The following is a 72,089-nucleotide window of genomic DNA, read 5'->3' as shown; positions in this document are numbered from 1 at the left end:
CGATGATTAGTTTCTGCTTAATTGGGAACTTTTTGGCCGTCGTCGTTCTTCTGTCCATACCCAAGTATTCCATGGGCTGTGTGGTATTCCTTTATCCATCCGACGTGTCCATTCATAACACCGACAAAGATAACATAGTCAGAGGTCTTATTGCCATGTGGTGCCCAGGTTTCCGTGCTCAGCACAGTTTATGCAGCGTTGCACTGAAAAATTGGAATTTCCTTCTGTCCCCAACGTAGACGAGTTACATCAAGCGATTGTCACACTTCTTCGTGTTCTTTTGCACATAAGTGATAAACTTGTCCCCTCTCCAACTTTTCTTCTGCACCTTACAGATGCCTACATGCCTTCTCTCAAGGGCTGTGGCTAATTTGCTACTTCGTCCAGACTTAGTAAAGTGATGCGATACAGGATGGGATAATTCGCTTGTTTAGCCGTCACAGCCCGTAAGATGGTAACCCTTGCATACCTTTCACGCTGACTGGGCCCTGCCAACGCGCGCCCCTTCCAGGGGACGCCCTAACCTTTTCTTCCGATTCCATGAGACTTTGCCATAATGATGTGATGGTGTTATTTTACGGGCAGCTTGTTAGGAAACATTTTATAGCTCATGACAGCAGGTAGTTACGCCGCTTTGGAGATGGAGAACAGACGTCTTTTGCATCCGCTCCTCTGGAGGAGGAATGCTACGCTACTTTCTGCATCAACTTCCATAAAGGTAGAGTACCTCTTCTGCCAACTGTTCCGTATCGAAAGTGGTCCCTTTGATGTTAGTCAGACTTCTGGTCGGTGAAAAGGCTTCCGCAGCGCCAAATACTTCCCTAGATTTGTTACTTGTTCCTGAAGTCAGGAGCTTTCTTCAGTTTGGTTAGATATTCTTGTGAACTGACTTGATGAATAAAAATTTTTGCCCTGTATAAATATGGAAAATATATCACAGGCTGTATGTTATTCGGGTTCGTTACCAACTCTTATGTTTCATACGTAGAAGGCTATGAATAGTTATTGTTCTCAGTGGTGTATGTAGCAAAATAATAATTATTTAATACGATATTGATATCTTATTGCACTGTGTACTTTCATTCCACTGCTGATAAGTTTGCATAATATGTGTGACGTTGAAGATGGATCCAAGAAAACTGTTGGCAATACTGGCTGCAACAGCGTGTTCACTGTTCAGTATTCATAATGGCTGCCAGCTATGAGCAAGGCGTGTGTGATGCTGTGACGCTTGAGTCCCCTGTGAAATACTTTAAAGCTAACAAAAGTGGAGAAAAATAATGTAGAAAATCTAAACCAAATTGTTTTAAACGTTTGCAGTAGCCTACGAGATTAGAATCCACTGTGGAATGTGGAAGACGTGAAGAAGACCGCGCAGCTGATCGGCATTTTTGTGTACAGTGTTTACGCCGCTCGCTTGGAATTTAAACTCCACGGAAAATCCAAGTCTCCAGCGAAAGATCGATGTGTCAGCTCAGCACTCGCCGTAAATAAAACAGGAAGGGCCTTAACACGGTATGGGAATATGATCCTTGCCGTATTCGATGATAATAATAGTAATAATAATAATAATAATAATAATAATAATAATAATGTGTACTTTATATTCGTAATCGCCCTCTACCTGCAGAAATGTTGTCATGAGAGGATCATGGGTTCCGAATCACGAGACTACAATATTTCAAACATTCCTGGAAGCATTGTATTTTGCAATCCCACTCACGGGTCGGTTTTTCAGCTTTTTAACTGTGAGAAACTGACACTGACCGTCGTTGCACGAGAGCGGAATCGTATACTTATGTTGTAAGTCTCCATTGCCTCACACAAATTGCATTATAAAATAAAAATAAACCTTGCTTCTCTTGCCTCGGTATTCGTCAGTAATCTGTAGATTTTACATGGTCAGTAAAGGAATAAATAGGTATGGGACGTAATCAAAGGACAGCTGTGTGAAAGGAAGTGATTTCGTTTGATGCTTCACTATTTGAGAATGAAGTACTGTACTTGTCAGATGGACGCACGGAGTTAATGATAACCTGATTGTGGCGGAGATGGAGAACGGTGACGAGACGGGAAGGGGGAACAGAGGACGTGCTCACATGCGGAAGGATACTTTTCCTAAGCTCGTGACTTGAATTTCAGTATAGTTCTTGGAGTATATTCATCAGTACAGAATGAAAAACTAATTGAGAACCTGATAATTCACTTGTCACAAAAATCACATAATCACGTAAAGAAGAATTGCCACAGAATATTGTACCTTTTGCTTGGTATGATATGCAACAATATGTATGACATTCAAACCACTGTCGTATTCTCTGCCCCCTGTTGCCTTGTGGTGGCAATATTAATATTTTGTGTGGTGTTCAAGTGGTCTAGTCTGTCGTATCTGGAATCAATGACCCCGTTTCATTTGTCCACGTGGTCGAGCCTCCTACTACTTTACTTGTGAGGAAGTCATGCTTTCCACCGGCCCATGTGAATTGGGAAATATCACTTCATCTTACGATGTATTTTGGCCTGCGTGATCGCCTTTTCCTACGTGCCTGCTTAAGGGAATCTCACCCTTAACCAAGAAATTTGTATTTCTGGCTCTTCTTTCCTAGAATATCTCGAACTACTCTGCGGTGGGGAGACATGCACAAACTAGGATGCTGCCCAACGATGTTATCATTCCACTAAAAATAATCACTTTGTCCTTGAAGTTTTTGAAATAAAAGGAATCTCTTTCCTTCCTTTACAAAGTAGGAATATCCACTGCGGTGCAGTTCAATGTCCTGTAATCTTTAATTTTAGCTCAAGCCTTGATTTTTGTGCTACTTTTGGCTGTAGTGTTAGAGGAACTCTTGTCAAGAGCGTGACAGCCAGCATTTGGGTTCAAATATTTCATTATATCAGAAAATTATTATAAAACGCTGCTACCAAAGCCATATTCCTTGTCGCCATCATAATATCTAACACAGCAGTATCTGGAGGTGAAACTGAAAGCTGTAATCTGCACGTTATCTTTCAGCTTTTCGAGGATTTTATCTGGATTAGTGGTTTCCATGCTGCTGTTAAAGGCAGTAACTAAGACGCAGAATGATGTAGTACATGGTAGTAAGTATGAACTTCCTTGTTCTTACTACCGTCCGTCTATATGTATGTCGACTGTGTTTGGTTGCACATCCAAGCTATGTGTTTAGAGGTAACTACACTCTGACGTAGTAGAATGCGGCAATGATATGGTAACAATGTACAAATACAATGCGTATGTTTTCGCGACTGTAATTAATATTTATAAATGATTTCCCATTGTTCAGTAGATCTTGCTGACAGTCGGAAAACCATGTTCTCAACTTTATTAATATCTCCAACATTGAGATTCTCTCTCGAACAACCTCAAGGTCAAGGGCTCTTTTACAAAAATTATTACTCGCCTGCCACAAACCGCAGAGTACTTTTTGAACAAGATGAAATCCCCAAAGCATACTCTGTCCTTCGTGTTCGAGAACAGACATATACGAATTTCAATAGGTAAATGTTTGGCGGATTACAGAGTTTGTGTTTCTCCTTTCAGGCTGTACCACTTATTCTCATGCATTCTGTCAATGGAATTGTCTATGAGATTACACGTTCCTAAATCGTCAGATGTTTCTTGCGCGTGATATCGTGATTCGAGACAAAAGACTCAACACATTCTCGTAAAAAGTGAGACCTTTTCGAATTTACGACTACACTCTGAATTTGACCTCATGGGATGTGATGTTCATGAGTAACAAGCTCTCTGTATGTGATATCTGTCAGTGGAATCTTCAGTAGGAGCATTTCGCCAGTGTAAGAGTTGTAGTGGAGTTGACTGTTGATCTATTGGCAACATCTTTTTAATTTTTTCACTGTAGATCGAGACCCGAGGTGAGCTACGCAGATCATCAACCTCCGGATGGTGGAGCACCTTGTTTCAGGAGCAGTCCTCGTGGCATATCCTTCAGCCAGAAGCCACACAGTTGCAATGTCTGTGGAAAATCCTTCAGCCAGAAAGTGAATCTAACAGCCCAGATGTGGACTTGCACAGGCGAGAAGCCATACTGTTGCAATGTCTGTAGCAAGTCCTTCAGCCAGGAAGACAGTCTAACAGCCCAAATGTGGACTCATACAGGCAAGAAGCCATACTCCTGCTATATCTGTTGCAAGACATTCAGCAAGAAAAGCAGTCTAACATCCCACATGCGGACTCACACAGGCGAGAAGCCAAACTGTTGTAATATCTGTAGCAAGTCCTTCAGCGAGAAAAGCAACCTGACAACCCACATCCGGACTCACACAAGAGAGACGCCATATTCTTGCTATATCTGTGGCAAGACATTCCGCCAGAAAAGCAGTGTAACAACCCACATGCGGACTCATACAGGCGAGAAGCTACTCTGGTGCAATATCTGCAGCAAGCCCTTCAGCAAGGAAAGCAGTCTAACAGAACATATGCGTACTCACACAGGCGAGAAGCCATACTGCTGCAATGTCTGTAGAAAGACCTTCAGTCGGAAGTCCAGTCTAACAGCCCACATGTGGACTCACAAAGGAGAGAAGCCATACTGCTGCAATGTCTGTAGGAAGACCTTTATTCAGAAGGGCAGTCTAACGGCCCACATGCGGACTCACACAGGCGAGAAGCCATACTGCTGCAATGTCTGTAGGAAGACCTTCAGTCGGAAGGGCAATCTAACAGCCCACATGTGGACTCACAAAGGCGAAAAGCCGTACTGATGCAATGTCCGTGGCCAGTCCTTCAGCCAGAAAGCCTGTCTAACAGGTCACCTGGGGACTCATAGTTGAGACCGTTGCAGTATCTGCAGTCAAGTCTTCATTTGTAGAAGTACACTCTGGACACACATGCAGACTCGCACATACGAGAATGCAACCTGTTGTAATGTTTAGGGCAAATCCTTCAGCCAGAAAGTGAATATAACAGCCCACATACGAACTCACGCAGGCGAGAAGCTACACTGCTGCAATGTCTGTGGAAAATCATTCAGCATGAAAGCGTACTTAGCAGCTCACGTGCGGACTCACACAGACTAGAAGCCACACTTGTAGAGTGTCTGTGTCAAATCTATTAAAGCGTCCTAGCAGTGCACGTGCGGACTCACACAGGCGAGAAGCCATACTAATGCAATTTTTATGGTAAATCCTTCAGCCTGAAAGGCAGTCGTACAGTTCACCAGTTCACACAGAAGAGGAAATACTTCAGCATTAAAGCGTATCTAGCAGCTCACGTGCGGAATCACGCAGGCAAAGTTCCTAATGCTGCAATGCCTGTCGCAAATTCCTTAGACAGGAAGGCAGTCGAACAGATTACTTTAAGAATCTCACAGGTGAGAAGCCACACTGTTGCAGTTTCTGTATTCAAGTTTTCACTGATAGAAATGCACTCTCGAAACACTTGCGAACTCACACTGACGAGAATCCTCACAGATTCCGTGACAAATCCTTCAGCGTCAAACTCAATCTATTAGTACTCATGTGGTCTCAAACCGGCGAGAAGCCACTCTGCTGCAATATTTACGGCAAATACTTCAGCAGAAAGGCGATCTAACATTTCATATTCGAACGTTTTGAGACGAGAAGCCATGCTGCTGCAATATCTGTGGCAAATCCTTCTTGCATAAAGGAGTTTAACAGACCTCATGCGGACCTTCACAGGCGAGAAACAGCACTGCTTCAATGTCTGTGGCAAATTCTGCATCATTAAAGCCAACCTAGCATATCTCTAGTGCACTTATGCATGCAAGAAGCCATACTGCTGCAATGTTTCCGGCAAATCCTGCAGCCAGAAATACAGTCATACAGAGCAAATTTGGATTCACACAGGCGAAAAGCCACCCTGCTGCAATATCTGCGCAAATCCTTCTGGCAGAATGTCGATCTAACCATTCACATGCCAACTCACACAGGCAAGGGCCATACCTACCTAATGTCTGTGACAAACTCTACAGCCAGAAGGTCAGTTTAACAGCTCACTTGCGAACGAATATGGGTTTGAAGGCAAACGCGTGCTCAGTAATGCTATAAATTGTTCAGAGTATCATGTAACTTAACCCGTTGATTTGGCGATGCGTCGAGATCCGTGGCTACAAGTCTCTTGCTCGGAGATTATAATTATCTTCAAAAATACTTGCCTGCAGAGGTTTATTTCTTTTTCAGCAGCGTATTCTGAATGAGTCTGCCCTGTGATGGGATTTTTTTCAACCATGCTCTCACAATTCCAATGTGTGATCAACGATTTTGCATCATAAAGAACGCCACATACGTCCGGGCAAGAACGACCTAAAGCCCAATAACCACGCGGTGAAGCTTGGATGAAATAATGTTGCTGTAGAAGGTATTTCTGTAATAGACCTCTCGCATCACACTTAAGAACTGTGACATTGAGTTCCTGGGTTCTTCCTTGACGACTGGCCTGTGTGTTTACTGCGAGTTACACAACATCTACTATCGCTCGCATGTGTTCCATAATACAGACGTATTTGATTATGTTCTTCCAAACTACAGAGACCAGCGTTCTATTTAATTCTTTTCCGCTAGAATATTTTAAAGGAATCACTGGTACCCACCTTCAGAGGAATGCCATTTACGGGTCAAGATAAACGAAATTGTTGAAATTTAGTGGGGAGGATAGTGATCTTTATGAAGTAAGGTTTGCCGAAGTATAATTCCCAGGTGACAGGAATTTACCTGGAACAAGTACTGCAGGCTCGAATATACAGGGTTCGAGCCAAGCCGATGCGATTGTTTAGCAGTCGCGGAAGAGATAACACGTGTTCGGTCCATTTCAAGTAGGAACCATGACAGGGACAGCTGTGACGATAATACTGATAATAGTCCAACCAGTGTACATTCATCAACCTTGACCAAAAGTGGCCTAAAGAAAATCCTGCTTAGATCCAAAATTCCATCGTGATGTAGTGGGAGAGACATTAGGGAAAATAAAACCGAGCGCAATATTTCAATTTTTTGATGAAGAGGAATGACAGAACATAACTGTACAGACAAAAGATGCCCAGCAGAAAATCACACATAAAACTCAGTTTAGTAAAAAAACGAAGGAGATATTAAGACCGGTTCCGGACAAATAACACCGAAATAAAGATTCTTATGGCCATACAGTTGTCACAGGGGATTGTACTGAAAACTAAATTAGGACATTATATTTCTCGCAAACGCTTATTGGCTACTCCTATTTTCTATGAGCTGATGACACAGAAGATATTTTTCCTCGCCAGGCTGAGTGGCTCAGACGGTTGAGACGCTGGCCACCCTTCTGGTCCGAACTTGTCACGTTCGTTCCTTGCTCAGTCGGGTGGTATTTGACGGTGGTCTAATATATCAGTCTCGTGTCGGTAGATTCACTGGCATGCAAAGGAACTCCTGCGGAACTAGATTCTGGCACCTCGGCGTCTCCGAAAACTTGTAGTGTAGCGCAATTAGTGACAATTATGAATTGCAGGTCTATAAACTGGCTGCCTCAGAAGCGCTAACGATCATAACAGAAACTTACCTGAGTATTATTTATTCCATTTTAAATCTTTTAATTAATTGAAAACCTTGTTAGTCCAGAATTTACATACATATGAAAGTTTATTTCCAGGCAGAGATTGTTAGAAAACTACGTAAAATATGTAGGTATAAGTTACTGTATAACCGAATAATAACATAATACATAATCGAAAGTCAGAGCTTTGCTATTGGGAAGAAACGAACTTGGTATCACAGTGTGAAAGCACTTTGTACCTTCTTGCCCAGAGTATTGAAAAATAGAAGGGTTATTCAAAAGCTAAATACACTGTATTCAATTAAATATTTCTCTTGTGGCCCGTATATTGTTCATTTTAGTCTAAGATTGTTTAAAAGCAAGTACTTTAATAATTTCTTCTATCAGGGAATTCATTCCCGACCTGGGAGTGAGCCGGTGTGTACCGAGGTCCCCACATAAGTTACATGATTCTCTGAACATGTTGTAGCATTACTGAGTACGCGTTTGCCTTCACGACCGTCTTCGGTCGCATGTTATAGTGGTGCATTCGACCACCGGACTGAGCGAGGATAGATCCTGCCAAGATAGGATCAGCTTGTGCAAGATAACGGCTGTTATAACGTCCTACGCCGCTTCCGCTCGGTTAATGCATACCTCTATCGAACATTCTACGCGATCTTATACATAAGGTGTCTTTTAAGAGGACCATCCATATTTTGGAAGCACCCTTAGGCCGTCCCATAAGAAGCTGTGTATAGTCGCCATCTTGTAGAATTAGATAGCCGCCATATTGCGCAATAATTTCTAGGGCGTCTCATAAGAGCAACAGCTATCTTGTGCAAGCGCCCTTAAGCCGTCTCATAAGAAGCTATCTATAGCGCCATCTTGTGGAATTAGATAGCCGCCGTCTTGCGCAAGCGTCCCTAGGGCGTCTCAAGGAGCTGTGTATAGCAGCCATCTTGCAACCACCATCTTGTGCAAGAACCCTTAAGGCGTCTCATAAGGAGACATGTATAACCGCCACCTTATGCAATTGGCGTCGGGAAGGACATCCGGCCTAAAACTGAGGTTAGGCTCTTCCTTAAGGTTAGGCTTGCAGTCTTGTGAGTGAAAAGTTTGGTTAAGCCCCTCCAATATAGCGGATATAAGATTAAGCTCGCACTCTTAAGCGTCAGGAAGGGCATCCGATCGTCAAACTGATGTTAGGCCCCTCCATGAGGTTAGGCTAGCTCTGTTACGCGCAAACAGTTAGGTTAAGCCCCTCCGAGATGGCGGATGTGAGGTTAGGCTCGCGCTCTTAGCAAGCACAATCAATTCGGCGGAGGCCTCTCCCGGGAGAGTGTGGAGGTGGAAGTGGCGGAGGCCTCTGTGGAGGTGGAGGATCCCTCTGCGGTGGCGGTGGCGCCCGAACCATCCACTTATACTACTGATGTGACAGGAGAAGCGAATGTAGGTTGTTAAACATTCCGGTAGATCCTCTTTATCCGAGATTTACTGGGAAACCTTTCATTACTGAGCTCGATAGCTGCAGTCGCTTAAGTGCGGCCCGTATCCAGTATTCGGGAGATAGTAGGTTCGAACCCCACTGTCGGCAGCCCTGAAAATGGTTTTCCGTGGTTTCCCATTTTCACACCAGGCAAATGCTGGGGTTGTACCTTAATTAAGGCCACCGCCGCTTCCTTCCCACTCCTAGCCTTTCCTGTCCCATCGTCGCCGTAAGACCTATCTGTGTCGGGGCGACGTAAAACAACTAGCAAAAAAAACCTTTCATTTCACACTTCACTTTCTCCAAGACTCAATCCACTTGCTTTTAGCTTCTTGACTGATTCTGGTATGATTTGAAAGTGTTTCTTGATAGGTGCCTGTTCCCTTTCAACTGTTTCTTTGACGAAAGTGTTCACGGTATTAACTATTCAATCTTATTTTAAGATTGCTTTAAAACAGATTAAAATATGCATAATAGAAAAGGAAAACATGCACAATAAATACGAAATTTGAAATGTACGCATGATCTCGAATATATTCCAGTATGTATATACATGCATTATTGATCTCATTAATTGGTCGCACTTCGCCTTCAAGTGCACTTCCTGATCGGTTTTGGATTTCTACATATCGGCATTTGCATACAAATAGGATGTCTACTCATCATAAACTGTAACTGTGCAAATTACACACATTAGTGAGGCCTTGGTGTGAGGCTAGTAATATGAATCTACTTTGATGTTAGTGAGCACTTGATGTGGGGCTAGTAATATGAATCTGCGATGATGTTTGTGAGGCTAGTAATATGAATCCACTTTGATGTTTGTGAGTCCTTGATGTGAGGCTAGTAAAATGAATCTACTTTGATGTTTGTGAGTCCTTGATGTGAGGCTAGTAATATGTATCTGCGATGTTGTTAGTGAGTTCTTGATGTGGGGCTTGTAATATGAATCTGCGATGATGTTAGTGAGCACTTGATGTGGGGCTAGTAATATGAATCTACTTTGATGTTTGTGAGTCCTTGATGTGAGGCTAGTAATATGAATCTACTTTGATGTTTGTGAGTCCTTGATGTGAGGCTAGTAATATGTATCTGCGATGTTGTTAGTGAGTTCTTGATGTGGGGCTAGTAGTATGAATCTGGGATGATGTTAGTGAGTCCTTGATGTGAGGCTAGTAGTACAAATCTGCGATGTTGTTAGTGAGTCGTTGATGTGCGGCTAGTAGTATGAATCTGCGATGATGTTAGTGAGTCCTTGATGTGAGGCTAGTAATATGAATCTGCGATGATGTTAGTGAGTCCTTGATGTGAGGCTAGTAATATGAATCTGGGATGATGCTAGTGGGTCCTTGATGTGAGGCTAGTAATATGAATCTGGGATGATGTTAGTGAGTCCTTGATGTGAGGCTAGTAATATGAATCTGCGATGTTGTTAGTGAGTCCTTGATGTGCGGCTAGTAGTATGAATCTGCGATGATGTTAGTGAGTCCTTGATGTGAGGCTAGTAATATGAATCTGCGATGATGTTAGTGAGTCCTTGATGTGAGGCTAGTAATATGAATCTGGGATGATGCTAGTGGGTCCTTGATGTGAGGCTAGTAATATGAATCTGGGATGATGTTAGTGAGTCTTTGATGTGAGGCTAGTAATATGAATCGGGGATGATGCTAGTGGGTCCTTGATGTGAGGCTAGTAATATGAATCTGGGATGATGTTAGGGAGTCTTTGATGTGAGGCTAGTAATATGAATCTGGGATGATGTATTGAAGCATGTTGAGGTTAGTAATGATTGTACCGGGCGGTACACCTCTACACCGTTTATTTAAAAGTTGCGCCAGTTGAAACTCCTCTTCTGGAGGAAGGTTGAACTTTATCTATTCTATTAATCTACTACTTTCTCAGAAGATGTCACTACCTGGAAATTTTTGAGTTTGTGAACTGTGTCATTTTTGATGTGTTTTTGTTTCGCTTGAAGTAAGAAGTGTGAACTTTCTCTTCTAGAGGACACTACTGAAGAATTACAATAGTGCAACCTAGTGCGAAATCAAAGAACTATTTTGTTGGAGAAATTTTTATTTCAAGAGTTTGTTCTTTGTTAAATTTCTTTCTGTCATGGTTTAAGTTGGCTGTATACCCCTCTTTTTCCCCTTATTTTGGATCTAGCCAATCCCGAATTTCTTTAATTAATTTTCCACCAATAATGTGTTTCTTCTTCCTTTATGTAGGGGTTTCTTTTCCCTAGCCAATAAAAACTTTGAGGGAGGGTGTTTTATTTCCCCTAACGCCTAGAATCTTCCGCGAGAGGATATAAACTGCTGATTTTGGGGTCTCCGGGCCACTTCTGTTCCATCTTTCAGTGTATTAAGTACATAGCAGGAGGCGGGAAGCGCCTCTTTCTTCTTCTGCCGTTCAACACCAGGTAATGGCCTATTAATAACTTCTTTTCTTGCTAGGTCGGCAGTTTAACACTCGCGGCGGGTTCGAAGCATTTCCATCATGTAACCTTTTCCTAAAATGTAATTACTCTTTTCATCTTTTTCTTGTAAAGCTACATATTGGGATAGAGAGTGCTAACCCTCTCGAGCTCCCACTCACATTTGTTTTGAGGTGAACTTATTTTCTCAAACTTTTCTTCGTTTATGTAATGTAAAGTGTTCTTCTCTAAGTCACCTCTGTAGTATGGGATTAGCCCTTGCGTTAGCGGCCCAAAGCCAGATTAGGTTTAAAAAAAAACAAAGTGTATTAGGAGTGCAAGATCGCCTCCTCTCAAATTGTTATTTTAGAGGTCATGTAATCAACCTTCTTTTCATGTAATAGACCTCTGTAGGTTGGGTATTTTACCCCTGTGAATACGTCCTTAGAGGACAGCTTGAAGGTAGAGTTTGGTGTGGCCTTTGAGAGGCTTAAATTTTAAGAGCGGATCGCTCTTTTGAAAATGGAGTGTCATATGCCTCGTGGAGGCTTTTCTGTGTAATTCGGAGCCAGGGGCTCCTAGGGATGAATGGGGTTTTCTGCCCCTCTGTTAAAACTTGTGTTTGTGGTAAAACTGAGCTGATCGCTGAAGTCAGGGCGTGAAGCCCAAAACCTGTAAATATTGTATCTCCCCTTGTTTTGCTACATTGTACCTGCCATGTCTGGTATTGCTTGGTTTTTGAAAAGAAAATATAACCTAGTTAAATTTTAAATTACTTTTACATTAACTTTGATTCCGTAGTTTGAAACCCATTCACGCCCGCACCTTCTTACGCCTCTACCTACCGCTAAAACACGGTAACAATGATGATAAATGAATAATTCACCATATGTAGCGCACTCTAACGAGGTTTATAGGATTGTTCACAGACACCAGTGATGATGACCAGTATGCCCTTGTAAGGTATAAGTGTGGCTAGTGCGGGACATGTCCGCAGACCACTTTCTACCAGGATTCAGTCTGGCTTGGATGTTTTAACAACATTCATGCAATGTTTTATCTGTTAATAAATGCAATATGTTACACATTTTTACCATTCCTGTGATATTGAATGGTGTCCATTAGGCCATTAGCCTCTGTGTAAATAAGTTATCGTTCTTGCAATAATGGAATAAATTGATTAAAAGTAAATAAATATTTTTGTATTTCCAATGAGGGTGTAGTACTTAAACATGTCCCAGGCTTGACAAAGGAATCAGAGCTGGAAGTATGAAGCATTCAGGTGTGTTCAATGATGAGAGTAATTGTTAACTAATATTAGATGACCATATCAGCAACAAAAATAACAATATTTTTATTGTGATTAACTTGGTGCCATTAAACCAATTTTAACTTTTATTCTCTTTTATTTCTAAATTTGAGTTTTTTACCCATTCCTTCGCCCTTATTAATCTTCATCATTTCGATATAGACGTATGCCATGCTACCCAGTAAGTATCGTAAAAAATGCGCAGTATATATCTGAATTAGATTACTCGGAAAAACTCCAACGTCGTATTTTCTACGGCATTTTGCCTTAATTTCTACAACGTTGTATATTACTTTCACCAGTCCACTACTGGAAAATTGAAGTGTGAACACAAAAATGTACCGATGCGCTATTGCTGCAAAGAAAGTTACGTTCAAAATGCCGAGTCCAAATCTTGACACGGTATTCTCTATTTCATTGACAATAGGATCCGACTGTTCTTGTAAGAATATATACATTTTCAATTATTATTTTGCTACTATTATCATATCAATCTAACAATCACCACTGATCTGCAGTCGCCTATGTGGCAGATACCCTATCTGTCCTTTACGTAGTCCCTCCTTTAAGTTCTTACTACAACCCTCTAAATACCCTCATAAACATGTGCAGAGTTCTGTATCCTTTAATTAAAATCCCTACACATAGCATTCTATTATTTATTAGAATGTGGTATGACTGTCTGTTATGCTTGGCATCATGTTGTCCTTAGCTGAGTTCTTCGCTAGATTCAACTTTCCAATAAATTCCCTCAATTTCTCCTTACTCCACAACCATGTCTAACTCCATTGCTTTCCAACCTGCACCTTCTTCTCAGTCTCTTTATGTCTCTGTTATATTATAGCGGGTCTTTAGCATTCCTTGCCACATCTTAAAGTACAACCTGTGTCTGAAAAGTTCGGTGAATGGTCTCATGAAATAAAGACAACATAAGTTACACACAAAACTCCTTTACTGGCTTTCAAAGTAATCTCCGTTAGCTACAACACACTTTTTACATCGAGTATAAAGCTGCTGGAAGCTGGCAGCATACTCTTCTTTTGGAATCTCCCGAAGAACCCTTGTTACGCGTTGTTGGATACCTGCTACATTGTCGAACCGGTGGCCTTTCAGGGCTAATTTAAGAGGGGAAACAAAAAATCTGCCGACGCCAAAAGTGAAGAATACGGAGGGTGAGGAAGAAGTCACCTGGCGTTCAGCGAGAAACTGGGTCTCGCGGGGTGTGGACTGGCATTGTCGTGGAGGAGCTTCCACTGTCCACTCCGGTACAGTTCAGGCTGAACCCGTCTGATGCGTTTCAGTAGCCGTTTCAAAGCTCGCTGTGGAATTCCGCGTTGACAGGTGAACCCTGGGGTGAAAATTCATGAAGAATGCCACCATTGCTGTCGACAAAGGCGATTAGCATTGTCTTAATTTTGGATTTCGTGCGCCGACTTTTGTTGCGAGGCGGAGAAGACGCTGAACACCACGCCATTGACTGTCTCTTGGTGGCATCACAACCCGTCTCCTGTAATGATGGTTTTCAACACCTCCGGATTTTGGTTACAAAACGTCAAGGAAATCTCCCGACGTTTCCATCCGAGTTTGCTTCTGCTCGTCTGTCAGGTTGTGCGGTGAAAACCGGGCACAAATCTTCCGCGTTTTCAAATTGTTCGTGAGCACACAATTCATTTGCTATAAGTCGTAAGGACAGTCGCCGATCATTCGCAAGCATCTGTCGCCCTCGTTCGATGTTGTCTGGACGACTCGAAGGCGCCTCATCCTCAACACCTTTCTTTCCATCTCGAAAGCGTATAAATCAGTCAGAAACGCACTTTTTATTCACTGCTTGAGCGTGGTATACTTGTACTAACATTGCGTGTGTTTCCGTTGGGATTTTGCCTAGGTCGAAGAAAAAAATTCATGTTAACGCGTTGCTCCTTTTTGCACTCCATTGTGCAATGACACGAGTCCTCACACTGACTCCGTGCGATGTGTTGCAGCCTTCATCTCCTTTTAATTGTGTTGAGTGACCGATAGGGGGCACTTGGTGTCGTGTCTCGCAATGCGTATGCATGAGCGCATCGTCCGAACTAGCACGGTGTGCAAACTAGGCGACCATTCACCGAACGTTTAAGACAGGTTGTGTATAGCTGTTTTCAATTTCGTTGATAATTGCTTTGAACACTTCCCACAATCTGTTATATGTTTATTTACCGTTTTCCGCTGATCATACTTACTTTTTTTAAACTCCCTCATACCTGTCTTATCAACTATATGGTACTGCCTTTACGACTGTCCTTTCTATCACTTTTCGTTTTAACAACGAGAAGAATAACTTCGTGATTGCTGATTCCACCGTTCGACCCCATTTCTAAATGGCTAGCGTGCTGGCCTTTGGTCACAGTGGTGCCGGGTTCGATTCCCAGCAGGGTCAAGAATTTTAACCTTAATTGGTTAGTTGGCCTGGCACGGGGGCTGGGTTGTTGTGCCGTCATCATCACCATTTCACTCTTATCACGACGCGCAGGTCGCCTAAGTGCGTCAAGTCCGAAGACCTGCACCAGGCCTCTCCGGAGGCCACACGGCATTTCATGCTAATACCATCTATTACTTCAGTTTCTCTATAGACCTCACCTGGTTTTCCAGCACCACATCCAGAATAGTCCTCCCTCTAGTTGGTTCCATCATTTTCTGAATCAGCTCTCCTTCCCATAGTTACCTATTTTCCATTTCTTGGTCATGCTTCCAGTCCTCCGCATCACCTTCCCAAGTGGCACCTGCTACAATCACGTTCCTTTCCATATCGTTTCCCACTTAGCTGATTATCTTATGAAATAGTTCCGAATCAGCGTCTACGCTACCATTTCTAGGTTTATACACTCCAAGAACATCACGTTGCCTGTTACCTTTAGAGATAAGCCTTACACTTACAATTTTATGTTTGTCATCTTTAACATTTTAGTAGCTTAAAAATTCTTCTTTCACCAGAATGAATACTCTCCCTTATGCCATGCCTATACTATCTATGATAAGCACTTCAGTAATGTGAGGCATTTTCTGCGTCTATTATATCATTTCTAAGCCATGATTCAACTCCTGTTACAATGTATGGTAAGTAAATTCTATTAAACTGCTTAAGTGTATTCCTTTCTTTACAATACATCCTCAGTGCAATACTAACACTTTTACGTCATCTCTACTTGACGTCCTGATCCCTGTACCTTTATCACCGCTCTCTGGCCCTCTCCGTTTCCCTGAATGTACCTCCCATTAACGCTTCTAAACAAACTTCCTAATTTATAAGTACGATTGAGGTTCAAGGGACGTCCATCTGAGCGTAGATCCCTATCTCCTATCCAGCCATTAGCATCCACAAATATCACTTGCAACTCCCCAAGTACCCATTCCATAGTCTCATTTAAATCCCAAATTACCCTCCAGTCAGTTTCTCTCCTGCACAGTATCCCATTGACAACAATCTCTGCTTCCTTAAACTTCTTCCGTGCTGCAGTAACTAGATCCCACATGTCCCCAAATATGTTAGTACCTATTCCTGCTTGCCTTACATTATTGGTACCAACGTGCAAGATCTCCTTCTGTTTTCGTCAACATCTGCCTTAACCTGATTGAAGGGTAACACTCTACTCCGGCTCCCTTTCCTCCTCACACTTTCCCCACATGCCTGATAATTGAGTCACCAATGACCAGTTCCTCAACCCCACCCTCCTGCAACCTGCGCTTCATGATGAGGATGAAATGATGATGAAGACGTCACATACACTCAGCTCCCTTGTCAGAAAAATTATCCAATTATAGTTAAAATTCCCGAACCTGCCGGGAACAGAACGCGGGGCGCTGTAACCAAAGCCCAGCACGCTAACCATTTAGCAGTCTAGCCGGGTGCAAAACTCACTTCCTCCTCCCTTTGTTCCGTAACCTTAACCTTTTCCACCTCTCTCTTCCTATCCTCTACTCTACGTTTCTCTTTTCTACCGGTCACTTTGCTCTTCCCCCATCCGTCCTTTGTAACACCTCCCTGATGTCCATCTCCCATTTGCTGATCTACCTTCATTGACTCACACTGGTTCCTCACCGATACCTCTCCTGGGCCCACTGCCTGAGGAAAACTCTTAGCCCTCGTTTTCCTTGAACTTAAAACATGAGCCCACCTGTCTTCCCCTCCCTCTTGCCTACCTATCGAATTCTGAACATTAATTGAGAGAGACTTTTCTTCATTCCTGTCCTCTGTTACAAGTCTAATTTTCTCCCTCAAACTCGCTATCTCTTCTTCAGTTCCCGTTGCAACTGTCAAAATAGTTTTATTTTCCGTGTTCCATTCATCACACGAAACGTAAAACGGGGGTGTATTGGATTGTCGACAAGAACGGTGAGAAAATCTTCACCAGATACTTGTTAAAATAGTTACACACATTGTTAAGTCTCAGTGTACTCTGTACAGAAGCATGAACCCTTGCAAATTGAAGATATTAATTTTTTTGTTACAACGGTATATTTGTGGCTGTGGTGAAGAAATATTCTCCGATATAACTGTGAAAATTCTATCACATATCATTTTCCTCTACGGACATTCCCTTCTACACATTTTCTTCCAATTTTCGTGTTGTTTAGTAGTAATTCCGGTCTAGGATTCGTCGAGCTGACCACACGGCACCTCGTAATCTGCAGGCCTTCGGGCTGAGCAGCGGTCGCTTGGTAGGCCAAGGCCCTTCAAGGGCTGTAGTGCGATGGGGTTTTTGTTGGTATTAATTATTGTGACCCAAATTCGGATAAGTTCAAGAAAGTAATAGTGTTCAACTCACTGTATTAAAGGAGTGGAACCCGAGACTAACCTGCACATAAATGTAACTTTATAGCTTTTCAGTCTGTCTAGCATACATTTTAAATATAAATCTTATACTGTATCATACCTGTAAGAGTACACAAGCAATAAAATACACAATATAAAACAACAAATTACATCTTTACTTCTTAAAAGAACATCATCATCAGAAGGAGATATACAGTACTGTGCAGTATATTTCTCTCTTTCTATTCTGAGATCTTCTTTAACTTGGAGATCAAGTCGTAGAGGACGGAGAAGGAACGTCTTCCATCTAGTGATTGGGGGTTGCAATTGGTCCCCGTGAAAGAGGAATTCCTAGGAAGCGCGAGTCATAAGTTCGCATTGATTGCATCTCTCCCCTTTGTACGCACCGCCCTTCCCCACTGCCGATTGAGATCTTCGGACAGTTGTGCGGGATCTATTTGTCGTAGTTTCCGATGTGTATGGAAAGATGCCCAAACTTGATTACTTAGAGGAAAAAAAAGTCGCTCAAATATTTCCGCAGGTGAACCTGCGGAAGGATCATTACCAAGATTGATTCGTCAGAAACATTTCGAGAAGGAAGAGTCGGATCCCCGGCGGTTCTGTCCTTCTGCGTGGCTCCCTGTCGAGCCCGCTCTTGAGAACTCCAGCGGTTCTGTCCTTCTGCGTGGCTCCCTATCGCGCCTGCTCTTGAGAACTCCAGCGGTTCTATCCTTCTGCGTGGCTCCCTGTCGAGCCCGCTTTTGAGAACCCCAGCGGTTCTGTCCTTCTGCGTGGCTCCCTGTCGAGCCCGCTCTTGAGAACTCCAGCGGTTCTGTTCTTCTGCGTGGCTCCCTGTCGAGCCCGCTTTTGAGAACTCCAGCGGTTCTGTCCTTCTGCGTGGCTCCCTGTCGCGCCCGCTTTTGAGAACTCCAGCGGTTCTGTCCTTCTGCGTGGCTCCCTATCGCGCCCGCTCTTGAGAACTCCAGCGGTTCTGTCCTTCTGCGTGGCTCCCTATCGCGCCCGCTCTTGAGAACTCCAGCGGTTCTGTCCTTCTGCGTGGCTCCCTATCGCGCCCGCTCTTGAGAACTCCAGCGGTTCTGTCCTTCTGCGTGGCTCCCTGTCGAGCCCACTTTTGAGAACTCCAGCGGTTCTGTCCTTCTGCGTGGCTCCCTGTTGAGAACTCCAGCGGTTCTGTCCTTCTGCGTGGCTCCCTGTCGAGCCCGCTCTTGAGAACTCCAGCGGTTCTGTCCTTTTGCGTGGCTCCCTGTCGCGCCCGCTTTTGAGAACTCCAGCGGTTCTGTCCTTCTGCGTGGCTCCCTGTCGCGCCCGCTTTTGAGAACTCCAGCGGTTCTGTCCTTCTGCGTGGCTCCCTGTTGAGAACTCCAGCGGTTCTGTCCTTCTGCGTGACTCCCTGTCGAGCCCGCTCTTGAGAACTCCAGCGGTTCTGTCCTTCTGCGTGGCTCCCTGTCGTGCCCGCTTTTGAGAATTCCAGCGGTTCTGTCCTTCTGCGTGGCTCCCTGTTGAGAACTCCAGCGGTTCTGTCCTTCTGCGTGGCTCCCTGTCGAGCCCGCTCTTGAGAACTCCAGCGGTTCTGTCCTTCTGCGTGGCTCCCTGTCGCGCCCTCTTTTGAGAACTCCAGCTGTTCTGTCCTTCTGCGTGGCTTCCTGTTGAGAACTCCAGCGGTTCTGTCCTTCTGCGTGGCTCCCTGTTGAGAACTCCGGCGGTTCTGTCCTTCTGCGTGGCTCCCTGTCGAGCCCGCTCTTGAGAACTCCAGCGGTTCTGTCCTTCTGCGTGGCTCCCTGTCGAGCCCGCTTTGGAGAACTCCAGCGGTTCTGTCCTTCTGCGTGGCTCCCTGTCGCGCCCGCTGTTGAGAACTCCGGCGGGTCCCACACTCTGTAAGCGTGGCTCCCTGTCGCGCCCGCTGTTGAGAACTCCGGCGGGTCCCACACTCTGTAAGCGTGGCTCCCTGTCGCGCCCCCTGTTGAGAACTCCGGCGGGTCCCACACTCTGTAAGCGTGGCTCCCTGTCGCGCCCGCTGTTGAGAACTCCGGCGGGTCCCACACTCTGTAAGCGTGGCTCCCTGCCGCGCCGCCTGTTGAGAACTCCAGCGGTTCTGTCCTTCTGTGTGGCTCCCTGTCGAGCCCGCTCTTGAGAACTCCGGCGGGTCCCACACTCTGTAAGCGTGGCTCCCTGTCGCGCCCCCTGTTGAGTACTCCGGCGGGTCCCACACTCTGTAAGCGTGGCTGTGTCTCCTTTGCGACCGCTGGATTTCAGCCGCAGACTACACTTGTCTGAGATGCTGTTGATAAAACTGAACACGACATAGCATTCCATGGAAGGGAGTTTCGCGCGACCGCATCTCCTGACAAGAACTGGACCTGTCAACAACACAACAGAGAATGTGACGGGAGGTTTGTGTGTCTGCAGGCGCCGGTTCACCGCCCTTGCCTTGGAATGTGTATATGGCGAATGATCATTGAAACAAATCACGCACTGTGGGACTACTCGATAAATATAAGCGTTTTATTAAGTGGAGAGGCATTGGATACCTATCTCCATCGCTCATATGAGGGAACCGTCGTGGCTTTGTGACGAGAAAAACTGTACAATGATTGTTTTTCTCCACTCACCGAACAGAAAACAAACCTGAACGGTGAATCACTCGGCTCGTGGGTCAATGAAGAACGTGGACTAATGAACTGCAGGGTACATGAACACACATTCCGTTCCCGGACGAGCTGGACCAGTTGACAGCACCACTGAGAGTGTGTCCGCGCAACGTCTGTGTGCCTACAGGCGCCGGTTCAACGCCCTCTCGCAATGAAAATCCTGAAAGTGTGTGTATGAAACCAGGCGACACTACCCGATGAAGTAAAGCATCTTATTAAGCGGAGTAAAAGAAACTAACAAGGATTCCCTTAGAAGCGGCCAGCGATCAGGAATGAGCCCAGCACCGAAACCCTGAAATGAGAGGGTCAAATTATCCCGGGAATCTGCGGCGAGTTCAAGTTCGTGTTGAATGGGGCATCGCTCCGCAGAGGGTACCAGGCCCGTAGAGACCACAGCGGCTTCCGAAGGAGTGCAGCCCTAAGTGGGCTAAATGTGACAACGCGGCCGATAGCATGGAGAGTACATCGGAACATCCTTCCTGGATGAGAGATCAAGTCGGAATCGGAGCTTCGCCTTACGCCGTCAGAGTGAAAGAACAATTGAATTTGTCGTCGTGTAACGTCCATTAGGAAATTACGCTAATTAGGTAATGACAACCAACGAAGAGCAATTTAAATATCCGATATCTGATTAAGAATCCAATGGCAATTATTTCGTAACAAGTTTAAAGGGGCCGAGCGTATCGGAACATTTAATAATAATAATAATAATAATAATAATAATAATAATAATAATAATAATAATAATAATAATAATATTTTGTTCAAATTATTGTAACGCCACGGTTATTAAACAAGCCCGGGGAATATCCTTATTATATCAAGTCCTACTTTTTCTATATTCAAGTTGACAAGGGTTAATATCGACGGCGACTCTCTGCCTAATAGAGGACAGGTTGTGTTCCAAGGTCGGCCTATCGTTATACCTGTGTAAGACACTGGTACATGTTTCTATCACTTCACACGAGCTTCAGATAGATAAGTGAGTGACGTCAGTGCCGGTATCCAGCATAAAGATTTCTTATGGGTAACTTCCAAGGCTCCAAGTTCAGTTCCAGTACTGTCCATTGTACTGCTCTGTTCCCCAAAACTGACTTGCTTTTCGCTTACAACAGTTTATAAAATGGCCTACTTTTCCACAATATTGACATACAGCCCTAGCAGGTGGGCAAATCATGTGACTGCTTTTATATCGACAATTAGGTCGTGTATTTACTGTACAATTGGTGTATTTACCATACAACCTACTGTATTCCTAGTTCATTATTTTCTATACAATATTGCAACGGGTCAAGGACACTAAAGACGTACACGGTCCAAACAACCAAATACAAGAACAAGGAACAAAAGCTACGTACCTTGGGTGCAGTAAGCTACATAAATCAAATGTCAGGACCTGTCAATATGGCAGCAGTGAGGTTAGCCATGTTCACTTGTTCAAAATCCTCGCCATGGTGCGCACGTGGTCAGGACCTGTCAGGATGGCAGCTGTCACCTTGACAGCTGTTTAAATTCCGCGCCCCACGTGGTTAAGATGGCAGCAGTGGGTTTAGGGTTTCTCAAGACGGCAGCAGTGAGGTTAGCCACGTTTACTTCTTCAAAATCCGCACCATACAAGTGCACGTGGTTTATGACCTGTCGAGATGGCAGCTGTCACCAAGCTGTTTAAATTCCGCGCCCCACGTGGTTAAGATGGCAGCAGTGGGTATAGGGTCTGTCATGATGACAGCAGTGCGGTTAGCGACGTTCTCTTGTCCAAAAAGGTGTTGTTAGGTTCCGTCAAGACGACAGCTGTCATCTTAGCAGCTGTTCAATATCCGCGCACACATGGTCATCATAGCAGCAGTGAGGATAGGACCTGTTGCGCACTGAGGTTAGGCACGTTCAAAATTCCGCGCCGATCAAGTGCACGTGGTTAGGACCTGTCAAGTTCAAGCTGTCATCTTGGCAGCTGTTTAAATTCCGCGCCCCACGTAGTTAGGATGGCAACAGTGTGCTTAGGACCTGTCAATATGGCAGCAGTGGGCTTAGCCACGTTCACTTGTTCAAAAAAAATTAGGTTAGGAGCTGTCAAGATGGCAGCAGTGAATTAGCGACCTTCTCTTCTCCAAAAATAGTGGGGTTAGGGTATGTCAAGATGACAGCTATCAAAAGTACGTGCTTTTGTTTACAAACAAGCCCGCGTGATCGTGACGTCACGGTCACGTGGTCATGGCTTCATAGGGTTAATGGCTACGGGTGCTGACTCAGCAGGAAGAATGATGACGCCAGTGAGTTAGAACATACCTGCATTGCCCTACAACTACTGCATTCGTTAAGTGAACGATGGAGATATAGATGATGCCATCACATCACTGGGCCCAGCAATGGACACGAATTGAGGAGTGTCACATAAATGTAACACACAGGCTTCCGATACGCAACTATGCGATACCGTTACCTATTGTTTGTAAGTCTGGTATCAGATGGAAGGAAGGTAAGGTTCTTCTTAGAAATAAGTTTTTCAAAGGCCATCAATTATAATATCGATATGATGTAGACTTTTGAGGTTATGACGTGACAAGAAAATAAGGCATAAGCCCAATAGCCTATATCATGTTTATGAGTACAGGCCGTGAATGCAACAATTGGCAAAATCATAATATCATTCATAATATACAATGTTGCAAAGTTTGGTCTGGGAAGACTCGGGAGAAAGGAGACAAGCTGCTCGATTATGTGGTATGTTCCGAAGTGTCAATGGACTGATGGCGTGGAATGACATTAGTAAACTTCAATTTTGAGTGGTGTCTTTAAAAGTAGGAAAGATAAAGCACATAAACGACAAGAGAAAACCAGCAAGTCAAGTAGGTACCTATAAAGTTAACATATATATTACATATCCTTAGTGACCATAAACCGATAGTCCCATTCTTTTCTGGGTCGCTGTGACGGGAGTGCGACTGAATTCAGTCGACTGTTTTTTTCTTTTAAAGTAGTCGACTGTTACGATAGTTTAAACTATCGACAAGTTCCATAGTTATCACTCGAAAGTGCCCATCTCTAGCTTCTAATCATTCGCAGGGTTGCCACCTTTAGTACTTTAGTGCTAGATCTAGTACTTCATGATCATTTTAGTACGTTCTTATGGGAATCTTGTAACTTTTACGGGGGTAGAGTATAAACTCTCCTACTGCAGCAAAAGAACAAGAATAAGTTTCAGAGCCATGTTGAAGTTTGCGAACAGATATTTAAGATGGTGGAATTTCGTAATCCTATTTTAAGAAATCTGTCCATGGCGAACCTGGAAAATCACTAATGAGATGGCAGTTTCATCAGTATAATCCCATTAGCTATATATTTCCCTATTGTAATTACAGAAAGTGTTAATGAAATTAGATAGGAAATAGTGGTTAGCTAAGTCCACAGAAACTTAAAAGCTTTTCAGCCTGGTGTGAAAATGGGAAACCACGGAAAACCATCTTCAGGGCTGCCGACAATGGGGTTCGAACCCACTATCTCCCGGATGAAAGCTCTCAGCTGCGCGCCACTAACCACACGGCCAACTCGCCCGGGGTGTTTGAAATTAAAAATCCTGTAGGCGACTACACCTTTCCAAATTTGACGAATTTTGTGAAGGCAGTGTTCTGTTTACTACATTCTTCTGCTGCAACAGAATGGTTTTTTTTTCTGCTGTTACTACCAATAAGACCAAATTGAGAAACAAACTCCAAACCTGTATGTTGAATTGGTTGCTTCTGACGGAGGAGAAACTAAAACATTCGTCTGCCCATACTTTTCATATTTCAAAACAGTTTATTGCTTTGGCAATGTTTTCCAAGGATTAAGAGAAGAGCAAAATATGAAGACCAAAACCGGTAAGTTCTGTTCTCATTTAATAAATATTTTTGATAAGTATACTTTGCTTTCAGTAACTTACTTACCGTACCTTTTGAATAACCCTATCCCATTGTGAATAAATTCTTTAGCACTTTTTTTTCCAAAAACTATTTTTAATAGTACCTTTTTAGGGGAAAATTTAGTACGAAAATATTATATGATCATTCGTCTCCCGTTTGTGTTTGTGTAACCTACTTGCAAGATCAAACATATATTCTTGAACGGAAGTGTTCGTTAGTACGGTACTCGTTCTATGTCATAAGTAAGGGAGTATTGACTGGGTGAAATGTTGTAGACACAGCCCATAAGCATCAGCAAGCAAGCAAGCAAGTCTCCCGTCTCTCAGTAGGTACGCACTAGTGCTGGGGACGGAGCGGAGCGGAGCGGAGCAGTTGTTGTGACGTCATCACCCGGTAGTACCGAGTGAACTACCGAGTGAATGTCCTGACGCGGGACGTTTAAACACGTTATAGGTATGGCACTGCGATGGTATTGCATCCTCCTATTAATACCCTTCTCTCACAACGTAACAACTGTAAATAACTGCATATATATTCACTATAATTGTTATATACGTAACTGCTAGGGAGTAGGAGGTAGTATGTGGAATAAATGTTAGTAACTCGTATAGTTAACTCATTCGAATAGTGAAACAAAGTATGGCACATACCTACCGAAAGGGTTTGTATACAAGGGGATTGGAAGTTAACAGAAAAGTAATGTATTAACAATTATTTCGTAAGTTCATGTGATACGGTACACTGTTAATGAGAAGAATAACCTGAATATAAAGAATCTTATCAGAATATAATGAAAAACACTGACATAATTTCATCTACAGGATGACAAAAGTAATTACGTAAATGAACGTTGACTGGAATGTCCTTCTTTGCAAATGTGATTACAAAACATATCTGACAACATACTACTACACGTCCCAATGCCAAACAGCTCTCAGTAGAATGCTTCTATAAATACAGTTATTATATCATTATATATTATATTATATTATATTATATTATATTATATTATTATATTATATTATATTATATTATATTATATTATATTATATTATATTATATTATATTATATTATATTATATTATATTTGATGTGCCACCACCCGTCGCGTATGTGCGGCCACATGCGTTTCCTATTATCAGTGATGTCAAAAAACTGCCAGGCATCCGAAGGTTTTCGTGGCATTTGTGGAACAACGTTCTGTAAAAATTTCTTTAAATGTTCTAAAATATAACTACTGTCTACGAATATGTTTAGATATCACACTAACACCACAAATATAATCTAACAGATTTTACATTATCTACAAAACATAAGAAGCGTAGGAAATATATACGTACATTCGAAACACACAGATTGAATACAGGTACTTTCGTACGTGTGTTGTGCGCTACACTGTGCTTAGGTCCTCCGCGAGTACTCGCAGTTGTAAGCGGAGGGGATCGGTGTTGCGCTCTACCGCTACAACCGGATTACTCATCGGTATTACTCGCTCCGTCCCCACCTCTAGTACGCACGCCATGTATTTTCTGGCTTGTAGTCTGAGTGTAATGTTCGGTCTTGGTTGTCCCAGATGTGTTTTTACTTCTATCCATGTGCAGTAGTTAGCTGGAGATAGTGAATTATGCGGGATGTGTATGTATACGGTCGAGGAACGACGCACTGGTTGTAAATTTGTGAAGAGACCATTCTTTCTTTCGGGTTTACTTTCTAAGTGGTTGGCTTGTCGTTATTTAATATGTACTGTGCATCTCGGACATATTGCGGCTGCAGGTTTATTGTGTAGATTGTTCTGTTTCATTTAAGATTTTCTACATCAGGTAATTACAGTTTCTTACGTTGTACACTCTGTCCAAAGGAGTCTCAGACTTGTACATCTCCATAACGAACTTTATACCGTACTTTACGTGATATAAAATAAGGTAAGCTTTATTGATCAGTTCGTATTTAAACATAAAAGATCAGCGGCAGATAATTCTGTTTTTCAGCCGACTGTAGGCTGTCTACATTAAATGTATCTCAGCTACCATTCTTAGTGATAATACATGCAAATTTGTTCCAACCTGGTACCGAATAGATTCTGAGTAGCCTGCTCATGCGCAGTTGTATACACTGACACCGAAAAGTATTGGCACACAAATAAATGCTTTTTGAGGTCTGAATTTGTGCTCTTCTAACTGCATTCAGAACCATTTCAAGAGCCCATGCCAGTAGTGCGCATTCAATATCAGGGACTGCATGTTGTATACATGCACATTTGATTTGATCAGTAAATGGTGTGACTACATACAGTACTTCTCATTGGAATATGCGATCTTCCATCATCCATTGTTTAATATTTTGTAACAGTTCGAAGATGGCGTTGATACAGTTCACAAATGCTATTTACTAACTCACTCAAACCATTATTAACAATCAGCTCTGGAAGCATTCTGATTCATGCATGCTCATTAAGATTATTTTGAAGGAGTTCATAGCCAGTTCGGAACTGTTTGTTGTAATGAAGTAGTTTATAGCCAGTTCAGAACCGTTTGTTGTAACAATAGTTTATAGCCAGTACGGAAGTGTTGTAACGAAGGAGTTCATAACCAGTTTGGATCTCTTTGTTGGAACAAAGTAGTTCATAGCCAGTTCGACACTGTTTGTTGTAATGGACATACAGTATACATTGTAGCATAATCAGTATTGGTTGCAACTTTTTAGACCGAGCTCGATAGCTGCAGTCGCTTAAGTGCGGCTAGTATCTAGTAATCGGGAGATAGTGGGTTCGAACCCCACTGTCGGCAGTCCTGAAGATGGTTTTCCGTGGCTTCCCATTTTCACACCAGGCAAATGCTGGGGCTGTACCTTAAATAAGGCCACAGCCGCTTCCTTCAAATTCCTAGGCCTTTCCCATCCCATCGTCGCAATAAGACATAGGCTATCTGTGTCGGTGCGACGTAAAGCAAATAGCAAAAATAGCTATCGTCTATCAAATAATTTGTTTGGTCAATAAGGAATCTGGCTAAACTGCTACTGAATTCAACATATTATATGGTAGAACGTAAAGAGGCTGCTAGCCCTGGTAAGTACTGTGCGTCGAGAGAAGAACTATGGCTATTTCTGTGTAAGAAACTGGCTTATTAAAATACATAAGGCACAGGGCTTACCCACAAATGTCATTAACATCCAGGATTATTTACATAATTTGTAAGTTTCATGAATTAGACTGGGCTCACCACTTACTATCTGAAGGTTTGTAGATTGAAAACAAAACTTGAACTTACACTATCAGATCATTCCTAATAGTGACTTTCAGATTTGATATTGTATCTGAATCACCGCTGGACTCTATTGTAAAGAGAGTGAGGTTTATATTGGGTGGTGCAAAATGTACACAACCAATGGAGCTAGCGGAGGGAAAGGGCACGGGGAATGTGTCTTAACAGTGGCTTAATGCGGATCATTTGACCTGCAAGTTGAGGAAGAAATTAATAGTTTTGAATGTTTGTCTGTAGAATTTCTTTTTTTTTTTTGTTACAATTGGCTTTAAATTGCACTGACACAGATAGGACTTATGGTAATGTTGGGATAGGAAAGGGCTAAGAGTGGGAAGGAAGTTGCAGCCCTGGAGACAGTTTTCTGTGTTTTCCCATTTTCACATCAAATAAATGTTGGGACTCTATTTTACTCAAGGCCACAGACACTTGCTTCCCACCCCTAGCCATAATGCCATAAATCCTATCTGTGTCAGTGTGATGTAAACAAGTCTTAAAAGAAAAACAAAAGGTACATCAAACCACTCTAGACTCTTGAGTGTAGTGGGCGATATATGTAAGTTGCATAGTCACAGGCTTTTCAGAAGTACTGTGCAAATTAATCCCATTCTGTGGGTGTGGGATGTTCTTTAATTGAAAATGTTTATCCCTAAAGTTCAGTCTCCAGGTAAAACTGGAGGTCCTATAGCTATGAGCACAATATCAACAGTCATCTAAAAATACAGACTCGACGAGAAAACAGCAATTATAATGTTTGTTGCTCATGTTTCAGTGCAAGATCTGTGGAAGCAATCTACATCCTAGAACCATCTATACCTTCACACGCTATTTAAAATGGACTTTGAAGTAAAGATCAAAGAGGAACAAATCTGCTTTGGGGAAATTTCAAATACTTCATGTGTAAGTATCATTCCAGGTAACTTTGTAGTGATTACATTTAAACTTTTAGCAGTCATGTGAGTTTGACTGGTTACATAACTCTACTTTTATCTGTTCAGGAGATGTATGAGTATCTTGCTGTCTATTCTTGAGGCACATATATGTTTGTAATACTTATCTCAAAATTGACTAAGTATATTTTTTATGATTACACAATTGCAGAATTTTATTTGGTACATCATGTCTGAAAGCTGATGAAGAAGTGGGTTTCTCTTTATCTCTCTTTGCTTTGTAGCTTTTGTCAGGAAAAATGGCAGTCTCAGAAGCTCAGATTGTGGAGGGCTTGACTTCTGTTTTCAAGTTGGCATATTAAATCCTTTTTCACCCTGATGGAGTTAAAGTGCTCAAATATATTAGCCTCTTGCGGGAATGATTTCCGTCATCTTAGTGTTTTAAAAACATTTAAAGCTAGTTTGCATGACATTGAATCAATAAGTGTTAGGCTGGTGAGCGGGTAGTCTTCCTCCACTTCGATAATTTACAATAAGAAGAGTAAATATAGCCACGAATTCAAGGACATGACGGGAGGTTTGATCGCCTCTGTCGAAATTCCAGCCCAACACCAACATAGACGGGTTCCATCTAAAATGATATAATGAATTACATGTTTAGATCTAAGGAGTCAAATAATTCAGTGGTAAACCTGTTGATTCTAGAAGGTGTTCGAAGAATCACAAGGCAAAAATGTTAACTTTGGTACTATAATAGTTAATTTTTAATAGGCCTACGGTTAAGTGGGCTACAACAGAACAAACAGTAGCAAGAAACATTTTATCACTGAATAATTTTTCTAATGAAACAATCTGGTGTTTTAAAACATATTGAAAAGTGTTACATAACATAAGAATTACCAGCTAAATTTTTCATAAATGTTTTAAAGTGGTCCATTACAACAAACATGATCAAGAAATGGTCATTATGTGTGCATTATAAATAGTGGTATATATTGATGATGTCTTATGTATAGATGAATAAAGGTTAGACCTTAAGATATGGTGAATATTGTTTTATGATGTAGAAATCACTGATGAAGTGAGTTGGGGCTCCCAAAGCATGTACCAGTGAAATAATTGTACAAAAATTCAAAACTGATAATATATTCTCAGGGCAGACCAAACCATCACCCGTAGTATATTATGTGTTGGATGTCATTCATTGTTATTGGAAATAGTGGATAGTTGTTGGCATTGGAACCTTGTATTCATTACTTTCCCCCGAAGATAATTTCATGATTGGTTACATAACACTAATTATTGTCAGTGTAAATTAACTGAGCAGTTCCTATTCTGTAAAGTATGAGCACCTTTATCCTACCTACAAGGCCCCAGTAAGATTTCCAATGAATTTGATATATCAGTACCTGAAACTTAGTTCTGATTATGGATCCTATCCATACTATGGATGTTTTTTTCATTAGGTAAAACTACTGCAGTGGCTTTTAGGTTACTGTTCATGATAAAATTACTGATTGTGACTGGTCACATCCTTTTTGCCTAAAATCATGAGGGGATCAAATCCATTAATGCTGTATTGATAATTCTATATTATCCTCTTTGGCATGAACAGATCTACATTAATGTTTATATGGGGAGCTTGCTCATTATTGATTTCTCATCTTTTCTCCTGATTGAAAAGGTTTTATAACACTGATGGTTAACACTGATAATTGGACTTTCCACTGTCACAATACTCTTAAGGCTTCCTGAAGTGTTGTTTTTGATATTAGACAGAGGGATTAATCTAGGAGAGGACTATACTTATTCCCTGTTAGTGTGAGGGACTAACAGGCCCTTACTTGCAACATGTAACATGAACCTGTATGTAATTGGAATGGGGGAAGTGTAGAGTGTTGAATATGAAGAAAGGAACGTTAAGGACGACACAAACTCCCAGTCCCCAGGTCAGGGATATAAATCAATTACAATTAAAAAAACCTGACCCAGCCAGGAATCAAACCCAGGACCGTCAGGTGACATGCAAGCAAGTTGCCCCCAAAACTGTGGGGCCAGCTTCATTAATGTTCTATGAAATCTAGCACAACTCGAGAAATGTTATAACAACCTTATTATTGTTATCTTTTTAGGAACAAATTCCTGCAGGATTTCATTAATTTAGTTTAGGAGCAAGTTTAATGGTTCAGAGTGATACGGCAGGCCATGATTTTAGTGTGATAAAAGAGTTGTTGCAAATATTAGTTCAACTACAGTGCTATCCCTAAGACCTCTTAATGGGTGAGGTGCCCTGCCATGTTTACAGACTGCCCAGCTAGCATAACCTAGATATGCACTAATGTCATACTGTAAAACTCCTTAGTTAAATGATCAATCATTATTTTCATCATAAATACATCAGAGTTTAAATATTTAGAGGTTTTGAATGATGCCACAAACCCGTATGGTAATCCACAGCAATGGAATGGTAAACCCCAGTATTGAATGGTTATGAATGAGCAGTAGAACTCTAGAAGTTCAAAATCCTCTGTTGTCTTGTTCAGGGTAAATATACTAAAATAGTTCAATTCTGCAGTTACTGTTACCCGTCTGTTAATATGAATGCCATGAGGGAATAAATTGACATTTTTTTTTCATCATATCTGTTTTTGTACATAGTATTCCTCACCTAGCCGCTCATTTCTGATACCCGGCTGACAAAATTTCTGGGGAAAACACTGCACTAGTTAGAGAAGAAGCTGGTAGAACAGGATAAATTGACATGGAACCCTGCATCATTCTAGTCCATGGACTAATGAGCCACGCATATTAGTAATGACTGTAATCTATATTTATAAACTCTAACAATTATATTGATTATTTTGGCAGCATTTTCTTTTAATTATCCATTTCAGGTGTAATAATGATACCTAAATATTTTTTAGCTTAGGAATCTTGCCTTTGTTTTTGTTGTTGAGTTCTTGTAACTGAAAAATACTGGATGTATTTGAACCCACATTTAGAATCCTCTTATCCATGGATAGTTTTTAGGTTCAATATCATTTCAACATCCATGAAGTGACTGGGGATTTATGTGAAGACTGAAACACTGATTTTACTCTCCCAAAAAATATATACATGGCCAACCTTATTTGAAATCTACCAACCTCACTGGAAATCTATTTGTAAAACTTCCTGCTCAGGTACACTATTTTGATATGAGGATTAATGAGGGAGATGTCTTTTCAGGCTGCCTTACAGTCTTAATTCCTAAAGCACATAGCCTGTGCGAAACTTTCTTTCTACCTGAGAGGAACTTCATATTTATTGTAAATCACTTAGATTTAATCAGTTTTTATATTCACATGAAACAGTAAACATACTGTCATACCACTTTGAGTCAGACTGTTCATTAGAGTGAAAGCTATTGGGACAATTGTCAGCATCCTCTTTTGCAGTTTCAGAAGTCACTGATTTGTACTACTCATCTCATGTGACAATGTTTTCAACCTCACAAATCTTCAAACTCTTTCCCACAATACACTTCCAGCACCCTAGTTAATGGCCATTCGATCCAGTTCTTCCCATTAGCTGCAACCAGTACCACATCGCCTTCTCCAGTGTTTATATACCTCTTATTCTCTTTCTGGTTCAGCTGTCGTAGGTACTCTTCTCAAGAGCTTGTTACAACTGTATTAGAAATCAAAATCTCCTTTAAGTTCACAGAATCCAGTTGATCTAAATCTAGTATTACCATGCAGACATCATCTTGCAAAATACTTGAAGGTGAAAGTTGGTTGACATCTTCAGGCTTCTCAGGCAAGGAGGCAAGAAGACGGAAATTAACGACTGCATCACACTCCCACAGTAGTGTCGTCATGGAACACAGTCTTTCTTCTGCAACATCACAGTGTCATATATTACTTGCACTCCCTATTTTTTCTCAACTCTTTTGTCAAGAGGGCAATGATGTTGGTGAAATTACACTTGAGGAATTGGAAAGGATGGTAGATAAACTCCATTGTCATAAAGCAGCAGGGATAAATTAAATTAGACCTGAAATGGTGAAGTATAGTGGGAAGGAAGGGTTCAAATGGCTTCATAAAATAAGATTATCATGGAGTGTTATTAAGGTACCTTTAGATTGGATGAATGCTGTAATTGCACCTACCTATAAGCAGGCAAGGAGGAAGGATTGCACCTATTAAGAAGGTATCTTAATAATCAGTATATCTGGCAAGTTTTTCACTGCCATCTTGGAAGGGAGATTGAGATCAGTGGTTCATAGGAAGTAGGATGAAGAGCAGTGTGGTTTCAGGCCATAAAGGGCTGTCAGGATCATATTTTCTCTCTTCACCAGAATCTTGGAATATGTTGTTTGTAGTTTACATAGATCGTCTGCTAAAAAGTATAAATTAGCACGAAGGTGAAAATTTAGTAAGCAATCTGGCGTATGCTGACAACTTTATCTTAACGTCAGATTTTTTATTAAATTCTGCAGTCTGCTGTCTTGTAACTTGAAAATAGCTGCAATGAGTATGGTATGAAAATTAGCCTTTCCAAGTCAGTAGGTAAGACATCTATATATATAAAAGCAAGTCGGGCTGGAGCGATGTATATATAAATATTTTAAAATGAAAAAAGACGTGAATTAATGAGGCACTTCCAGAAATCTCAGAAATTTGAAACTTGGTACGAGGGAAACTGATGACCCCAGGATCCCTAGAAAAATCGGAAATTCTCAAAATTCCCTGAAGGGGGCACGCTGGGGGGGGCTCAAATTTTGGGCTCAGCATAAGAACACAGTCATATAGTATATCCAAAACGATAACCTATAGGTTTCGTGGGATTAAAATTTTTCGGGAATTTCCTCATTTTTATCCCCTATCCCCCCAAATCAAGATGGCGGCACAACCTGCCAGACGAGGTAGACAATTGAAATTTGGTGAAATTATAGCTTTTGGTCCCTAACAGACGGAAAAATTCCAAGATGTTCAAATTTTTCACTTTTTACCCCCAAAGATATCGAAATATGGAGGCAATTTTAATGACTGTGCAGACATTCCTTTTGAGCTATTTTTTGGCTAAGCGGTAAGTCGTATCACAAAACGGATGGCACAATGTCTCTTCAATTCGGAGTGATCTACAACTTTGGTCCTGTGACATTTTGTCGTATCTCTCTCCCTTATACGTTAAATTTGGCCGTATTTCTGGATTGTTCGTAAATTTGGTGATTTTTACAAGTATATTTCATTGTTTGACACATTTATAAGAATGATAGGATCATCACGTTAGGTGCGCACATTGGCACGATTAAGGGACATATGTGTACCAAATTTCATAATTCTAGCTTATACATAAGTAGGCAAAACGTAATGTAAAATGTTAAAAATTCACCCAAATTTCACCCTATTCAAAATTTGAACTCAATTTACCCCCTTAATATGGGAGATACGAGGATATGGTTTAGAAACAAACATTTAGAGCGATAAATGAGGCATCTGATGACCCAAACCGTTTCTTAATATCATAAATCGTTTAGGAGATATGAATCTCGAAGTGGAAGTCTGCACTTTTCAACGTGCTCATGCTTATCCGTCATCTATATAAATAAAATCGTAACGACCGTGTGTCTGTACATTGATTATTTTGGCGAAATTTCCATACAGTTATCCGTTTCAGGTGTAATAATGACCATCTGCATCATTTTTAGCTTTGGTGTCTGTCTGTTTGTCTGTCCTTCTATAACTTGAAAACTACTGGATATATTTCCACCAAGCTTCATATTTAGAATCCACCTGTCCTTGGGTAGGTTTTAGCACAAAAAAAAATAAAATCGTAATGACCGTGTGTCTGTACATTGATTATTTTGGCGAAATTTCCGTACAGTTATCCGTTTCAGGTGTAATAATGACCATCTGCATCATTTTTAGCTTTGGTGTCTGTCTGTTTGTTTGTCTGTTGTCTGTTTGTCTGTCCTTCTATAACTTGAAAACTACTAAATATATATTTCCACCAAACTTCTTATTTAGAATCCACCTGTCCTTGGGTAGGTTTTAGCGCAAATATCGTTTCTAAATCCCTGAACTGAGTGGGGATTTTTACGAAACCGAAACTGTGATTTTGCACTCCCTCAATGTATACACAACCAAACTTAGTGGAAATCAACCTGCCTTAATGAAAATTAATTTCTAAACCTTTTTTTCTCATGTGCATCATTTCGATAACAGGATTTAGTAAGGGAGATATCATTAACGGACCGTTTATTGGTACAAATCCCAGCGGACTTAACGCAAGAGCGGGTGCGTGTAAAGCGTACTTCTTACAACTTGAAAACTAACAAGATATTCGAACCAAACTTTATATATAGCATCCATCTGTCCGAGGGTAGGTTTCCTTGGTGTCTGTTAGTTAGTTAGTTTGTTTGTTTGTTTGTTTCTTTGTTTGTTTGTTTGTTGGTCTGTTTGTCTTTCTCTAACTTGAAAACTACTGGATATATTTCCACCAAACTTCATATTTAGAATCCACCTGTCCTTTGGGGAGGTTTTAGGGCAAATATTGTTTCTAAATCCCTGAACTAATTGGGGGTTTATACGAAACCGAAACCGTGATTTTGCACTCCCTCAAAATACACACAACCAAACTTAATGGAAATCTACCTGCCCTAATGGAAATTAATTTCTAAACCTTTTCTTCTCATGTGCATCATTTCAACCGTGATTTTGCACTCCCTCAAAATACACACAACCAAACTTAATGGAAATCTACCTGCCTTAATGGAAATTAATTTCTAAACCTTTTCTTCTCATGTGCATCATTTCAATCACTTACAGGAAAGATAGTATGATCAAACTCTACACGAACATTGCCCCATCCAGTACCCATATGTGAGTCAAATGCTATGTCACATAATTACCCGAAAAGTAATGCAATGTAAGATATTCTTACACAAATTTCAACCTATTCAACGTTTCTGATTCAATGTGACCCATGAATAGATTAGATGCGAAAAAATATCATAGGACCAGCCATTTAGATCGCTAAATACTGCGCCTTACGGTACAATCCTTTGTCGATATGACGTACCGTTTAGCAGCAGTTAATCTGTAAATGAAGGTCTGCAATATTGTAAACATTTATATACTTTCGTATGTCCATCTGTATATATTCATTGATGTCGATTTGTAGCGATCGAGAAAGGGTGTGTCTGCTATTGTAATCAGTACTCCCTACACCGACTTTGACTGCTGGCAGTAAGAATGGGGTCCTTCTCCAACTCCTGTGTAACTGGCATTAGTAAGGAGGGCCTACCATTTTAACGAATAATTCACTTTTCGATTTGTCTTGCAGAAGGCAAGGGATCATGCAGTTTTGTTCGAAAGTCCCCTACTCTATTGTGTGTGGCTCTAGGCCAGGGTGCCCCCCATTATAAACAAATGTTCCAATCTAAAATTTGACTAGCATTAGGCATAGTGGCCTGCTATTTTCATGGAAACTCACTAATTCTGTGTGACTGGCAGTAAGCTGGCTAGCAGCAGTAAAAAGGGACTGTCATTATAATGATAACTGCACAACTCAATTTTGACTGGTGGTAGGGAAGTTGCCTGGTATTATAATAAAAACTCCTCAACTGTAACCTGTCTGAAAGTAGGAAATGGGTCTGCCATTGTAACTAAAACTCCCCAAATCGATTGTGACCGCGCAGTAGGCATTGGGGCCTGCAATTATAATGTAAACTTGCCAAGTCGATTGTGAATGGCAGTAGGCAAGTGAGCCTGCCGTTATCATCACAACTCCGCAACCCTCACTTTACATTGGAAACAACGTATGTGGACCTCCCCATGCTATTTCTCGGATAAGGCTAAGAGACATGCAATTTTAAAACAATCTCATTTGCTGCACGCACAGTCTTTACGTCGATATCCGTGTACAATGTAGAATACAGTAGCGAAGCACGGGTACATTTGCTAGTCCAAGATAACTGAATGTCAGATTGGGGATATGAAGTAGGAACATGTAGATAATTTCAAATATTTAGGATGTATACTCCCAGGCTGGTAATATAGTAAGTGAATTTGAATCAAACTAATGCAGTCTGCTCACAGTTGCAATCAACAGTATTCTGGAAGAATGAATGCAGCTCCTGGATGAAACTATCTTTACATAGGCGTGTTTTCAGACCAACTTTGCCTTACGTGAGTGAAAGCTCGGTGGACTCAGGATAACATATTCACAACTTAGAAGTAACAGACATGAAAGTAGCAAGAATGGTTGTTGGTAAAAACAGGTGGGAACAATGGCTGGAGGGTACTTGTTATGAAGCAATAAGGGCTAAGTTAGGATTGAATTCAATAGATGGAGCTGTAGTCATGAACGAATCATGAGGCAAATGGAGCAGGATAGGTTGCCTAGGCCAATGGTGGAGTCAGTCGTGGAGGGTAAGAGGAATACAGGGAGACCGAGGCGAAGATGATTAGATTCAGTTTCTAATGATTTAAAGATAAGAGATATAGAACTACTTTTAAATAGGGTATTGTTGTGATGATTAGTAAATTTATAGAGACTTGCAGACTGAACACAAAAGGAATAACAGTCTATATTGAGTATGTATGTATCTATTACTTTAACAGGACATTTCTTGATGTGCTCATTGATAACAATTGCATTAGCACAGTGTCTGCGTTTGCCACTATTGGCAGCATGGTCTGAAGTTGCCCGGAAGATTCCTGTATTCTTTATGCAGTACAAAATACTGAATGCATTCTTACACACGGTCATCAGTTTATTGCCTTATTACATGATATACAAAATTGCTATTTGATCTGAGTGTTGGTTCACTCTTAGTTCACCTCCTTGATGTGATTTTTGATCAATCAGCCCCATAAAAGAAGAGTTTTGTTATCAGAATAAGAATGAAACAATGTTTTCAAGGAATGGTCCTTCTCATCTTAATTTAGCCTTTCAGAATATTGATGATAATAATAATAATAATAATAATAATAGTAATAATAATAATGATAATAATAGTCCCAACGGCGGATAAAGCGGATGAACTATCCTCATTCAGCAGCGTCTGTTCTTCAGTGAAGCGGCTGAAAAAGGCGTCTGACTCCAGAGGAGTGGCCTATTGTTGAGGTCCAGGGCTTACAACCTTGGTTCTACTACCGGGAAGGAGTTTTCCGACCCATACTGGTTTGAACAACCAAGCATCATGGAATGTCGTCACAAAAAAGGACACTACCCCAGGTATTACCTCGTTGAGGGAATCTACCGCTCCTAAGAGCGCAATCAGGCCTGTGGATTCTGGGGAGCCTGAACCAAGATGCTTTGAGGACATTACTACACGTACAAAATTCAAGACGAAACAGAAATACTACTTTGGGACGCTGAATGTCAATTCACTACTGAAAGTGGGAAAACACAAAGAATTGACGATGATGATGGACAAGCACAACATAACCATCTTAGCCATCCAAGAAACAAGATACCTAGATGAAGACATAATGGACATTGAGGGGTATAGGATTTATAAAGGCAAAAGGGCTATGAAAATAGGAAAGAACATACCTTTACTTGGCACAGCTTTTGTTGTTCATAAGAAGATTGTTAGTTCAATCGTGGACTTCTTCAGCCCCTCTGAGAGACTTTCCATTCTAACTCTCAGCTGCAGTAACAAAGGATACACACTGATCAATGTGCATGCACCGATCAATGAGGACAACAGACGTAATCCTGAGAAAGTCGAACAGTTTTGGGACCTTCTTGAAGAACAGTTGGAGAAAATACCATCTAAGAACGTCAAGATCTTATTAGGTGACTTTAATGCTCAGCTGGGAATAGAACCACAATTCAGGTCAACAATTGGAAACTATCCTGCTCACAAAATGACTAATAGAAATGGTATAAGTCTTGTCAATCTATGTCGTGCCTTCAATCTTCAGATAATGTCAACATTCTACAAACACAAGCCAAGCAAACAAAAAACTTGGCAATCACCAGGAAATGTGTGTGGAGAGAAACAGATTGATCATGTAGCAATATCCAGGAGAGCGATTAAGGAAATAATGAACGTTAAAGTGCAGAGAGGTGCCCAGTTTGATTCAGATCATTACCTCTCCAAGATCAAAATTATTAACTTCATTCCTCTCAATAAGGCCCTGAAACCAAGAAACAGAATTTATAAATACAACATTGGAAAGTTAAAAATCAATCAAAATGTCTTTGAACAATACCACCAGCAACTGACATTTGAATCTCATGAATGGAAGAACATCGCCTCCAAGATCCAACAAGCAGCTAATACTGCAATCCTGACAGGTAAGAAGAGAAAGCATAGGTGGTGGAATGAGGCGTGTGATGAAGAGCTGTTCCAAAGAACAAATGCCTGGAAAAAGTGGAACTCGACCCGAAGATCTGAAGATTTCAATGTGTTCCATGAAGCTCGAAAAGAAGCAGCCAGAACCTTCCGAAGGGTCAAGCGACTATATGAGAAACAGCAGTTAGAACAGATCGATCAGGATTTCCGGAAAAACAATTCCAGAGGCTTCTATCAAACATTCAAGACTAATTTGAGAGGGTACCAAGCCCCCAGCCTCTGTTTTAGAGATGAAAATGGAAAGCTAGGCTTGACCAACAAAGAAAACTGTACGATCATATCTCGGTACTTTGAAAACCTTCTTAATTGTGATGAACCAAAAGAAAGATTCCCTGTGTGCGACCCGATCCACAAATTACCCAACTCAACCCCTCCTTGTAAAGAGGAGATCAAACAGATTATAAACAGCTTAAAGAATAATAAGGCAGCTGGTGAAGATTCGATAGTGGCAGAACATCTGAAGCTGGCAAATGATGAAACTCTAGATGTACTAGTCAAGCTTTTTGAAGATATCTGTAGAACTGGGGTGATACCAACTGAATGGTTGTCAGCACTAATCCACCCTTTGCACAAGAAAGGTGATAAAAAGAATGTCAACAACTATAGGGGCACCTCATTAGTATCTGTTCCCTATAAGATTTTCTCCAAAGCAGTTCAGAACCGAATTGTAGCTCACCTTGACCAACAGATTGGGGAATATGAGGCTGGCTTCAGAAAAAGCCGTTCATGCCCAGAACAGATATTTAACCTGAAGAGCATCATAAGGTACAAGAAGACAGGAGGACACAGTTACGTGGTTGTGTTTGTTGACTTTCAGAAAGCATATGACTCCATTGACCGCGAGTCATTAATGAATATTTTGGAAGAGTTTGGAGTGGACGATACGTCAAGAAATTTGATCAAACAAACTCTAACCAACACAGTGTCGGAAGTAAAATTTATGGGTGAGATCTCAGAACCGTTTACAGTCAGAACGGGTGTCAGACAGGGAGATGGACTATCGCCACTCCTCTTCAACTGTGTTTAGGAAAAAGTCATTCGAGAGTGGAGGAAGTTGTTAGACCAAGAAGAAACAAAGGAAGATCAATTCAGACTTGGTCCTAAGCACAAAGGGGTGTACGTTGACTGCCTGGCCTTTGCGGATGATCTGGCCATTTTTGCTAACAACATAGATTCAGCAGTCAACAAGATCAATAGGCTGTCAGAAGTTGCTGAAAAGGTAGGACTCCAGATTTCTATTTCAAAGACAAAATATATGACAAACATCTGTGATGGACCAGAATGGATGATCACTAATCTTGGAAAAATCGGTCGAGTCAAGAATTTCAGATATCTTGGTGAAGTCATCCAGCAGAATGGATTAGAAGAGGAAGCAATCAATGTCAGGATGAGGAAGTTAGACCAGGCATACCAAATGACAAAGAATATCTATAATAAAAAGTCTATGAGTATAGGGGCCAAGTTCTGACACTATAACACAGTTGTAAAACCTGAGGGATTATATGCATCTGAAACTTTGACCTTAAGTTGTAAAGGTCAAGCTGACCGGCTGGAAAAAAGAGAGCGCAGGATACTAAGAAAAATCCTAGGTAATAGGTGGGTTGATGGACAGTGGCGAATGAGACCAAATGAGGATTTGTACAGCAAGACAGAACCTCTCACAGCATCAATTAAGAAGAGACGGCTATTATTTTACGGTCATCTCTTGAGGATGACTGATGATCGGATAACAAAAAGAATATGGAATTTTATTCAATCTAAGGAACAAGGCCAAGATGGTTCCAGGAATGCGAAAAAGATCTGATGCAGATTGGTATTTCAGACCAAGAAATTCATGACAGGAGCACATTCAGAAGATTGGTGAACAACTATCAAGGTTTCCAAATGGCATCAACTTCCAGAAAACGGAAAGGACCTTTGTCTGATGAGCATAAACAGGCACTCGTCGCTGAGCTCAGAAGATACTGGCAGGAAGTCAAAGCTGGAACAAGAACAAGACCTAGACACTGAAATGAAGTTGGTTGTTACCACGCAGTCCATAGAGGCTCAACTCGATGTATTAAAAAAAATGATAATAATAATAATAACAATAACAATAATAGTGGCCTGTTGCAGATTTGTTAACTGACACCTATAGAATAACAGGAATGTCTAAGCACTGAGGCAATGAACAATAAATGTGTCATATCTTCCATACTGCGGATCTCAACCATGATAATAAGAAGAGGATGTGTTTCATGTAGTCGCATTACACTGCACCTATCCACATGTGTCAGTGCTTGTGCACTACAAAGGAATTATACCTTTATAGGTCTCTATTAGATCCTCATATACAATACAAGATATAAACTGCATTAGTGCAGTGTCCATGTGTCGCTATTGGCAGCATGGCCGGAAGTTATCAGTGAAATTACCCGGAAGTTTGTGTTGGTTAGGAGGATGTCATAAAGTCTTGTAAATGTGTAATTCAGTACTGCCAGTACGGATATAAAACTGATATTATGTAACACTGTGAAACATGCAAATACTGCACATATTTAATTGATTTAGAGGTATATTTTACACACTATTCAGTTAAGAGAAGATATATGATGGTTCAACCTTTCAGTACTATTAAATAAGGAATGTAATTTTTACATTCCTACTTAATTATAATTATTACCAGTTTTTTAGCATTATTCTTGGTCATAATCAGCCGATCACAAATAAGTATAAAATACTACAGTACACTACACTACACTCACTACTGATCTGCATTTAGGGCAGTCGCCCAGGTGGCAGATTCCCTATCTGTTGTTTTCCTAGACTTTTCTTAAATGATCGCAAAGAAATTGGAAAATTATTGAACATTTCCCTTGGTAACTTATTCCAATCCCTAACTCCCCTTCCTGTAAACAAATATTTGCCCCAATTTGTCGTCTTGAATTCTAACTTTATCTTCATATTGTGATCTTTCCTAGTTTTAAAGACACCACTCAAACTTATTCGTCTACTGATGCCCTCCCATGCCATCTCTCCTCTGACAGCTCGGAACATAACAGTTAATCGAGCAGCTCGTCTCCTTTCTCCCAAATTTTCCCAGCCCAAACTTTGCAACATTTTTGTAATGCTACTCTTTTGTCGGAAATCACCCAGAGCAAATCGAGCTGCTTTTCTTTGGATTTTTTCCAGTTCTTGAATCAAGTAATCCTGGTGAGGGTTCCATACACTGGAACCATACTCTAGTTGGGGGTCTTACCAGAGATGTATATGACCTTTGCTTTACATCCTTTCTACAACCCCTAAATACCCGCATAACAATGTGCAGAGATCTGTACCCTTTATTAACAATCATATTTATGTGATTACCCCAGTGAAGGTTTTCTTTTAGATTAACACCTAGGTACTTACAATGATCCACAAAAGGAACTTTCACCCCATCAACGCAGTAATTAAAACTGAGAGGACTTTTCCTATTTGTGAATCTCACAACGTGATTTTAACCCTGTTTATCATCATACCATTGTCCACCGTCCATCTCACAACACTGTCGAGGTCACCCTGCAGCCGCTTACAATATTGTAACTTATTTATTACTCTGTACAGAATAACATCATCTGCATACAGCCTTATCTCTGATTCCACTTCTTTACACATATCATTGATATATATAAGAAAACATAAAGGTCCAATAAAACTGCCTTGAGGAATTCCCCTCTTAATTATTACAGGGTCAGATAAAACTTCGCCTACTCTAATCCTCTGAGTTCTATTTTTTGTTTCTTTTTTTTTTTGCTAGAGGCTTTACATTGCACCGACACAGATAGGTCTTATGGCGACGATGGAGTAGGAAAGACCTAGGAGTTGGAAGGAAGCGGCCGTGGCCTTAATTAAGGTTCAGGGCTGCCGATAGTGGGATTCGAACCTACTATCTCCCGGATGCAAGCTCACAGCTGCGCGCCTCTACGCGCATGGCCAATTCACCCGGTGTTTTATTTTCTAGAAATATAGCCACTCATTCAATCACTCTTTTTTCTAGTCCAATTGCACTCATTTTTGCCAGTAGTCTTCCATGATCTACCCTATCAAATGCCTTGGATAGGTCAATCGCAATACAGTCCATTTGCCCTCCTGAATCCAGGATATCTGCTATATCTTGCTGAAATCCTACAAGCTGAGCTTCAGTCGAATAACCTTTCCTAAACACAAACTGCCTTCTGTCAAGCCAGTTATTAATTTTGCAAACATGTCTAATATAATCAGAAAGAATGCTTTCCCATAGCTTACATATAATGCATGTCAAACTGACTGGCGTGTAATTTTCAGCTTTATGTCTATCACCCTTTTCTTTATACACAGGGGCTACTATAGCAACTCTCAATTCATTAGGTATAGCTCCTTCAACCAAACAATAATCAAATAAGTATTTCAGATATGGCACTATATCCCAACCCATTGCCTTTAGTAAATCCCCAGAAATCTTATCAATTCCAGCTGCTTTTCTAGTTTTCAACTTTTATATCTTACTGTAAATGTCATTGTTATGATAGATAAATTCTAATACTTCTTTAGTGTTACTCACATCCCCTATCTGGACATTATCCTTGTAACCAACAATCTTTACATACTGTTGACTGAATACTTCTGCCTTTTGAAGATCCTTGCATACACACTCCCCTTGTTCATTAATGATTCCTGGAATGTCCTTCTTTGAACCTGTTTCTGTCTTAAAGTACCTATACATACTCTTCCATTTTTCTCTAAAATTTGTACGACCACCACTTATGCTTGCCAATGACAATGCACAGGTAAACAAAATGTGAAGTTTAAATAATTCTGTCAGTTACTGGTGCCTTGTTTATTCTTAGGTCTTTCAGAACTTCTCAAAATCTGACCTCAAAATTGGGACTCCCATTTCATCACCATCAACAGCTTGTTATTTTTCAGGAACCATATCATATACTTCTTGACCTTGATAGTGGAGTTGGATATGTCCCTGCCATATTTCTGCTTTTTCTTTTTTGCTGTAAGTTTTTTCATGTGAGCTCTTGTTGAGGGGATTTGCTTGGATACAGTGGGAAAGATGCACATACGAAATGAGCCCAATCCTTTGACTGCAGTTTCATAGGATTATCAGCAAGCTGCTGACTATATTCCTCCACATCCAATCTATCGGCACTGTTTTATCACCCATCACTACTCTTTCTTACCTAGTTTTCCCTTCTCCAAAGGCTTCCTTGATTTTCCTGCATGCAGTTTCTACTTTTCCTAGGACCATAAAGCATTGAACATCCTTGCACTTCCCCTTCATCCGTTCTTCCAAAGATGGTTTTCTGCGGTTCCCTACTTTTAAACCAGTTTAATTCTGGAACTATAATTATTCCCATATGAACCTGACTAGTAGTCTAACTTGCAGGGACAGGAAACTAATTATTTTCAAAAATTATGTTTTAATTTTATATACTGAGGATTGGTCAAAAAGTGGCATCTTTTTCAAAGCTATATACCTCACAGGTCAATGCCTAACTGTCCATTAACTGTTTCTCAGTCTTCAGTAGTCAATCATCGTGTGATATTTTTTGAAGCAGCTCTCCAGATGGAGTGGAATACCACATTTTTCACATAGCCACTTCACTTCGGACCTTATTTGATGACCATTGCAAACTTTGCATGGCCTAGAAGGATGTTTCTTCCTTTCTGTTGGAGGAGTAGGCACTGGAAAATTTCCCCATACATTTGCCTGAAGCCGCAGGTGGCTGTGTTGACTGGGCGTTCTTCCTTTTGTTGTTGGAGGCAGGAGAGCAACACTCTGCAACAATTGCTCGGCAAATGCTATGAGAAATTCTGTATAATGCAGCCACCTGCCAGTAACCTTCATGAACACAATGTATGAATTGAAGATAGCCATATGCAATAGATGCAACATTATCTTTTTATAACCCATGACAGTCGATCGTATTACAGGGAAACATGCCAGGACTTGGTCTTGACGATATACTGCATTAATTTTCCAGTTGAATCTTCCAATACCCATGGGTTTTTCACTACTTCCTCTCCTCAGACTCATTTTCTTTGAATTTTCACATCAAAGTCCAAGTCCTTATCAACAGATGAAAGTAGAAGCACATCCTTTCTGTCTTTCCATTTTATGGCGAGAATGTTATTAGCATTGATTATTTTCACCATGTTGATTAATTCTCTCAGTATTGACTTATATTCGAATTTCATTAGAACACTTTCCTGCTTTTGTCAATACTTTACTCATTTTATTATACTTAATTACCATACATATTTTGAGAGCTAACTACTTTCTTCTTCAGTAGTGCCAAAACATCAATAATCTTTGGACTTTGTACATTGGTACAAATATACTTATCAGCAGGACAATTATATATAAATCTTGAAATTGTTAAAATATTTCTTTGTGTTTCAACTTTACTTACCTACTATGTCATTTACTACAGATTTTAAATATACATTTTCAAATCATAAATAAAAAATAAATCTGTTAAATTAGTCACTACATGCTGAAATTTTAAATCTGCTCTGCTATTGGAACTTCAGTCCTTATATACGTCTAAAAAGAATAAAATGTTGGTTTTTGTCTAATTTTACATTTTCATTGTCATTTAATAAAACACTTGAAATAGAATAACTTTCGATTTGTAAATAAATAAATAAATAAAGAACACCAATTAAGTTAGTAACTATGTTGAACTTAAAATATTTTCTGCTCTCTTCTTGAGAGGAAAGGAGAAATTTCAAGAAGAGAGCTAAAAATATTAGCCCAAAAACAGCTTGTATTAGACACAAATCTCAACACACTTGAGGCTAATGTGACAAAAAAAACAGGCACAAAAAGGGAAACAAAGAATCATAACCATTTAAATACTGAAATGAGAAATTTCACCCTTCTGTTATAAATTTGTAAAAAATAGTAATAACAGAGCAGGAAACAAGATACTAGGAAAACGTCCGAAACACAATTGGCCGAACACGAATATAATCAATGCAATTACCATAATGATTACTGAGTCGAAAGTACCTGTTAATAAAATGCCCTCTGACATACAAGATGAGGTAAGATTCGATATTGGGAGAAAACTGAACAAAATCCATTTATCGAAAAGAAGAACATTACCTACTAGTAACATTAGAAACCAAGAACATTTTTTAGAACGGAAACTGGTAATAAACCTCAAAAAGAAAATTAAAGATAAGAACTTCATTATCACTAGGGCAGATAAAGGAAACACGACAGTAAACAGATGACACCGAAAAACCGAAGACATTTTCAAGAAGAGCTCTTTCACGGTGAGTAAAAAGATCCGACCCAACAGATACAACCTCACCCCCTGAGGGTGGGGACGCACATGTAGAATACACCCGCGGTATCCCCTGCCTGTCGTAAGGGGCGCCCTAGTCGGGGACATGGATTGCGGTTTGGTACAATGTAATGGACCTCCTGTGGATGAGAGGAGCTGAATACATTCACAGGTAATCCCTGCTTGTAGCTACTAAAAGGGTCATGTGGCCATGGTCCCCCCATTATTTTTTATTTTTTTGATGGTTTATTGTAGCTCGTTTCAAAATAAATATGTGCGTGCTGCTCAGAGATGGGCCTCTTACGTGTGGGAGCGTCATGTACGTAGCTGCCTGACAACACAGCCGAAAGATGTATTATTATTAATTATTTATTTTTCTCTATATTTAGTGCCCTGTACACGCTATGGGGCACATGCTATTGGGGTTGACTTGAGGAAGGGAGTCCTAGTTCTCATTGCCTTAGGCATCGTCCAACATCGGGCCCCGGGCGTACCGGCTATGACCAGGTGGTTATTGCCTTGGAAGCTTGGTTCGGCTACAGAGACCCCTGATCGGAGTGGGTGGCATTCGGGAAGGATGATTTCGGGCATGGCTTCGAAATGAAGTCGCCCATTCCAAATTGGTCCCCTACCGAAGTCTTTAACTTTTTCTTCCCTGAGAGGTTCATCTCCCTGGGAACATGTGCAGCGTGAAGGAATGGGATCCAGCTTCCCTAGGTTTCCGGTTGCTACCAGATCCGATGTGCATGATTTTAAGCTGGTAAAATCGATCCTTTTTAGTTGACACATGGAAGGCGTCTACGGCGAACTTGAGGATCTCAAGAAAATGCGCAACGGTAGTTTACTTTTATAGACTCGTACAGCCCTGCAAGCCGATCACTTGCTTATGTGCTACCACTTTGGCGAATTCCCCGTCAAACTTCTTCTTCTTAAGCCGTCGTCTCCAAAAGGAGGTAGACGATCCACACGGCCAGCTCCGATTTTGACGTTGCAGCCATGCCATGTGGATTTACCGGAATATCTCTCAGGATCTTTAATGCAGTGGTTTCCCGTTGCCTTCTGCATCCTAATGCCGTTGACCAAACTGGTTCCTCCGCCTTTGGGAACAATTTCTTTTCCCCAGGACAGTAGAGTGCCCTTACCTATACCCGCTCATCCACTCTCAAAGAGACTGTTGGCACTGGGTATAGGGGATCTCCTTATACCGGGTGATAATCGGTCCCTTCATTCGTTAGCCGCCTGAATATAAAATATTATTTTTATATGCAGTCGTTGCCCCCTCTCTACCGCGGGGAGGTGAATGTCAGGATTTCACCATCATTGAAACAAGGACCAAATGACATTTCTTTGTTTCTGTGGTTCTTTAGAGAGGCCCGTCAAACTCGAGGAGCATAAATCCTTGAATCTGGATCATGGAGTCATCTTTCACCGTTACCTTATTTTCAACACTGACGACGAGTAGAAAGAAGACATGAAGAACCGTGGTGTGACACACGTCCGGTGCATTACGCGCAAGGTCAGCGGTGAAGACGTTGCCACTGGTGCCTTAATTGTCTCCTTCAATTTGTCAGTGTTACCAGAGAAAGTCAAGGTAACAACTTATCGTTGCGATGTGAGGCCGTACATCCCGCCTCCTATGCGATGCTATCAGTGCCAGAGTTTCGGACATATGGTATCTCGTTGTTCGAATCAGTCTGTGTGTGGTACTTTTGGACGAGTAGCTCACGGCGCGGAGGAGTGGACAACTCCGTACAAGTGCAATAACTGCTCTCGTCTTCATTCTGCTCGGATCGGAACCGTCCGACATATCTGAGTGAGAAGAAGATCCAGGAGATCAAGACCCTGGATGGTCTTTCCTACCAGGAATTGCGCCATAAGTTTAATTCCACAAATACGCCTGCCCGTACGCTCAACTACAGCATGATAGCTCAGAGTCTCGCAGGTTCGTTTCTCACGACAACGTTACCCGTGGTGATCGCTGCGCCCAAGGCGACTGTTGCTCCTCAAACCAGGGAAATCATGCCCTCCATCTAGAGGGTACGCGTCTGCGCCAGCAGGTACTCCTGCTCCAAACTCTACGCACTCCCCTCGTTGGGGAACTTCCCGCCCTCGAAAAGCGTCGAAGTTCTGGGCGTCAACCCCGCCGTCTCTCGATGACGGGATGGACATCGCGCTGTCATCTATATCTACAGATGTAGGTTTGGATAGTGTTTAGGTTGACGAGCATCTTGTCGCTCATAACCTAACACTCCTTTTATAGTCCACTATATGGCACTGTTACAATGGAATTGTAACGGTTATGACAGGCATCTTGTTGAGTTGCGTCAGCTCATTGGTGAGTAAGTGGCGGGTGTAGTCTGTATTCAGGAGACAAATTTCAGACCAGGTCATCACAGGGTCCTGAGAAATTTCATATTATACTGGACAGGTCGATATTATGCTCATCGTGTGTCAGGTAGCGTGGATATTTTTGTTCGTTCTGATACCTATAGCGAAGAGGTTTCTCTAAGGACCCGACTGGAAGGAGTTGCGATGCGGGTACCGCTGCCTGTCATAGCAACAATGTGTAACGTTTATTTTCCACCAGGCCGGCCTCTTAACATAAATGATGACACTGATCTTATAGATCAGCTTCCACCTTCCTTCCTCTTGTTGGGGGATCTTAACGTCCATCACCCCATGTGGGGCTCTCAGACGTCTTGCCCTCGGGGAAGAGAACTGGAAACATTAGTAACAGAGCTGGATTTATGTATTTTGAACACAGGGGGACAAACTCACTTTAGTGTACGTTACGGCACATATTCTCGCATAGACATAAGTCTGTGCAGCCGAACGTTGGTTCCGCAGTTTCGGTGGAATACACATGATGATGTCTGCGACAGTGACCACTTTCCCATCATCCTTACTTTGTTGAAACAAAAATCCGTCGAGGCTCCTCCTCTTTGGATTCTTAAACATGCTGATTGGCCAAAGTACACATCACTAGCTGTCTTTAACGACGATACCAGGCACATCGTCGGCGAAGAAATAACTTACATCACCCAAGTTATTCTTATGCTGCTGCTGCTGCTGAGGAGTCCATTCCTTCGTTTTCAGCGACTCCTCGCCGAAAACTCAGTCCTTGGTGGAACGCCGGAATTGCAGCAGCTAACAAAGAACGCTGTCGTGCTCATAAACGTTATCGTAGGCAGCCTACTCTGGTCATTTTGGTAACATTTAAAAATCTCTGCGCTAAGGCGCGAGTTCTTATTCGCCAAAGAAAGCTTCGTGGGAGAGATATGTGTTATCTATGACGTCACATACTCCATCATCTCAAGTGTGAACTAAACTTCGACGTATTTCGGGTATCCAAGGATCATCTTCTGTACCGGAAATTTCCAGTGCAGGCAGTATCGTCACTGAACCACTCTCGATTGCTAACCATCTAGCTAGTCATTTCGCGGATGTATCTGGCTCCTCGCTCTGAAGTGGGAGGCAGAACGTCATCATCTTAGTTTTACCTCTCAAGCTCCAGAGGACTACCACCTGCCCTTTACGGAGTGGGAACTCCGCAGCACCTTATCGCTTTGGAAGGACACGTCTCCTGGACCAGACAGTATCCATTACCAGATGCTGAAACACCTTAGTGAAGATAGTCTATTATATCTTTTTCGTGTATTCAACCGAATCTGGATAGAGGGTAATTTTCCGTCTCAGTGGCGAGAGGGCATAGTCATTCCTGTCCTCAAGCCTGACAAAGATCCTAAGTATGCAGGAAGTTACAGACCGATTTTTCTTACAAATTGCCTGTGTAAGCTATTTGAGAGGATAGTAAATCGCCGACTTGTGTGGTGTCTGGAGGAAAAGGACTCTTGTCTGAGTACCAGTGTGGTTTTCGATACGCTCGCTCGACCACTGACCACTTCGTACGCCTGGAGAGCTCTAGCAAGGATGCGTTTCTCTGACACAACATTTGGTAGCTGTTTTCTTTGACTTAGGAAGGGCCTATGGCACCGCGTGGTGATATGGTATCCTCTCAGTCCTGCATCAATGGAGATTCCGAGGTCGTTTGCCGGTATTTATTGCGAATTTTTTGTCCCTCCGTCTATTCCATGTCCGAGTAGGGAGGACATATTCGCAATTCCACGTTCAGGAAAATGGAGTCACACACGGATCGGTTCCTATTGTCACTCTGTTCGGGATTGCCTCAAACGGTGTTGTTGCTGCTGTTGGTTCAGCAGTAATACCGTCGCTAGATGTGGACGAGTTTGCTTTGCACTATAGCTCGCGTAATATGGCAGTCGCAGAACTACAATTACAGCAAGCAAGAGTGGAGCAGTGGACCTTCGAGCATGGCTTGCGGTTTTCTACCTCTAAGACCTCTGTTGTCCACTTTTGTTGCCAACGTACTCTTCACCCTCCTTCTGAACTTTATTTAGGAATTCCGCTACTCCTGTAGTTGACACTGACCGATTTCTTGGGCTCCTTTCGATAGTAAATTATCGTGGGCGCCACACATGCGGCAGCTAAAATGCAATGCACCAAGAGGTTTAATATCTTGAAGTTTCTTAGCAGAACTAATTGTGTTGCTCAGCGCACTCTGCTCCTATCGGGCACATATTTTATCCAGCAGTGCAGCATACGGCTCAGCATGACCAAGCGTTCTTGCGAGACTTAAGAGCATCCACCACAGCCGGGTTAGCTTGGCGACGGGAGCCTTTGGAACAAGCAGCTCCTTCTGTCGTATGCTGCAACTTGCGACCCAAGCTATCCTTGCGTATACAACAATGGACACTGTCGGCTGTACGCTGCTTGTCCTCGGTTGGAATACACTTGGATAGCAGTCACAGATTGTTCCTTGCCTTGTCATACAACCGCGGGTTGAAATAATCCTGGATCTGCACACTCTCCCGAAGGAAAACACGGACCCTTCGATTTATCGGAGGCTCTTTCTGTCCGTTGTTGGTCGGTATCCAGATTTATTCGTTAACACGGATGGCTCGAGAACAGACACTAAAGTGGGTTGTGCGTTCGTTGTCGACACTGATCTCTTTCTTTTTGCTTTCCCGAAAACGTGTAGTGTGTACACAGCAGAGATCTATGCTATCTGTGAAGCTCTACGGTACGCACAGTCCGATGAGCACCGACACTTTCTTCTGTGTACTGACTCCTTGAGCTCGCTACAGTCTATTGATACCTGTTTCCTTCTTCGAAATAAGCTGAGAGCGATAAACGGTACAACGAAGGTATGGAGGACTTCCCTTCGGACTTCTCGGACGGAAGCAGATGTATTTTGTCGTCTTCGGATTGGCCACGGTATCCTGACGCACTCTTATCTATTGAAAGGAGAACTCCCTCCGGTGTGTACATGCGGCGATCATCTTACCGCGGTACACATTCTTTCGGAGTGCGTGGAGCTGGTCGGTCTGCACCGTAGTCTATAACTCTCGCTTACCATCTCCCTCATCCTACGGGATGACGAGCAGTCCGCAGACCACGTCATCCGTTTTATGACGAATAGTGGTCTTTTTTTCCCGTGTGTAATATTGTCCTTGCCTTAGTGTATTTTTGTCGACTGTGCTCATATCCAGTTGACTCTATATTAGTTTGTGTTGCGTATTTTAATGTGTTATTTTAACTCATGACTTGAATTCCATGTATGTATATATCTGAATGTCCAGGCAATGTCTTATTCCATTATCACCTCTACTTTCCATTCTTTAGATTCATTAGATCCATTGATTGTTTTAATCTCATAATCATTTTTCATCACCATGTGTTTTAAACTCTAGTTAGTGGATACATTTTAATATCTTACTTATCATCTGATGTCGTCCATTCGTACCATTATGGGCTGATGACCTTAGATGTTAGGCCTCTTTAAACAACAAGCATCATCATCATCAGATACAACGTTTCCTAAAATCAACCCTAAAAATACATCATTTTTATTTACAGAACAAGAGAAGACAAAACTGATAACTATGAACCCCGAACTGCCAGTGCGAAAGCTTTACCTAAGATCTATAAGACCGGCGTCCCTATACGCCTCATCAATTATAGGCCGAGACCATTGTACAAATTAACAATTTACCATAGAAATTGCTACGAAGGAATTATAATTTTCTGTCTCATAAGTCTGAGAAAAATACCATTCAGTTAATTAAAAAACTAGTTAGCTTAGAAATACAGCCTTTCCACTCGTAGGATTCTTACGACATAAAAATATGTATCCGAGTGTCAATAGTAAGAAATTTTTTCCTATTATCCAAAATAATTTAAATAAATATAGTAACCTCAGTAAATTCGAGATCCAAGTTTTCATGGAAATTTTGAAACTAGTAGTTAAAAATAATTTCTTCCCTTTTAATAATTGCATATATCAGCAGGATGGCTTGGCTATGGGGTCGACGGCCTCAGGGATATTAGCAGAAATGTACATTGACTCTTTAGAGCATACGGCAATTAATAACAATAGTGAGTTTGCGAACAAAATTTTGGGCCAGGTTTGTGGACGACACTCTCGTTATCCTTGACGAAAGCATTACTGATGCAGGCTCCACCCTTAACATTTTAAACGGTGTTGATCCGCAGATAAATTTCAATCTGGAATCTGAGTCAAATGGAAGCATACATTTTCTAGATCTTACGTTAAACAGATTTCCTTCTTCTATAGAATACAGTATTTACAGGAAAGCGACACAGATAGCTACTACCATCAAGAAAGGTTCCTTCCATCCCAAAGCACACAAATGTGCTACCTACAGCAGTATGGTACACCGGACATTAAGTCTACCGCTAAATAAAGAAAACTGATGTAAAGAATAAAAGACAATTCGCTCCATAGCTGAATATAACGGGTATGATAACGCATTTATAGAGCGCATTATTAATAAACACAGACATCGCTTAAATTCAACTTTAACTATAGAGAACAGTAAACCTGATCATTATTCAGCCTTTACTTTCAATGAATATATTTACAGCATTACAAATATTTTGAAGAAACATAACACTAAAATCGTATATCGAACTGATAATAGAAATATGGACAACATATATAATACCAGATCAATTAATAAAACTGACATTTAAAAAAAATCAGGTGTCTACATATTCCTACGTGAAAACTGTGAGCCTTCGTATATCAGACAGACCGGGAGGAGCTTCAAAATCAGATACATGGAGCATGTAAATGCCATAAAACATAATAGATACTCGGCAGTCGGACAACACATTCAAGATTTCAAGCATAAGTTGAGTAACATAAAAGAGGGTAGAGGCTCTTATGAATGTAAACAAAGGCCCTATTCTCGACGTCACAGAGCAATGCATAATTCACTTGAACCAGTTATTTAACTCCCATTTGAACCTGAACGAAATCTCAGATAAAACTAATATTATCTTTGATTCTTAATTAAAGTCTTTATATGTCTCAAACTTCCCAATAGACGGCCGATATTTAGCGCGATACACAGTACCCTATCACGTTACAAACCCGTACCACACTGTTCACAGGACCCGCCTTAAACCCCTCCTATACTCTCCTCCCCATCCCCCTCTCCCCACCTGATATAACCTACCTCACTACACTCCACCCGTCACTATTAGTCCGTACCTTCTCACAAACTGTAGCTTCTCAACACGGTGTCCAACGTGAGCCACATATACCGTACATTACACACACTTTAGCTTGTCCAGGCCCATTATATTTTAGTACTTACAATTCCTTTGTATTGATTTCGTTTCAGGCTGATTCAAATCCTTCTGATTGAACTGTGCAATTTTAGTTCACCTGTACTACATCACAAGAGAATACGAAAGGACAACCAATTACAATTAATCGTTTCTTACGTTATAATTTTACTAATACATGATTGTTTAATTTTAACGAACACAACAAGCCTTTCGAGACGAGTGTAATGAGATAAACTAAAGCATATTTCTACAAGTTTCTTGCATGAACAAGGTGTTATCAACTAAAATTACGTTTTCACTTTGACAACATTTGAATGAGAATTATTGTCTTAAAGGACGGACAAATTATCACCAACGATTCAAATGCAACCGTAAATACGACGTGATGTGTTGAGTATTAGCACATAAACAGATCAACAGAAACAGTGTATCAAGTGATTGCTATCACTTTTTACTATTTTTTTCAGCACACAGTGTAAATAAGCGTTTCGATAGACTGTTATACGTCGGTAACATATAAAAACTTTTTAGTCCTTTATTGTTAAGAAAACCATGTATGTATTTAAGTATAATAACGTCAATTTTAATTATCATGTCCTTCCTCAATTTTGTGATTAATGTACTTTATGGCTGATGATGACATTTAAATATCGAAACCGTTACCATTATTAGATAAATGCTGTAAATAATATCTTATACAAGTAGTAATTTATATTGAAGAGGTTGAACCTTAAAAACATATCTCTGTTATATGCACCTACCAACCTTACCTTGTCTGCTCTGTATAGGAAAAGAGTGTTCCCAACATTGACTAGCGGCCTAACCGCAAGGTAAACACAGCCAGTTCCTGCGCCCCATATTCCCTCAGTCGTGTTTGCCCTGTTATAGTGTGCGGAGTGTAGCCTCGTGGTGATCGAATCAACATAATGGCACAACAACGCCATTTGGACCCCGTTTTGCAGGGTAGAATACTCGATCGCCTGGAAGCAGGCCAGACACAGACCGAAGTCGCCGTATCCTTGAATATTGCCATAAAGTTTCATTTCCAGGCTTTGGAGACGATTTCGAAGCACAGGAGATGCTAGTCATATGCCAGTACCAGGTCGACCAAGGGTAACTACCCCAGAGCAAGACCGATATCTGACCTTAATCTCCTGATGAAGTCGGAATGCATCTGCAAGACAATTGTCGCTGAAGCTTTCAGCTGTCACAGGAGTTACCTTTTCCCGGTAAACTGTGTACCGGAGGCTCAGAACAGCAGGGCTATTTGCCCGACGTCCAGCGGTGTGAGTCCCGCTCACTCCAGCACAGAGACGGGCCCGTTTACTGTGGAGCCGTCAACATTGAAACTGGACCATGAATGAATGGAGGCATGTGCTCTTCACAGATGAATCCCGTTTCAGTTTTGCAGAACGATTCCCATCACACATTATTCTGGAGGGAATCTGGTAGCCGATACAACCACAGGAACAGGACCTGTATGGTGGTGGTGGCATCATGTTGATTGGCCGTACGGACCTGCACATCATCATGGGTGGTCCGAGGAACACTGTTAACACTCGGAGAGACAAGGATGAGGTACTGAGACCACATGTTCGACTCTTCAGAGGTGCGGCTGGTCCAGACTTCCACTTAATGTACGATAATGCACCACCACACCGCGCTGCTCTGGTCGATGAATTTCTGGCTGAGGAAGACATTCATCGCATGGACTGGCCAGTGAAGTCTGCGGATCTGGAGACTCTAGAACATGCCTGGGATGCATGGGGAGGCGAATTGCATCCCGTCAGCCTGCACCAAGGACCCTCCAAGACTTTCGCATTTCCCTTTCTGAGGAATGGAATCGACTACCACAAGAGCTCTTGGACCATCTGATAGATAGAATGCCATGTCGCTGCGAAGCATGTGTGGCCATTTGGGGTAACCTATCCTATTAGCAGCATATTTTGTTCAGGAAGACATTGCTAAGTTTTGTTAGGTGTTAAAGGTGTACCTTAGCTATCTGAACCTTTCTGAAACATTTTTTTGGACATGTTGTGCGACATATGGTGTGGAATTCAGCCTCCATTTTTTCAGCACTCCGTCTGACATTCCTATCAGGCGGTATGACCTCGTTTAGTGATTATGCTTCTCGTTTGGACACTAGTGTGGAGGTTTCACTGAACTTCTACATGCGACGCAATACTTATCACTTGCTAGTAACTAAAACTAGGTTGGTACAGAACAGTTCCGAATGTCGGTGTTCGGTCCAAATTGATGGCGTAAGGAACGGTTCCGTAAGTCGGAGCCAATGAGTTAATGCCAAGTGTGCTTCCTTCCCACTCCTAGCCACAAGACCTATCTGTGCTGGAGTACCATGAAGCAAGTTGTAAATAGAAACTTATTGGGTTGGAATTTTAATAGTAGGAAACATTCAGTGGCAACTCATACAAGAGATATGAATGTTACATGATCTACTGCCTTCAAAGTAGTCACCAGCATTGTGTACATCTTGTTACCAGTGATGTGGACATCGTAGGATATATATTGCAGCACCTGTTATGTTGGTAGTTCGAATGGAGCAGTTTAATGCCTGACCAATCTCTGAAACAGTTCTGGAGCAAAGGCCCCAAAATGGTTCCTTCATCTTGTGAATCAAGTCAAGTTCACAGCGGCTTAAATCCGTAGATTTTAGTATACGGTATGGCAATTCCCTACCCCATCGACCGAAAAATCCGCCTCGTTTGCACTGTACGCGGCCGTGCATTGTCGTGGAAAATGATGGGTAATACGCATTGACGGTATGCTGTCGAGGAACATAGTGCTTTAGGATAAAATCATCACAGTCATACATGAGTATAACGATAACTTTCACATGGCTGAGGTTCTCACGAACTCTCAATCTTTGTGGTTTCCCGTAATGATGCCATTTCTTCGATCAGCATTTCGGCTGTGACTCATACAGTTCAGCCATGTCTCATCCAGCGTAATGATATTGCATAAGAAGGCCTCTTCTTTGTACTTACAGTACTCCAAATGGTTACGAGCAGCATCGTATCGTAATCATTTCTGCATTTCCGCTGAATCTATTTTGATGAAATTTTTCTCATGCTCAGGTGTTCCTTCTAATATGAAGCCCAGTCGTATTCGCTAACCTGGTGTCTCCGGCCAGCTCACATATCATATGGCATCGTCCAGTGTCCATTAACACGGCATGAACATGCACTTCTCATTGTTTGACATTAGGACGACCTGGCTGACACACGTCTGCCACTTATTGGCGTCCCTCGTTAAAAGCTTTTACCCACAGTGCCACTGTTCTGTAAGGCTATGCAGTTTCGCAGCAAGCTTTTTGAAGACCTTGAGGACACACTCTTGCTGTACGATTCAAGAACATCGCGACAACACTGACTTAGTTTGCCAGCTAACCCGAGGCTGTGTTCACTATGCCAGTTTGCATGCGTGTGACGTGAGAAGGTATGCTCTGAGGTAAGGATGGTATACAAGTAACGTTTGCTGTCAGTGACATTATTAGATTCCATTGCATGGCTTCTCATCAGCAATTTTGTCACTCTTAATGTTCCAACCATCTCATCTCCCATATTTCAGTTCGCCTTCATTTTCTAGAGCTAATTAAACATCATTTCTGTTTTCATCCACCTGTGGCCTACTTAATCTGCATATGACCTGTCCATTGCAAGTATTGTATGAATACATATGGGGAATCGCCTGTTTCAAGCATGTTTCTTCCCATGAAGTTAATATAGATTGTTGTTTAAAACTTTGTTGTGAACAAATGGAGTTGGCTTTCCGGTATAAAATTTTACATTAAAGTCAATATATTTCTACATGTGCTTCATAGCCTATCCATAGATGCAGCTGAGCCTGAAGAGACTCATCTGAGAAGAATTGAGCCTTGATATTTTCCAGAGAAATGTTACCCATGTGCTTCGGATCCTTGATTTTTTTTGCAGCATTTGCTACACACTACAATGGGAGTTTCTTCTCTTTTGCTCATCGTTGGTTTCAAAATATATGACATTAGTTATGATCATTCAACTAACATTAACAAGGTTTAGATTGATGAATTAATTTGAATATTGCTCTATTGATGAAATAATCAATGACATTTAACTAAATTGAAACCTTTCACCTTTGTTTGAACCGTGGAAGGTTCACTTGTGAGGAAGCGAACTGTAAGCTTTCTCTCTTTCAAAATACCCGAGAGATAACACTAATCTAACATTGCAAGTCAAGTGTAGACTACTTCACTTGAATGATAATTTAGGAAAAATGTTTGGCTTTTCTGGTCATGTCTAGAAAATATAATAGGTGGTTTTAAACTCTCTGAACAGAGTTCTTTTAAGACCAAATCAAAACCTGTGGCTCTACAGCTCTGATGAGTATTACCCTGTCAAGCGACCTCTGCTCAGCCTGATGGCCTGGAATTTATAAGTTGGTGTGTGGTGAGCAAAAGAAATTTTCTTGGCTTTTTAGACTAAGGACTCTACCCCTCTATCAATTGACAACTTCTTTGTTCTCATACAGCCTGACTGGACCAGCAACTAGCTGTCAGAGTCTGATAATAATCTCTGACTTTTCAGAGTCAATTCTGGGGATTCTGGGAATGCGGTGTACTTGTTATCCGTAGAAAACACGGCCAGCATAGTCCTTTAAAATCTGAATGTAAATGTTGTAAGTCTATATTAATGAAGCTTTCAGATTGTCTAGAGTCAATGAAAAGTCCAACAACTGATTATTTGTTATACGAACTTCAAGATGGTGGGAAATATATTGACATTTCTCAGGTGAAGTTCCAATGTATGTCTATCTGACAATCAGAGTCATCTGTGGGAACACAAAGAAACAAACAAGTGACCAGTCATTTAATAGCACATAATAGGATGAACAAGTTGACAGGAAGTTGTAGGAAGGGAAGAAAAAAATTGCACAGATTATTATCTCCAAGTTTTTCTTCTTTTGCTCCCTCTTCCAGTGCTGTTCCCTTTCTTCTATTATGAGTTCCTTTTCTTGTTCCTGTTCTTCATATAATTTTGACTTGACCCTTGTTTGCTTGTTTCTTTTTTACATTGGGAGAATAAATTGATATTTGTATTGTGCAACTGTACAGTTTATTTTTTCAGCTATGCCATGTCTATGTATAAACTTTTACTCTAGTTTTCTGTTTACTCTACATTTCTTACTTTGTTTTGCACTTTTGTTCCTTACAGCTTTCCAGCGACATTAAGAATGAAATAAGTGTAGATGAACACACAGTAGGTCAGTTGGTCCCTTGTTTCAAAGAAGAAAAAGGAGAAGAGGAGTAAGTACAGATTAGCTTAATTAGATTTTACACCCCTAAACCTTGACAATATGGATATTGCTATTTATATGTTGAGTAACTCCCTCTGAAGACTCTTGATGAGCACAGATCCATCGACATCATTCCTGAATTCTGTATCCTGTACTTCGCTCGTGTTCCGAACTTGTTGGTTTGATCATGGCTCATGAGAAAATTCCACAAAATTAAAATAAGTTAGCCTGTAGTATCTAGTGATCAGCAGGCCGCCTAGTTGGCACCACTCAGTATCTGAGCCAGTACAATTATTATTAAAATTACCATCCCAGTTCTTTTCTCCTTAGTGTAATAGGTGTTCTTGGGGTGTCTGCTTGACCGTGACTTTGCTGTTGGCTATTCTTGCAACATGACCAGTCCAGAGAATCAACCTGCTATGTATTAGGCACTTCATTCACCTCTGTACATGTATATGATTCTTTCAAAACCCCTATTTCCTTCATTAGAGAGACTTCACATACACCTTCTTTCTGTGATATCGGTATATTTATGGTCACCTTCAGTGGCTTGTTAAGTTTCAAAGCCATTAAATATGATGACTCATATTATGGTATAATAGATTTTTATTTTGGTGTTATTAGGTACATATTTTTAAAGTTGTTTCAGGTGGAAGAATAACATCAAAAACCTGCCTAGAATCTTTCTTATATTTCAAGGCCTGATTATTTTCCTTTGAAAAACCACGTTCTGATATACTCAATTTGCTTTCCATACTCAGAATTTATTCTGACCTTTGAAAATTTGATCTTTAAATCCAGTAGCTGAAAATCCAACAATGATGCACAGTGGCTGGTGTGTTATATCCCATCATCTGTATTGTGTTTATTCTTCTTCATCTCTATCACCACATTATAAACTGCTCCAAGCTGTTTGGAGATATTTAAGTGTCTAAATGTCAAGTCTTTTTTGCTCTCCGACATTTAACATGGCCTCCTGTTGCCCTTTCACAATCTTTGTAGCAGCTGATTTCTGCACAATCACAGGCGATGTATGATACACCACTCACTCACACATTACAATATTCCAAGGACTATCAAATCAATGAAACTGAAATATGGTCATGAGTAACAGGTAAGCAACCTATTTGAGGAATGCATCCTGGTACAGTTAAATTACATGAGTAAAAGAAAACAATAGTGGAGTTAATTCAGAGCAAGGTTGGCCTGTGCATCCTGAGTGTTCAGGCCAGTGGAAAGTATATTTTGGGATATGAATATTGGCAACACTGTCTCCTGTCTGGCTGTTTTGCATGAAAGTGAAGGAATCAAATGTTTAGTTTTGCAAGAATGCTATTATTGAATATTGAAATTTGCAGCTCGTCACAACAAAATAACTAGAAAATAGTTCAAAGCAGTGGCAAGTAGCTCGGTAGTGATACGAGTTCAATGGTATAAATTGTACTAACATCTACAAAAGTAGTATCAAAGTACTGCTTGACAAACAGAGAATTGTATACAGATTTAGAAATTAATAAGTGCTTATTAGTAGTATGTAAATGTGAGATTAATGTGAGTCCACCGTAGGAATGGGTATCCGACGTCTGGGGATTTGGAGGATTGCAGGAGGGTGCAAAGTTGCCAAACCGCCCGTATCATTTCCCCACCTTGTCATGTGTTCAGTTGCTTTTAGTGGAGATGTGGAATTTACCCAGGACCAAACTCAGAAGTCTCATTCAAATGCCTGTGTAACATGCGTAATTCTAAACATAATGTGAATTAGCTATACGTGACACGTACATTTTTTTACTCAGCAGTCCAGAGAACATGTGCAATGATTAATACATTTCTACTGTAGAAAATTAACTCAGCGGTGCAGGCATGGTCATGTTGGAAATGTAGTTCTCCTCAATCTAAGAATCATTTTTAACATAACATTAAGCTGCACATGACAGGACAGTTACTGTGTTTTGATTTAGTACTCACAGCCTGAAATATGTGAAGTGTAAACAGGCAGTTCTGGCCACTCTTGCTGCTATAGATCCACCAATTGTGTGCGTTAGTGAATCCTGGTTGAATTTATCAATCTATGACATAGAAATGGTACCTCAGTCATACACAGTATTTAGAAAACCTCAGGGGTAAGATCACTTATTGCCATGAAACCCGAATTCAACCGTGTGTGCTTTGAGCTGCTCGAAACAAAGGCAGAGTTTGTTTTGGTGGAATTCATGTTCAGTGGAAGCAAGTTCCTTTTGGGTTCCATCTACCGGACTCCAAACTCCACCGGTGACATCAATGAGGATTTACTACTGTCTCTAAGCCATGTACAAAATATACAATATTGATTCAAAAGTATCTAGAAGGCTGGTGATTTTATCTTGGAAATGTTCTGGCAGCATGATCGCCCTCACCTCCTGCCTCTTCCCATTAGTCCATTAACAGCAACTTTCGTTGTAGAATTCTACATGTTCCTTGAGTAATTAATTAATGAACCAACCTGTATAATGAAAACACTTCTCCATACTAACACTCCATCCTCAGTACTGGAGACTGCAGTAATCCCCCGTTCCTCCGAACACCTAGCATTTACAGTTACCAAAAAATACAAGAATCCACCAGTAAGTAAATGTAATAGAATAGTCTGTTACTACAAAAATGCTGGCTGGGAACTGCTATCATAACTTCTAAGAAGCCATCTACCCATCGTTACCAAAAAAAACTCTTCATAGATCACAAAATATTAGTCAAAATGATATGCAAAAGGAATATGGTTTACAGGAAATGGAAACAGGGTACAAGCGATCTTATGAGGAACAAATGTAAATGTGTGAGGAATGCCACCAAGAAACTCATGCATGAAGCACACAAGAACTACATAAACTTGATAAGTAACAACAGCAGTGACATGTGTTAATACCTTAATACGGCAAATCAGCACCTTAACGGTAATAGCCGCATTCCCCGAGGCCATTGCCTCAATGTTCGGTGAGAAATTTAAAGGGGCCAATAATGGGTGAGGGAAAAGAACGAATATGTACCCAAACACAGCTAAGCCATTACCACTCTCCCTCTCCATCCTTTACTTCAAAGAGATCGAGGTAATTAACAGCCTTCAAAATACTGCTTCCGACCTTGACAACATACCTCCAGTTATCTTTTGTGCAATGTGCAGAAGCGTTAGCTCTCTTGGAGCGGACCTTGGAACAAAATTTTGGCTACACATTGTACTAATGAGACTAGGGACATGGTGTAAGACTTAACAAGTATGCTTCACTCATAGAGGGGAAAGATTGGAAGGTGACCTTCGGGACTCCGTGGTGGACTTGGAACAAGATGGTGGCTACACATTTTGCTAATGGAACTGGCGAGATCGTGTAACGTTTAATACTGATAGGGGCTTAATGGAAGGCAACCTGAGAGAATCGGAGTTGATTGTGTAGTGCTGTACAAGATAGTGAGTATACATTTTTATGGGACTAAAGATGTGGTGTAAGGCCTATCACATTTAATTGCTTATATGGACGTATTGCAGGTCAATATCATAGCTGAGCGACCACGGATTCACTCGTTCATTTTAACCTTTTGAGCAGGACGTTATCACTGGCCGTCTTCAGGAAAAGGACATCACATATTCCGAGCCATTCTGATCCGGAATTCTAACGGACACACCTTGCTGATGAGTATCCTGTCCTGGATTATGGCAACAATGAACCAACGTCTGAGGGATGGTTTGCTGATCTATGTGAAGCGGCATCATGTGGAAGCCTCTTGGTCATCTTGACCACAGCGCAGACACTGCGATCACTGCCAGTTCTATGATCAACCTAATATTGCTCTCTTCACAATGTATGTGCTATTTGTAGTGGTCAACAAACCTCAAGTGCTTGCAGCAGAAAGGGATCACTCAAATGCAACACTTGCAGTGAAAATCATCCAATATTCTCAGTTAAATGTAAGGGTAAATGTCAAACTTCTCCCACTCAGCCGGAAAAGTGTTACCTATCACTCCAATTTACATCCCTTCCCCACCCTCCCCTTCCATTCTTCCCCTCCTTCCACTGAGACCATTCTGAAAATCATCACTATTTAGCTCCGGAATATTGTCCCATTCCCACGTCCTGATATTCTGTTTGAGATCCAGCTAGCGGCACGATTGATCTTCCAGACTCACTTTGACGGAACTTTCTCTGGGACGTGAATGCACTGTGTATCATTTCTCCTTGATCCTATTCAGCTGTTGTAGTAAATGAATATTTATGACATTAATGTGTGTTCTTAAAAGGTCAAGTGACTGCTGCCCCAGTAGATGTCACGGAGGGTAGCAATTAGTATTCATAAATCCATCCCTTCAGAACAACATTATTATTCTTTAAATGAATATCTATCTGAAAATTTAAAAATAGAAATCAATAATGGAAATCAAATAATAGCTTTAGCAACAATTTATGTACCTCCTGGCTACTCCCCACCTCAGAAATTTGTAGAAAATACTGATCGTAAATACAGTACTTACATCACAATCACAGATTTAAAAATTACTTCATATACACAACAACAATAACAAGCTATTTACGATCAACTATTACATATGTATAGACAACTAGTAAATCAACATACTAGTAAATACTAGTAAATCATGATACAACTATTACATGATAGACTTACCCTTCCCTTACTCCAACCCGCTCTACATCAAATACGAGCCCCAAATTTCTGATCCTCAGCCCTAACCTAGCAATGTATCTTGACATCACCATATATTTTTCTTTTTGTGAATATTCTTGATTGGTACCGTTTCACAAAATACGGAGTGTACCTGAGCATAAAAATACTTAATAGCCTGGTCAGTGTTCGTAAATTCTACAATCTTAGACCAATCCATTTGCTCAAACATTTTATACATCTAAAAGAAATTAGCCCCTATAAAGGCAAATAACTACTTAGATTGTTGTGAAACATGGTTACGCTCTCTGTTTAATAGTAGTGTGACTACAATATTGCAGGATGATAACAATCCTCCTCATCTAAGGGGCACTCACTTCTATATACTGTTAATGTGTTAACATTCGTAATAATAAGATGAAGTGTATTTCCATTTGCATTAGGAATATTATTGACCAAGTGCAACTGATAGAATGACATATACACAGCTAAGGATCTATGTGCAGGTCCAAAATTTACAAGAATACTTTGCTCACCAGTAATTAATGTCAAATTAAAGTCTCCAGCTATAATAAGATCTAACGTCCTGCGTGTAGCTGCTGTCAACCCCATGTTACACCGCTGACCAGGTGGAGGCTGGATGCAAAGGCGGTTAGTTGTGCCGCATGTGTCAAAAATGTGCCAGTCCTGTTTTGTTGAGTAGGACTGTGTAAAAAATTCTAGAAGTTTTGATGGGGTGGTCATCATTGCTTTACTGAATTTCTAGGGGAAATTTCATGTGGCATTGGGCAGAAGCTTGATGATTTTATTGCACATTTGGAGCAAGTTGTTGATATCCGGGTTCAGATTTCTCATCTTCACTATGCAGAATGGGACAAGGAGACCATTGTTTGATGTTGTGCCACTGCGTTGTACTTTGTGTGAGCAGTGCAGATTTTTGCTACCTCTGCTTAGCTCCTGATATATAATGGGATAAATACCAACAAGCGGTTCGCAGCTCGTAAATCGAACTGTACTAGAATATCACTCGATGTTGAGATGTGATGTACCGCCTGATTGAGAGTGGTTTGTGTGTTCATGCAGTCAATGCAAGTGGAATTTATTCCTCTGGAGCAATAGCAAGCTACGTGTTATGATTTGGGCTTGGAGAATCTCTGTCTTCCAGGCACCTAGCCTGCTTCTCTTCATTCTCCTTTTCCCACAAGTAGTATATTTCTTTCTGTTGGTGCTCTCTGTTGGTTTGTATTGTAGTTGGTACGTGGCAGCTCATATTTGCTTTGCCATAGTACTCAATATCATAGGATATAAACTTCATGGTTTTGATAAGTATTGAATTGTGATCACAGTAATAATTAAACTTATGTTTTAATGGTCCACCTTTGCAATACTACATAGTCTATACACATTGCACAATATAGGATTGAAAGGGTGGACCATTAAAACATAAGTTTATTTAGAATAGTGATACTACTCAGTAGTCGAATCCCATGATGAACATATTATCTGTAAAAAGATTATATCATTACCAGTTTTCTAAGTGAATACGGGTGTAGTTTTTGTTTTAGGTTTTGGGGTTCAAATCTTCATCTCAGAACTCAGAGATTCTTCATTTGTTTCTTAGTGGTGGTGGCGAGGAAGGCATTTATTTTAATCTGAATGGATGAAGTATAAATTTTAACAGCAAGTTTGATTGTCTGTTAAGATGTCCAAGAGATAAATCTGAGGTTGACTCAATTTTGTAACAGACATGAGTACTGAGTAGGAAGAGGTCATACACTACTCTGTCCATAAAGGGGAGGTCAAGCGCTGCTACGTCTTTGAGGAGAAGGAGTTTCACACTACATTGATATTATGTTAACCAGCTTGGTATGAAAATGTAAAACCACTTTAAAACTATCTTCGTAACTGTGGATTCGAACCTACCATCCCTCGAGTGGATGTTTTGGGTATAGGACCTAAAGAAACATTTAGCAAACTTGCTCTATGGAAGAGAAAAGCACGCCGACCCTTGGATGAAAACAGGCTGATGCAGTATTGAGCATTGGGACTCCTAGCTAAGTTGTATGTTTTATCCTAAACTTACTTTAATCCGACACTGCATAGTGAAGTCATTAAAGCATTGTCAATTGGATCCACTGATTGTTTTGAAATCATGCTAATCATCATTTATTTTACTTTATATTCTTGTCAATTAATACATTTTGAAGTTTTAATTATCATTTCAATTTGTTGCACCTCATACCAGTATGGTTTGGTTACCCAGGGGTACGCCCCTTTAAACCAGGATTATGATCATCATCATTGATCTAGTCGGTGACTGTGTTCAGCCCCTCTATGTAACACCATCGGTCTGCATTGCTTGTGAGTAGCACACTAATGTGGGGAACACCCTTGGTCTGTGTTACCTGTGATTAATACCACCATGAGACGAAAGCCATGAGTATGATACTTGTGATTAATACCACTAGAGGGGGAAGGCCATGGTTCTGCTTTACCAGTAATTAATACTATTGCAAGGTTCAGTTACGTAGATTTTGGACCCTTTTGGACAACAAGCATTATCTCTGAAAATAAGGCATTGTGAATAGTATCCACTTCTTGTCTATGAATCATGGTCATTTTGTCACTGTCGTTCGTTTTAGATTTTATTCCACAGTACCAACAAGAGCATTTTCTTTAATTCTCAGTGTCGAAAACTTGATAATCAGCAATTCTGAATGTAGAAATTCACAAAAACGTTGATTATCGCAGCAAGTTTGAGAGTCAAAGTAACCTTTGTTATCTATGTTTTTGCTTTGCATTTATCTAAACGGTGTAAGCAACACAAGTGACCCCGGTACAATGGACCCCACACCTTATTGGTGTGTGAAGAACAAACAATTCCCAATAATTATAGAAATGTTAGAAGTTCTACAATTGTGCCACCCACTCAAATATTTATTTTAACACAGCTTGTGTAGCAGTGAAGAACAGTTCAGGAGAGGTTGTACTAGTTAAAGATTTTTTGGACTGGGGGAGTCATTTATCCTTAGTGCCTTGTAGTCTTATCACGAAGCTTGACATTTGTACTGAGATTCCTTGCTGCCTATATTTGGCGTAGGCAATACACGTGTATCGCTTGAAATGATCTACATGCAATCTTGTTTCGTTCTCCAATGTGGCAGATTATACATTGAAGTTGAACTGTGCAGCTGTGAATACAACCACAAGCCAACTTCCTGCACAGCAACTTGATTGTTCCAGTTGGTATATTGCTCGTGAAGTCATTTAGGTGTTAGTATATTTTAGCAGCATTCTGCTGTTTATATCTTGCTAAGAGCTGAAGTCAATTATAATATTTTGTCTCCTAATATCTTCCATAAGAAAGGTATCTCATCTTGTTAGATGACCAAATTTGGTTGAGGATTGTCAGGCACCATCCCTGAGTATTGTGTAAAGAATAACGCCAAGGTTCGGTATGTCGGGCTTATAAATCTTGATTCTCTTTACACAAAATTGCAAAGGTTTTGGAAGCTTGAAGAATTCCATCAACTTTTTCTTACTCCCGAAGAAATGGCATGCGAAGGACATTTTCTTGAATAATGATCAAATGGATGTTTCTGGTAGGTTTAATGACAAACTTCCTATTCGTCTTGAAGTGTCACCTGCAGCTTAGACTAAGCATAATGCTTTTCAACAAATCGAAAACATTGAAAATAAGTTTTCTAGTTTTCCAGATTTTAAACAGTTGCATGTAAGTTTCATGCATGAATACAGTGAAACGGGACACATGGGAAACGTACCGCTTGTGACTTCTATCTCATCAAGCTTTCATATGCCCCATCATTGTGTGCTCAAATATTCTAGCATGACAACCAAGCCAGGAGTTGAGTTTGACAGGTGTAAATCTTGAAATGGGATAGCTAGGAACTTTTTGTAAATGGTTGGCTCTGAAATTCAGCCTGATTTCCTATCTATTACTTTGAGTTTCAAAATGTATCTTGTTACTCAATCAGCTGATATTCCTAAGATATACAAATTTGTGTTAATATATCCCGACCACTGAGTCTTAAGAATATAGCATGGCATGAATCCTCTGATGAAGAGATCAAGGACTACCACCTTACTGCTGTTACAATTTCTGCCCCATTTCTTGTTCTGAGATTTGTAGTTCATCTTTCTGACGAGCGCACAGAATTTCACCCTAATTCATATTCTTTGTTTTACGTTGATGTGTTGACGGGTACTAGCTCTGTTGAAGTACCTGAGGAGCTTCAGTCAGTAATTTCTTCCCGGCTTTATAGTATACATACGTATCTCAGAAATTCGATGCCATATGGCCCAGAAGCCCTTGTCAATGTCCCTGTAGATGATAGATAAATCTTGTCAAAATGTAACTTCACTAAGGATGAAGCTATTCAAACATTAGTTCTTATTTGGCATCCTAAATATTTTCAGTCTCAGTTAAAACAAAGTTGAATTGTTTCGATGTGTTGTGGTTAAGCGCAAACTTATCATATATTCTATTTGGCATTTGGAAATTATATGGGCTATTGTGTTCGAGCCTTTATCTGATATTGTTGAGATTTGTAGTGCTATGTAATAAGAAGCAATATTGGTACATATATTGAGTTTGCTTCTGGATATTGTATTTGATTTTATTGTGTTAATTGTAAAATGTTATAATTTTTTGTTTTCTGTCTTCTAGCTGTGGGAACATCACATTACTGACCGGGGGTCCAGTGAGTACATGTAACAGTAATTGTATCATATGGAATGAAGGAGAAAAGGCACTTTGTTGTAATAAATGTGGTTCTGAGTTTTCTCGGATGTCGCTCCTCCGGCGTCACCTGCGTCGACATTCCTGTAAACAATGTGGTAAGAACTTTTCTTCTAATTCCGATCTACAACGTCACCTGCTTACACATACTGGATTGCGATTACATTCCTCTGAACAATGTGGTAAGGAGCTTTCCTTAAATTCAAATCTTCGGCGTCACATCCTTACACATTCTGGTGAGAGTCCAAATTCCTGTAATCAATGTGATTATAAGTTTACTGAAAAGGCTGGTCTTCGGCGTCACCTGCTTACACAATCTGCTCAGCGTCCACATTCTTGTGATAAATGTAGTTCTGTGTTTACTACACTGTCAGGTCTTAGCAGACACCAGGTTACACATGCTAGTGAGCGTCCATATTCCTGTAATCAGTGTTGTAAGATGTTTACCGAAAATCTATATCTTCAGAAACACTTGGTTAGACATACTGGTTTCCGTCCTTATTCCTGTGATAAGTGTGGTTCAAAATTCACTCAAAAGAGTAGTCTTCGGGATCATCAATATGTTCATACTGGTGAGCGTCCACATTCCTGTGATATGTGTGGTTCTAAATTCACTCAGAAGTCAAGTCTTAAGAGACACCTCGTCACACATACTAGTAATCGTCGATATCCTTGTAATCAGTGTGGTAAGATGTTTACAGAAAATCAATATCTTCAGAAACACTTGGTGGTTAGGCATACTGGTGTCCGTCCTTATTCCTGTGATCAGTGTGGTTCAAAATTCACTGAAAAGTCAAGTCTTCGGCAACATCAATATGTTCATACTGGTGAGCGTCCATATTCCTGTGATATGTGTGGTTCTAAATTCACTCTTAAGTCGAGTCTTAGGAGACACCTCGTCACGCATAGTGGTGAGCGTTCATATCCTTGTAATCAGTGTGGTGAAACGTTTTCCGAAGAGTTATATCTTCGGAAACACTTGGTTAGACATACTGGTGTACGTCCATATTCTTGTGATCAGTGTGGTTCTAAGTTTGCTGTAAAGTCAAGTCTTCGGCAACATCAATATATCCATACTGGTGAGCGTCCACATTCGTGTGATCAATGTGGTTCTATGTTTACTCGACAGTCAGGTCTTCGGAAACATCTCGATACACATGCTAGTGAGCGTCCTTATTCCTGTAATCAGTGTGGTAAAGAGGTTTCCAAAAAATTAAGACTTCAGGACCATTTTGTTACACATACTGTTGAGCGTCCTCATTATTGTGATAAATGTGGTTCCAAGTTTACTTAAAAGTCGTCCTAGGAGGCACTTTAGTTACACATACTGGTGAGCGTCAATAAAAAGGCAAGATTTCGGAAACACCTGTTGATGCATACTGGTAGTCGCCCAAATTCTGTTATAAGTGTGGCAGTAAGTTTTCTAACTAGTCACATCTTCCTGACCAACGAAGTACGCATACTGCCCAGATAAGACTTCTACTCAGGAAGACCCATTTATGCATACTAGAGATAGCCGTAGTAGATGCGGTAGGAAGATAATTGAAGAGTGCCTATTGTAGTATATGTGAATAAAAATTAAAACCATTAATAACCATTATACATATTACTAAAATATTGATATCAAGGAAAATACTTGGACGCCTCACGCAGGCCGCCATTTGTAAATAGATGTTAATAATTAACCATTCCAATATGATTAAAGTAAATTCAAATGTGAATAAAATAATTAATCACCTCTCGCTTCGGCGTCCAATTAATTCTATCTAAATAAATTACTAAAAATTAAAATAAAATAAATTAATAAACTTGTATTTGCAAATTTTCACAGTATAGGCGTCAGAGTTCACCAGAATGGATTCCTCGAATTTTAATAGAGCATGATAATCCTTTCTCTACCACGGCGTGAACATAAGGCTGTGTATTGGTACATCTTCTTCAAGCCTTTCCTAGCCTTCGGGAAATTATTCAATAGGTAGGGACTTCTGCTAGCTTCATCAATGACTCCACTGATTTCAATATAGTTAAGTGTATTCTGAAAAGTATCCGTGATAGGCACCTCGTCAACAGAACAAAATATACATAAAATACACTCAAAATATATAGCTGGTAGACACCATGTTTACACATAAATAAATAAAACCAGTGGGAGACCAAAAGCGAGGACCAAGCCATCGCTTGCAGTCAACCCATTGAATAAAGCACATACGTATGGAAGTACCCTTCACTGTCTGTGTATCAACACAACTTGCATATTCTCATTAATTGCACCTGTTATATCACACTAATACTGTGTTCACTGACTCTAACACTTGGTTTAAAGGTACATCACTCGACCAAAACACGCTTGTTGTTCCAGAATATAAATTGTGGAAAGTCTGAAATACAGCACCCCATACCTCTCACCAACATATAATACCAAGTGCCTAAGCACTCCACAGTTGTAGGTTGTTACCGCACTTCACAAACACAGTAAAACCAGGTTTCTACAAGGTGCATCTCTCCTCCACTGTTTGAAGTCAAGTTTTCTCTACCAAAGTTCAAATTCCAGTATCAAGCCAAGTCTAGTATGCTTCTCGCCGTTAAATCACATGCCTATATAGAACTCTTACATGATACGTCTTGGTTGATCCTGGCCATCCAATCACTTGTAGAATATATCGTCACCCGAACCTCTTCCGGATCTCATGACTTCAACAAGGCCACCTCATCTGACACTGGGCTATTCACATGACTCATAGGAACTTCCCGACAAAAACGTTAACATAATCACCCCATCGGACCCAGGGATGTCCGCATGACTCATACAAATTTCCGAGTAGTAATTACGACTGTTTCCCCTCCGTTTGTACAAAACAAATTACTCATATCACATATGGATACCTTCCAGTTTAAAATATTATGAATAAATATACAAATGAAATAATGATAATGATAAATTAAATACTGGCAATTTTAATATCTCCTACATTTGAATACAGTGCGAAGTTGGATGGATGGATGGATGGATGGACGGACGGACGGATCTAAAGTTCAGAAATTAATTTGCACTAACGCTGCGCAGCATCTCGCTGTGTGTCGCAAACGTGGGCACAGTGGAGAAAGGGACAGACACTGCCCACACGTCTGTTAGGCAGGTCGCAATGGTGTCTCGTCTAGTATTGTGCGAACAGCGGCCAAATGCAATGGCGCGTTAACTGCACGTCCACTCCAAATATGAGGGGCGTGCAAAAACCCGATTCCTATGGGCCAAAAAGAAGAATTGCACGGATATTCATCGTAAAATGAGTGCCGTGTATGGGGAGCGGGCCATTTCCCGGCTAGATATCGTAAAGTGGTGTCAGCAATTCGAAACCTGACGCACGGGTACCAGACAACCATCGCGAAGGCAGGCTCGCAACGTCCAGGACCCCTGCAAAGGTCAACAGTGTGAATGCGATCATTAGACAGAACCGGTGCATTAAACAGAGAAATCCCTACGCAGCTGAACATGTCGTATAGCAGTGTGTTCGCCATTGTTCACGAGGACCTTGGATATCCTAAGCTGTGTCAAAGATGGGTTCCACATCTCACTGATGAGCACAAGGGACAACGTTTCCAATCATTCCTGGCATTTTTGCCACGCTATGCCGCAGTCGGCAAGGGGTTTCTGCGGCGAATCGTCACAGGCGGCGAAACGTGAGTCACCCCGAAACGAAGAGAACATCAGTGGAATGGTTGCACCCCTCATCACCACAACGAAAGAAGGCCAAGGTTCAACCTTGAGCCGGTAAGGTTATGGCGACGGTGTTCATTGACATGGAGGGTTTGCTGCACGTGGAATTCATGCCTAAAGGA

At 41.0% G+C, this 72,089-nt stretch overlaps 1 long non-coding RNA gene across 1 annotated transcript; it reads left to right on the top strand.

Annotated features, from left to right (window-relative positions):
• Positions 1-25,811: 25,811 nt before the first annotated feature.
• LOC136882277 (uncharacterized) lies at positions 25,812-58,823 on the top strand. The gene is made up of 3 exons (XR_011018788.1): positions 25,812-25,997; positions 28,105-28,232; positions 58,768-58,823. It is a non-coding gene; the product is annotated as an uncharacterized lncRNA (long non-coding RNA).
• The last annotated feature ends 13,266 nt before the right edge of the window (positions 58,824-72,089 follow it).

This window comes from Anabrus simplex, chromosome 10 (assembly GCF_040414725.1).
Source record: "Anabrus simplex isolate iqAnaSimp1 chromosome 10, ASM4041472v1, whole genome shotgun sequence".
NCBI classification, from domain to species: Eukaryota; Metazoa; Arthropoda; class Insecta; order Orthoptera; family Tettigoniidae; genus Anabrus; species Anabrus simplex.
This window is presented reverse-complemented; position numbering and strand designations above follow the sequence as displayed.